Here is a 72089-nt window from a genome sequence, read left to right as displayed (position 1 = left end):
CATAAACCAACATCTAAAGAAGAATTCCTTTTAGAGTTACAGTCTATAGTTGAACATTTCATCATGGAAGATACCACATCTGTGATGAAATCCAATTTTGAATGATCCAACAGAACGACAAAATAAAGGAGGTAAATTGAAAACCATAAATGGTGGTCTATCCCAGGGGTGAATTGAAAACCAGAAATGGCGCTTCATACCTTAGGAAAAGTTGAAAACCAAAAATGGCGGCTTTTCCAGATCAACTACAATTCGCTCTTGACGACTCTTGACGACTCCTAATGGCTCTCAATTATCCATAAATAAGTCTTTTGCCAAATCAATGTTCCTGTTCCACCTGATTGTTCCTAATACAAAAATGTTGAAGCTTGTACATCCTTATTTAATGTTTATTCCATGCAGATAGAGCTATGAGTAACTCCTGATTATCTTATCGTTTCATTACCAATGAGTCGATACTTATGCTCCAAATGGTTCCTGATCAATATGTCGCTTTCTCTTTTTGGGCAAAATGATTAGTTGTGCATGCTAGCTCTTGATTGATAAGCATTAAACCAGTTCTTCGTGGAAGCTCCAAACAAATACACATTGATTAAGTAAAAGGTATACATTTGTCACAAGTATTATTTTCTAATTTTGTGGATGTAAAGTAGAAATTATAAATTTTGTTTGCATAAAGTTTCCGCTAGCTTATTAATAGCATTATTGTTATAAGTTAACAAGTATTAAATGGAGAGATAAGGGATGAATTGGATTGACATCATTTGTCATTTCAAATTCAAAAAGTAATGATTACGATGATCAACACACATGCTAAAGCCACCATAAACTTAACAAATCCTAAAGCAAAGTACAACATAATGGCGGGTGGATCATGCAGATTTAGTATGAAGTTAATGAAAAATGTGTGTGCAATTAATGGTCACCCTAGATATATCTTTTATATTGAATGAAAGTTATTTCATTCCCTATTTTGTTAATGGAGCTTAAAGTTGCAGAGTAAAAATATAATTTTATGAGTAAGAAGAAAATGGGAAACAAGAGAATAGTTGAATCGGAGAATTTCAGCTTAGACCTAGAAACAAAGAGATTGCTAAAACAAGTGGGTTGGCTAAGTTTCATTAAAATGTATAAAAAATTTGAGCGAAGACTTGTAGAAGAATTCGTGGAAAATTTCCATGTTAATGTCACTTGAGTAGGAGGAGAAATAATTGAAGTAACACCCCAGGTCATAAGTGAAATCTCAAGCATTTTTGTTGAAGGGGAATTGATAAACAAAGGCCACATCAATTTTGATGAGGTAATTCAATCGTTTCAAGAAGGAAATGAGAGGCGGTCCGATTTGCAGATACATAAAAGTAGTACAAAAGGTGTAAACATAAGCAATTTAGACAAGCCATGAAAAATGACAGTACTCTGGCTCATGAAATTCTTCACTTGTGAAGGATAGTACGACACTATGTTGGGCCCGAGCATGCAACTTCTGATTCACTTAAGGTATGCAAACACAAGGATAGATGTTGGAATTAATCTTCTTTCTTTCTTGTTTTCGCAGATTTCCTCTATGATAGCTAGGGTAAATGCAAAAGATAGTCACATAAAGTATCCTAGTTTGATTCACCTTATTGTTAAGCATCGTTTCTTGAAAAAGGAATCTAGGAAAGAAAAATGGTTACAATTCTTGTCCTTACCTACCAAAAAGATGAAGAAGGGACCCATATCAAAAATTTTGAAAATAGAAAAAGGGAAACTCTCAAAAAAGAAATAAAAAGGGCAGATAAGGGACCCAAACTCACAAAAGGGGATAAATCAATGAAAAAGAGGAAAATAGAAATTAATGAGCCCGAAACCTCTAGAGTTACTCGTAGCTCTACCAAAAAGGTTAGTGAGGAGGAGACAAGAGAAGAACCTAGCTCTCCTGCTAACACTTATAGGGCTCCTGACGACCCCCTTGTTGCAAACCCCAGTGATCTTGACTAGTAGATTCTGATACAAAACCCTCCTGTCGCACATTCTCTTGAAATTTTGTCACTTGTACCAAATCAACCCACCCAGCTAGACACTAGTAATGTGCCACAAGATGAACCAAGTGTTGAGAAGTCCCCTAAACAAATTCTACCTAATATTATCACCATTGATGATAATTCATCAAATGATTTTGATATGCCACGATCTCCTCATTATTCTACCCCTTCAGGGGCTGATACCGAAATATTGGAAGCTTTTGAAGAATTTGAAGTTACTCAAAGATAATTGTCTCCTCCCCATAACTTTGAAAATTGCCTTCATCCCCTCCATAGTTTACCAGAAGAGAAGGTAAGGAAATATTGATTGAGGAAGAAATCCCCCATAGAGCAGACAAGGGAAGAGAAGAGGAAGATGCATAATTGTTGAACTAGGCAATGATGTTGCCCCGAATTGAGACAAATCTTTCTGAAGCTAACCGGAAAATAAAGTTTTTAGAAGAAAGTCTAAGGCAAAAGAATGAAGAAATAAAGAAAGCCACTTTTCAAACTAAACAAACACAAACAAATGTTGATGAAAAAGAAGAAAATTAGAGAAAACAGATGGAGGAAACAAAAGAAGCATTATGCCAGGTCACTGCTCAGTCATTGCAGAATGATAAGGAAATCATAAAGTTGAAAGAAGAGTTGGCAAGAAAAGAACAACAAATTAGAAGTCAAAAGTCGTCAGCTCCTACTCAAGGAAATTCAACTTCATTTGCTATTCCCTGGGAACTTTCTTTGATTGTAGAGAAATATAAACAAGAAAATTTAAGTTATCAAAACAACTTAAAGAAGTGAAGGATCAGAGGGATAAAGCAACCTAGCGAGTAGAGCAAGTGGTAGAACTCTCGTAAGCTATGCTAGCAATGAGGAAACCCTCTGGTGTGTATCCTTTATTTCTTCATGAAAGATCTCTTCAGTGGAAAAATTAATTGGTGTTAAGTAGAAAGACTGAGTATGAGGATGATTTTGATTTTCTTGAGGACTTTTATAGAAGTCATCCTCTGTATCAGAACCAGATGTGGAAATTTTATTTACACGGTTTTCTACTAGGTCACTACTAGTAGTCTTGTTTGAACATTTATGTTGGTGAAATTCAAGTCAAAGCATTTGTGTCCTTGTTACATAATCAAGTAGAGTGGGAAGATATGTTAAACCAATACAGGGAGCAACAAAACAAGATGGGACTTCCAATTAGAGATGCAACGATAGCATCCTCCGCATTCAGATCAAAATTCATTTTCATTGCCCAATTGAAGCAAGTACAACCGACTTACAAAAGAAACTGTAAATGTTATTGCAATTTCCAATTTAATGGACAAGTTATATGGTAGATAGTGTATTTGCGTTTTGGTATTATTTCTATGACAATAGTATTATCTTATTTCTTTTCTACAAGTCTGAGGAATGAACATGTATCGATTTCAATGTCATTCCTTTTCTTTTGAATGATGTATATATATCAAGGCAGCCATGATCAAGTGGCACCTTGATCGGACATGTCCGACCAAGATGTCACTTGATCGTGACTGTCCACCGATTCACTTTGGTGTTTATGATAACAGTTCGGTATCATTTGCATATGTTAATAGTTCGATATAAACACACCCAATGATGAATCGGTGTCAAGGCATATTATGATATAAGCACACCCGATAATGAATTGGTGTCAAAGCAGATTATGTTATAATCACACCCGATAATGAATCGGTGTTAAATTAAACAATAACAATAACTAATAACATTAAATGCTATCGGGTTATCATCCCGATAGCATTTAGATCGGCGCTTAACATAGTTAAGCAGGTCGTTGATCTAATCCATATCCATTATCAATATCATAATCAAAATCAAGGTTACAGTCTGATAAACATATTCAGTTTAGATAATCTAATAGCATAGACGAATAAATCAAAACAGAGGAGATTAATGAGATAGGAAAATCTTATCTTGCAGAAGCTACTAATGCATTAACACTCCCTCTTAGCTTTGGAAGATAGTAACCTGCATCACATTTCTTTTCCATAATGTCAGTCTCCAAGAATATATATCATCTATACATATGATATGAAGTACCATTAGGACATAAGATACAAATGTAAAACATCACTCTAAGCATAGAGTATCACCTAACCATGTGATATAAAAGATTCATCATTTTATTATGACAATATATCACTTGTACACGTGATATCAGTATTGCCTAAACACACAATACTAAGGATAAACATATGAGGATGGTTAAATTCTCATCTTATCCAGGTTGTGATATGTGCACAAGCATTTTATACAAATGTTTTATCACAACACCATCATGGCACATCCATGACATACTAGAGATCCAACATGATAACTGGTTTGAGAATCATAAGATCGTCACCTTATGATGTTTGCATACAAGTGTTCATAATCTGAGAGATCGTCACCTCTTAGATATGAACACAGGGGGTTAAACCCAGAATGTCTCAACATGACAAAAGAAGTTTACATTTTCAACATCTTATTTACAAAGCAGATTACCTTTCTATCATACCTAAACCCTTTCTGAAGTGATCAACCTTCACTCTGGAAAGTGGTTTGGTCAGAATATCTGCAGTCTGATCTCCCGTACTAACATATACTATTTTGATCACATTTTTGTCTACCATGTCTCATATATAATGGTATGGGATCTCAATATGTTTGGATCTATCATGGAACACTGGATTCACTGAAAGTTTTATGCAGCTTTGATTGTCGCAATGGATGATAGTAGGTTTCATCGGATTACCAAACAATCCCATGAGTAACTTTCTAAGCCACACCGCTTCTCCGGCAGCCATGGAGGCTACAATGTATTTGGCCTCGGTGGAACTTTGCGCTACAGAAGACTACTTTTTGCTGATCCAGGATATCATGGCTGATCCCAAACTGAAGTAGCACCCAGAGGTGCTTTTCCGGTCAGTCACACTTCCAGCCCAATCTAAATCTGTGAATCCGTGTAGATTAAGATCAACTTTCTCATACTTGAGACCAAGATTTAAGGTGCCTTGTAAATATCTCATAATGTGTTTTACTGTGACTAGGTGTATCTCCTTTGGCTCACACATAAACTTACTCAAAGCATTTATTGCATAGCAGATATCTGGTCTTGTATTTACTAGATACATAAGAGACCCAATCATTTGCCTGTATAGAGTGGGGTCAGTAGAAGGTGATTCTACTGATGCTTCTTTAAGTTTATGAAGATTGGTTTCCATTGGAGCGGTCATGGGTCTGCAGTTTAGCATTCCAAATCTCTTTAGGATGTCCTATGTATACTTGCCTTGGTTTAGAACAATGTTATCAGAATTTTTCCATAATTCCAACCCTAGGAAATAATGAAGGAATCCCAAGTCCTTCATATCAAATTCTTTGGATAGCTCTTTCTTGCATTGATCTATGAGGTGATCTTCTCCTGTGATTAATAAGTCATCAACATATAAAATCATTATTAGCATATCACCTTTATTCTGTTTGTATTAGAGATTAGGATCTGCATCATTTTTAGAGAAGCCTAGTTTTGATAGATATGTGTCAATTCTTTCATACCAGGCCCTGGGAGCCTGTTTGAGCCCATATAGAGCTTTCTTGAGTCTACACACATGAGACTCTGTATGATGGATCTCAAACCCTTCAGGTTGCTCTAGGTATAATTCTTCAGATATCTCTCCATTAAGAAAAGTTGTCTTTACATCCATTTGATGTACCTTCCATCCCTTTGCTGCTGCAATGGCTACTACAGTCCTTACTGAGGTATATCTGGCTACAGGAGCAAATGTTTCTTCATAGTCTATTCCTTTCTTTTGAGAAAATCCTCTGGCTACAAATCTTACCTTATATTTTTCAATGCTGCCATTTGCTGCATGTTTGATCTTAAAAAGCAATTTAGAAGAAACAACAGATTTCTTAGTTGGCCTAGGAACAATTTCCCATACATCATTTTTCATTATGGATTGATACTCTTCAAACATAGCATCCTTCCATACTTGATGTTTAAGGGCATCTGTTACATTGTCAGGTTCGTTTTTAGATAGATCATTCATAAGAGCAGCATAGCTAGTAAATTTATTAGGTCTTTTGCTTTCTCTAAAGGTTCCAGAAGGAGCAACAAACCTCCGAGCTTCTTCTACTATTTTGGTGGCCCATAGTGGTCTTTTATTGAGATTTCTAGGTGAGTGTTCATTTTCATTTTCAGTTTCATCTAGATTCTCCCTCTGAAACTCAGGGGTAGGATTTTCATCTAGGTTAGAGGTAGGGACATAGATTTCGGGTTCTATGAAGTTCTGAGCTCTTTTGAAAGCTAGGTCCTCCTCAAAGATTACATCCCTACTTAGTTCAATATTTCTTTGACCAGGTACATAGATTTTGTAGGCTTTGGAGGTTTCACTATATCCTACAAGCAATCCTCTTTTTCCAGAAGGCTCTAGTTTTAGTCTCTTTTCTTTAGGTATATGGATATAGACAGGACATCCAAATATCCCAAGGTGGCTAATATCTGGCTTAATTTTAGTGAATACTTCCTTAGGAGTTTTGTCCTCAAGATGGGAGTGAGGGCATCTGTTCTGTATATATACAGCGGTGCTGGATGCTTCTGCCCAGAGATTTGTGTTAAGGTTTTGATCGAGGATCATGGCCTTGGTAGCTTCAACTATAGTCCTATTTTTCCTTTCCGATACCCCATTTTGTTGGGGGTTATAAGGTATAGTGAGCTCCCTCTTAATCCCATTATCTCTACAAAATTCTTTAAACGAATCTGATGTGTATTCTTCCCCATTGTCGGTTCTTAGGGTTTTAACTTTGTTTCCTGAGTGGTTTTCAGTTAGTGATTTAAATTCTTTAAACCCAGAGAGGATCTCTTCTGATTATTTACTTTTCAGAAAGTAGATCCAAGTCTTCCTAGAGTAGTCATCAACAAATATTACATAATACAAGAATCCCCCTAGAGAGGATACAGACATAGGTCCGCATACATCATAATGAACTAATACTAGAATTTTACTAGTTTTCCTAGTACTATTTTGGAATGCACCTTTGGTATTTTTACCTAGGGCACATCCTTTGCATGCCCCTGAATGATTTTTCTTTAACTTGGGTAGACCTATGACAAGGTTTCCCATTGAAGATAAAGCCCTAAAATTCAGATGGCCTAATCTTCTATGCCAAACTTCATTTGCATTAGTGGCTTCATGGATTAGGGCTACGTTGGGTTCTATGCACAGCTCATACAAATAGCCCCGTCTTTGTCCAATGGTCTTTGCCTTCTTGATGGAGGAGTTCCTTGGCCAAGCCAATACTCTGTTGTCCATGAATGTCACTCTGTATCTATTATCTTCCAGTACCGATATGGAGACTAGATTTCTTTTGATGTCGGGGACATATAGTACTCCTTCGAGCCGCAAGGATATGCTTGTCTTCAATTTGATGGTGCAGGTTCCTATTCCTTTGACTAGATGTGTGGAGTCATATCCGATGGTTACGTCCTCATCACTCTCCTCTGTCATGGAATCAAGTACTTCTCTAAACCCAGTGATGTGCTTAGATGAACCACTGTCAATCACCCATGAGTTGATTTTGTTAGAAGCTTGGCTTGTGAGTTTTGAGTAGAATACGTATTTCCTAGAGTCATCTTCCCCTTTAGTCTTTCCTGCTTTGGCAAATGTAGCATGTTTCTCAGTTCTTTCCGGGCACTTTGCAACATAGTGTCCGAACTGATCACATCTGTAACATTGAATGTGAGATAAGTCCTTCTTTGAAGTATTCTTGCCTTGATGACCTTTTCTCTTTCTAAACTGCCTTTTCTTGTTTTGCTTGGTGGAGTTCGTGTTTAGGACTTGTAGGTCTTCATCTATATTCTTATGTTTCATTCCCATCTTGTTCAATCTTGATTATTATTGGAGACAATCATCCCTTAATCTTTCAAACTTAGGATATTTGGACCTTGCACTGATGCCTTGGACGAATGTGCTCCATCCACTAGGCAACCCATCTAGAGCAATGAGTGTTAACTCTTTGCTTTGGATCTCGTAGTCCAGAGTTGCTAGTTCATCTTTTAGAACTGATATCCACATAAAGTAGGCGTTGATTGTCTCCCCCTTGTTCATGGTGATATGATTTATTTATCATTTTAATGCTAGAGTTCGACTTGCATTTGATATCTCAAATGTGTTTTCAAGTGCTTGGAACATTTTATAGGTTGTCTGATGTTTTCTTATGATGGGCATTATGTTGTTTCTCACCCCACCAACTATTATTTTTATTGCCTTTTCATTTCCCTCAATCCATGTTGTTTTGTCAGGTTCATTTTCAGGTTGATCATTTTTAGTTTGAACAAACGAATCCACTTCGTTCTCCTTTAAGATCATTTGAATTCTGAATTTCCAGGCTGAAAAATCATCGCCACCTCCGAGTCTGTCTTCGAATCTGATAGCGCTGGCCATTGGAGAAATGTGATGTAGTATATAAACTTGTTCTTAAGTTTGTTTCATGAAATTGAATAGCCTCAAGTTCGATCAACTTGGCTCTGATACCATGTAAATGTTATTGCAATTTCCAATTTAATGGACAAGTTATATGGTAGATAGTGTATTTGCATTTTGGTATTATTTCTACGACAATAGTATTATCTTATTTCTTTTCTGTAGGTCTGAGGAATGAACATGTATCGATTTCAATGTCATTCCTTTTCTTTTGAATGATGTGTATATATCAAGGCAGCCACGATCAAGTGGCACCTTGATCGGACATGTCCGACCAAGATGTCACTTGGTCGTGACTATCCACCGATTCACTTCGATGTTTATGATAACAGTTCGGTATCATTTGCATATGTTAATAGTTCGATATAAACACACCCGATGATGAATCGGTGTCAAGGCATATTATGATATAAGCACACCCGATAATGAATCGGTGTCAAAGCAGATTATGTTATAATCACACCCGATAATGAATCGGTGTTAAATTAAACAATAACAATAACTAATAGCATTATATGCTATCGGGTTAATACCCCAATAGTATATTAATGCCGATTCATAAATGAATTGACATTAATATGCTACCGGGTTATCAACCCGATAACATTTAGATTGACGCTTAACATAGTTAAGCAGGTCATCGATCTAATCCATATCCATTATCAATATCATAATCAAAATCAAGGTTACAGTCTGATAAACATATTCAGTTTAGATAATCTAATAGCATAGACGAATAAATCAAAACAGAGGAGATTAATGAGATAGGAAAATCTTATCTTGCAGAAGCTACTAATGCATTAACAGAAACTTCACTACCAGCATAAGAAGATTCGGGGATGTGTAGAATGAGCTACCTTACCGAGCTCTTCACACATATAGAAGCAGATATAATACTATTCCTGTGCCATTAAGAATGAGGGAGCCTATTTCTCCTACCAATATCATTTGGAGCTTAAACAGAGTAAGGTCAATCATCAAGATAATTGAGGAACAAGATATACATTGGGTTGGAATGAAGTTTAGACCCCCATTGATCATCATTCCTGCACCACAATTGAATGCACCCAGTAACTTTGTAGGGGTAGATTTGAGAGAATGGACAAATGTTGTTGAACAATGGAATGTATATGTACCCCCTAGGAGATGTCATCGATATAACTTCAATAAATTGGACCTGGTATTGTGGATCAAGAGACAAAACAGAGATATACAAGATCAACCATAAGGATGTGGTTCAGAATAGGAAGGGGAGGAATGATGAGCATCTAATTAAGCTATTTTTAATCATACTTTCTACTTAGAAATTTTAATATTTTGTGAAATAATATGCTTGGCGACATAATTAATGCATGCATATTTACTCTTTTCTGCTATTATATTCTACTGATTAGGAAGTATATTAGAAGTAATGTTTTATGACTAAATGTTTCACTTTTTGCTTATTAATGCGAATGAATGTTCAGATATTCAGAATAATTTTCATTGTGTTTTGTTTTATTTTCTTGAATGCATTTTCGAATGTGTTTGAAGTTAACAGACAAACAAACAGTTGTGAAGTTCAGTTCAACCAACACACAAATAATGATCACTCCTGATCGCTCCAGCTGGAGATATGCCTTCGATCTCCCCTGAGTCCGATTTATCAGATGTTTCTATGATCTTCAATTCCTAACATGAGTTATTAATGTAATGATAAATCTTCTTTAGTTCAGTTCATAGTTGTTACTCCATTTTAAGTGGGTAACCTTGTTTTTGAATTTGAATAAAGGATATGTATAAATATCCCCTTGCTTTCTTCGGAAAGCTAGTTAGTTAAGCAGTCAGTAAGCTAGCCAACAGTAGAGTCTCGTACTTTGTAACTTGTTTTACTTCCTTTTGGAAGTACATTTCAATGAAAATTCAAAGTTGATCTAAGGATAATTGTATTTCGGATCCCACCAGAGGAAGAGCAGGTCCCGCTCGACCAAAGAGAGGTGATTCTTGTGTGATTTCACTTTTATTTCAGTTCTGTGTGTTGATTTTATTACATTGTATCCAGTTAAGTTGTGATGAGTTCTTAAGTAGATGAAAATCTATTGCAGAAGCTACATCTTTTCATTTTCATGCAAAAGTACCTTAATGTATGAGTGGATATTTAGGAATCCTAGTTTCATAATTTTGTTTGATTTCATTCAGCAATGCATTTCATTTTTACCATAGTTGTTAAGATGGTAAACTTGAAATCAAGGCAAGAATAAAGATGCTATTAAGCTGACCCATGGAGTTTAGTTGTTTTAATGTTTGTTAGAATAGATTTCATTTTCTGCAAACATAAGATAGATTCTATTTCTCGCAAGAGTAAAATAGATTTACCTTTCAACATATAATTTAGAATTCAAATTCATAGGAAATTAAAGGTTGTTTTAGTTTTGATAAATAGTTCCATGGATAAGTCTTGACTGCGTCCTATTTGAACCTCTGGAATCAGATCTACAATCTTCTCAAGAGTAATTTAGGTTCTTTAATTTAGACTTAGAGTATCTTTAGTCTCAAAACTCAACCATAAAAAAAGATCATGACAGCTCCTGATGGAGCATGACCTAACCTAAGTCACTATTTCATGGTGCAAAAATCCCCAACCTTAACCAATCCTTAGCATAGAAATCTTTCAGACACACCCGGTTCGATATTAAGAAAAAAATAAATGGTGCAAGTTGTGACATCAATGACCTTGCCCACCAAGATTACCTTTAGTTGAAATTTTGATACAGGACAAATATTGATATAATCTCCATGGTGGTTGCTTGGGGCTTGACGTTTGGGACAAATGAGGAAGTGATTTGGGTTGCAAAAGTCTGCATCCCAAACCATTCTCTCTGCAATCTTACTTCTCACGTGGCGCGAGCAGTTGTAGGTAGGGGTTTGAGATGCCCCTTTGGTGAAGGTATCATGCTAGAGGGGAGCGACATGGACATCAAGTCATTTGTGTTGTGGAATGACAGAGTGGATCATGAAGCCAAGACAAAGGAGGCAAGGGTCAGATGGTAGTCTTTAAAATACTACATTCAGAAAAATGAAGTGGCAATGTGGATGACACAAGCAAAGAAGCAGAAGGACATGTCAAAGAAAGCCGATTTTTCTCAAGAGGATTACTGGGTAAATGGCTCGGGTAGAAAGAAAATGAAATTGTGAAATGTTTGCAGTTTTTGTTGAAAATTTTTGATAGTATTGAATGTTTAAGTTTGTAATATGTTAAAATGGCTGGATACTAATTTTTGGGGTGGTGGGGTAGTAATTTTTAACAGTAGTTTCTCTATTGTTGGATAGGTGTGGGGTACCGGTTAGCTTACATGGCTGAGACTACTTTAGGGGTTTATCCCTATTTTTGCTAAACTGGATGAGATAATGTATAAAATTTTATAATATTAATATAAAATTACTATTTACCGATAAAAAATATAATAAAACATACGAATCCATTAATATATTAGTTTATTTTATTTTTTATCAATAAGAGGTTTGTTCTATTAATTAATTTTTTTTTGTAAGCCTTGTCCAAACTAGGTGTGGCTCTAAACAAGGAACCACCTCCCCCCCCAAAAAAATGCATCAAAATGCAAGTACCCATTAACAAGTCACAAGAATACAACTTCATTTTTTATTTATCTTGGTGTGTGATTGAAACAACATATTGCAGGGTTCCTCTTGTTTTGGATTTTTATTTAGCTTCCCCTTCACCACTTTCCAACCATCCTCCATCCTTGCTACACCCTGCATTGTTTGATCACAAAGATGTTTAATTAGCGTTCCTTCCTTCATTTTTCTCTCCTCCCTCTTCCTCTCCATCACTACCCAAATACTCTCCTACTTTGTTTCATCCTACACCTCCTCAAAAGATTTGTAACACCTTTCTTTGTCTGCTGCCTTTTGCACATTAACGTGACCAATATCATTAACCACAACAAAAGAACAACCAACACTAGCATTGACATTGTTTTTTTTCATAGTCTCCCCCGTGGCCTTTGAGGAAACCACTCTCTTTTTATCCTCTTCAGTTTTAGCAACATCCTTTTTAGTACCAACCTTTTGCATATTATCCTCACCTTTCTCCATTGAATAATGATTGGGGGACACTTCCTTCCACAAAACTGCCTACACTATATGTTTCTGTTTGCTACAATTAGATGCCAAATGCCACGCTTGATAGCATATTATACATCTAAATGATATTCCTTCATAATCCACTAGCTGCACCCAAATTCCCCTTACTGATTTCAATGTTGCATCCACTAGAAGGGGATTCATCAAGTCCATCTCAATTAGGATGCAAGCGTAGGTAGTATGCAAAAAATCTAAGGAACCTTCGTCTACCCCCAAAAAGCTACCCAAAGTGTTTCCAACAACTTTAAAGCAAGATTTAAACCAATACTATAGAGAGAGGTTAAGAAGCCTCACCCAGATTGGAATATTGTCAAATGATTTAGTGACAAGATTGAAGGTCGGCTAGCATGGTTCTTGTCAAATGATTTAGTGGCGAGGTTGAAGGTCGGCTAGCATGGTTTTAGTAAAAGTGTGTGCTTTTCCTCCTTACTCCACAAATATTTACATAGGATCCTCTTCCTATCTTGCATATTATCAAACACCACTACACAAAAGCCATGAGCTCCAAGGTATATCTACACCCCCCCCTCCAAAACAGGGCTTCGACACTCAATATATCCATTTGTGTAGATGTCCAAGACTTGGGCAAAAGCCTTGGAAACACTCAATCAAACCCATATCTGCAAAGTATTTCTCATTTTTAGTAACTTCACTATCTATTTCAACTCCCAAACTCATTGTAGGTCTTTATGGAGCTTGCTCAAACTGAGAAAAGCCCTAAGCCATCTTACTAGATTCCCCATTCCATCCACCTCCAGCAACATGCTCCCCCTTTTGAACATCAAACTCCTGCTTCTTATGCGTAGTATTTCAAACCCTTCTCCACGAAATCGATTATGCCCTTAGTCCATCATTGAGTGGGGGAGGGTTACCACTATCCGCACCTCTCAACATTTCTTTCTTGCCATCATATGGCTTGACCACCGAAGAGTATGAAAAATGACCATTAGTTTACAAGATCGCTTAAACCCTAGGTTTTGAAGTATTTCAAAGTGGCGACATTTCTCTCTTAAAGATTAATAATTTTACTATTGTAATATTATAATTTCATTTTTTAACCTCCTTTTCTATCAAATGCAATTCTTTGAGAATTTGTTGTTTGTCAATAGGTCCTTGGTGTGTTGGTGAAGTTGAGAGGTTTTTAATAAGCCCACCAAGACTCCAATATTGTAAGAAACCAGACTTGGATTGTGCTTGTCAGTCTTATTATGAGAGCATTGCATTGTTTCAAACCAACGAAGACAACAAGCTTTATAAATCTGTTTTTCCCACAGAGTTCTGTCCGTAGTTCAAAATATATTGTCTTTTAGACTGGTATTGCTTCATATTATGTTATGGTTACATTATGTGTTGCTACTTTGGCTGCTTCTTTAAAGGGACCACCGCCCAATACCAATCCTTTTGCAAATGCCAAACACCATATGAATGAAGGCTAACATCTGCAAGAATAAAATACAACGGAAAGACTTTTTTAATTCACGAGGGGGAAAATAGCTTATGACAATCTGGGAAAGTGGCTCCCCGATGGGAAAAATTAGTTTATGAGACTGACAGATTTTTTTTCTTGTTATATGGCAGTGGAAGTGATTAGGGGAAGAGCACTAGTAGTTGAGCACCCTAACTTCACACTTCTCAAAATCCTACGTAGAAATTTCAAATCACTCCCAATATTTTATAGTAGCTTATGTGGCAAGTCCCCTGCTTATAACTAAGCTTTCAACACCACATCATCAAGTATGGTGCCACATCAACATGCTTTTTGCCAAGGTGTCCAAAACAGCCCCCCAAAAAGTGAGACCAATAGACATGCAAAAGAGGCCCCAATAGTTGTGCCGCTGATATGGGATCATCTGATTGGTTACTTTTTACAATATTAGTACATTTCCTAACAACTATTGGTACATTTCGTAACAGCTATTGGTACATTTCCTAACAACAATTGATATTTTATGTTTCAAACAATAGGTTTTATTTGTTCATTTCTTGAAAAAAAAAAGTATCAACAACCCTCACAACAATTGGTACATGCTCGAGTACCTGTTCAAGCTACATCTTTATTAACCATGAAATTTGAAGTATTTAATATTTATCCATTAAAACTCAGCAAGCAAGCAACTATGAGTGCTTCCATCTTCTCTTTGATCAGTATGATTACAGTCATTCTAGTATTGCTGCCGGTTTTTGCACTGGGATTGCAAGATGATAGTCTTAAAACAGTGGAAATTTATGCTCAGGAGCTCATGGACAGTGCCAAGAGTGATATCGAATGGTTAAAATCCATAAGGAGAAGCATTCATGAGTACCCAGAACTCCTCTATGAGGAATACAACACGAGTGCTCTTATCAGAAGAGAGCTCGATAAGATTGGGGTATCGTATGAATGGCCTTATGTAAAGACTGGTGTAGTGGCCCAGATAGGCTCTGGATTGCCTCCTGTTGTTGCTCTCAGGGCTGATATGGATGCCCTGCCTTTGCAGGTATACATAGAGACCCATGCCTGCATATTTTGGAAACAGGACCAATTAAGATTGTCTCTTGTGAGGTCTAGATCATTTCTAATTTCTTCTTCTTGATGTTAAATTAAGGAGCTAGTGGAGTGGGAGCACAAGAGCAAAATTTCAGGAAGAATGCATGCATGTGGGCATGATGCACATGTCACTATGCTTCTTGGGGCTGCCAAATTGCTTCACCAGCGCAAAGACAAGCTTAAGGTTAGTACCATTCTTTGTGTATAATTTTGTGCTAGGCTATGCTACTTAAGAGTGTTTAGATACATTTTTGCCAGAGCCATATAGTTAATGAAGCTATCTATAATTTCATTTGGAGCTTGCCTCTGATAAATCCGTATGAATTAAAATACATGGGGACGCATCCCCTTGGTAGAAGTAGAAAATTCCAAGGGCGATCCCCTACCAAACTAAAAAGAGGAAATGTTTCTTTTACATCTCAGAAATGACAAGGGATGGTTAGATGTCTTCTAAGTTCAACCTGCAACAAGTGCAAGTTAAAAGATAAACCACAAAAATGAGACGAAAAAAGACGAGTTTAGGGGCCCCACGAGGATCTTCACGTCCCTTTACAACAACCTTATACCTAAAGCAAAGACATAAGCACCCAAAAACAAAAAAATTCCTGAGAAAAGAACACCAACGAGAGGAAGGCAACAGATCATCAAAACTACATCGTTTGAAAAATGTTTACTATCCATTGTTCATTTACATAAATCATTTTGAATTTATTTATCTTTCAGAATGTTTTCAAAAGAAAAAACTATATGAGTAGTAGTGAAGGTGAAAAGCTTGAAATTCAACAAAGAAGCCACAGAGGTACCGAGAGTTCTTCTAGTTGTGGGATTTTTCCAGGTACTATGTGTTCAATAATCATTTGAATGCCCTAGAAATGCTTTTCTAAAAACTTGTGCAGAGGGCCCATTCAATTCTTAAAAACTTCTTTCTGCAATTCGCAACAGCCATAGACAATGGCACAAAAAAAGTTCAAGGGGCGTTTGAATTTGGTTATGTCATTTGTGTAACAAAACTATAGGGGCAGCAATACAAGGGTTTACAATCATCTTTTATGCATAGGTGGATCGAGAGTTTAAAAAAAAAAGGTAGCCAAGAAGGCCGATATGTCTAGGTTGTCATGGAGGGTGAGACAAAACAATAAGGGAATGTTAGTAGAGACTATGAAATCTAGTATGCCATTGCTTACTTTAACCATGGATGTTGAGACTCAGAAGGCAGAACAGACCAAGGAAAAGAGAAGGCTAGCTACACGAGGGACAGGAGTGGGGCCTCAGTCAGGTGATCAATGCGACCCACCATATCTACCTGCGCGCACTCGGGCAGGGTCAGCAGCCTATCCCTCTCATGTGCCGCATCATGATAGCAACATTGGCACTGAGAGTGATCACAGACTGACACGGCTCGGAGCTAACAGCAGGGTTTGTCCCACTAGTCCGAGAGATGGAGCAGTGAGGGATAGTGTATGCGTGGGGGTAGAGTATGCTCACTCATTTATACCATGACCTGAGCAGATACATACACCATGAGTTTTAGAGCCTTACCACATGCAGACTGCTCCAGGTCTGGGAATTCAAGCATATCACTTGCACCAGGCTAGTCGGATTTCCCTGTCTGATGCCCCTAGACATGTTGCAGGCCCATGTGTATCCACTGCGATGAGGCAAGTGGAGGACAGGTGACCTAAGATATTGGAGGGTCGTCATAGACCTTCTCGGCATCGGTGACGTCGTCTGGCAGCCATACCCAGACATGGTGGTGTGAACCACGGATCGCACCAGCACCTGCGGTTTGGTCTAAGTCTTAGATTCTTTAGTCTTAGTTTTGACCTTGGCCTTTGCTTCAAACTTGCAAGCAAATTTGTAGGCTTCTCTAGTTGAAGAGATCTACAGGAAAGACATATATGATTGGATATGCAGTCTCAACCCTAACCCATACCCTTTTGAATCCTGAGCACCTAGTTTGGACACCGAAGTATGAAAGATAATTCTATATTCCTACACAAATTGATCTTGGCCTCAACATAATTGAGAGAGCTTGATGTACTGGTCATCATAGTTTCCAACAAGATAATAGGTTTTGAGTGTTGCTACAAAACCATTCCATGTTTCTACAAATGTGTTTAAATCATTTCATGTGTCATGGAGTAGTCACTCCATCATTTCTTTACCAATTTAAAACTATTAGAAGAATGAATGAAATCTTTTTTTTGACAAAGAAATCATTAACTGCATAGTATGAACAGTTCAAGTCAAACTAATTATCTAGGGCATCTACATTTATTTTGCCTTCATAGGGATATCTATATTGACTTGTACTTTGTATGGTGTTTGACCACTAAACGGTTGATATGAATTTGAAGGGGTCTAAACTTGTTGGAAAAGTAGCAAGAATTGATCAACAGTATCCACTTGTTCACGTGCATGGCATTCTTCCAATTCTTCTTGTTGTCTTTCTGATGTATCCTTGATCATTTTCTGAAACATTTTTTTAGTTGGTTTTGCTGACAATTTGTATCTCATCAGAGGACTTGAGGATAGTATGATGAAGTATCACGAGTCTTGTGCCCAAAATCCCTGTATCCAGACCTCATATGATTGGATGTACAAACAAAGGCAAAGTTTAAATGCACTACGATACCACTCAAAAGTGATATGAAGTGTGTATGCTCTGATATCGTTAACCAAAGGCCCAGGAGAAAACCTGATGGACAACCTCACTAGATAAAACGGTTTTAATTTAGAAAAGCGAGTTATGAATGATAGAGGTTCATGATATCCAAAGTGCAAATGTAAAAGGAAATCAGAGAAGACAATCGATAACATGTGTATAACTGTAATAACAAAGCTGTATTATTTATACAATATTTATGAGAACAGATGTGTGATATGTGTCTTGCATGTCTAGCTTGTCTATAGTTAACTACAAAGAATAGCAATGTACATAAATGTACAAAGAAGGGAGATAATCATCAAACGAGCAAATTATTTCATTTCCACTTCTCAACTATTCATAACCACTGAAGTCAAGTTAGCTCTCATGGTTTGGCATGTGGGGGTTGAACATGATGAACCTGTTGATATAACCACAAGAGTTGATGAGCAATGCCTAATTATCCTAGCATTATTTAGTGACCTAAAACCTCCCGGATTAGATACAAAAGGATGCATTCTTTTAGATTTTGAAGGATGCCATAGAAAGGTTAGGGCCTCAAGTATTCTACAAGTAGTCACCGATTCAAGACATGTGTAATTTAGTTGGCATGATGGTGGAGAGTGCTTGCAAGCACATTTCTTTGAGCCTCATGTTGTGTTCATTCAATGAACAGCGTATTAAAAAACATAGGGAAGATAGATCTGGTGAAGAGAGTGGTGGCAAAAGAAAAAGATATACAAATGTTCATTTGCAACTACCACATCACTTGCTTTCTTTAGGACTTTTTCAAGGAAATAAATTCTCAAACTTGTTGAAATGAGATATTGTTAGCTACTTTATTTTGTTAGGAAGGATGCTTAAGGTGAAAGAGCCTCTACTGCCAATTATGGTTACTGTAAAGTAGGTTAGATGGCTAAAGGCAAGCACAACTAAAGGAAAAAGTGTGAAGCAAAAGATCTTTGATGATGATTGATGGTCTACATTGAGATAAGAATTTTTTGATTTTATTATTAAATTATTAATGTTAAGTTGTAGATTATTTTCTTTTTTCTAATAGCATTCACTCTATTATTTAAGTCTATTTTTTAAAATAATTTTGTTTGCAAATATGTTTGCTTCTTCATCTCACCTATTATGTGTGGCATTAGATATGTTGATACAAACTCTCCTAATTTTGGAGAGATTTACAAGATATTTAACAACATGCTTGGGCAAATGAAGCAAGCAATTCATAGCAGGGATACTAATTTGAGATTATATGAGGAGCCTATCAAGCCTATTGTGATGCAGAAGTGGAGCACTCTGAACACCTCATTTCATATGGCAACCTATGGTCTAAATCTCATCCTTGGAAGAGTGCCTCTTGATGATGATGAAGAGGTGAATTAAGGGCCCATGAAGGCCCTTCAAAAGATGTATAGCAATAAGGAGGCAACTTTACTTTGAATGCAATGGGCAGGCTTCATCAATCTTTGGGGTCTAAAATTTAGCAGACCAAAGGCGAGGACAAACAAGACTACATTAGCTCAAATAGATCTGATTGGATGGTGGAGATGGTATGGAAAGGTTGCAACACAATTGAGAATGCCTGCCATTTGCTTCCTTCCACAAGTTGTAAGTTACTCTATTGCAGAGATAAATTAGTTCATATACAACTTCATTCATTAAGTTGAGGAATAGACTTATTTCTTGATAAGTAAAGAAGTTGGTGGTCGTGCATAGTGCCTTGCAACTCCAAGATCAATAGACTAGTTATATGATGGGATGTTGATCCCAAAGATTCAACACAGATTGATGGTATTGATTGGGGTTCCATTGGAAGAGGTAGTCCTTCATATTGGCGATACTCTGATTCAAACTCTAATTTTGATTTGGGCAAAAATGAGGCAAACACAATGCAGCAATAGATATAGTTATCTATATTTTTTCATTTTGTTATTGTAACTTTTTGGCCTTTCCATTTTGTATGTGCATTGATAATAAAAACTCAAATGATTAGACATTGAAATGTTGTGAACTCTTTGTTGACTCGTAAATTGTTAATTCAGCTCAAAAGTTTCATAATATGGTATGTAATAAATATGGTGAATGCCTTATCATACAAATATTTGAAATTTTCTATACTGTAATATTTTCCCTATTTTTGTAATTGCCATTCCTTATCATCCCCTAAAAAGAATCCCGTCCCTTGTTGTCTCTATCCCAGAAACATGGTGGAACATAGTTACAAAACCATCTTTTGACTTCCCGATGCAAGTGGTGCTATCTAATTGTTCTATCAAAAGGAATCTAGAATATAATGATCTAAATTTATTTGATGTCTCAGCTGCTCTTGTATATTTTGAAGCGTGGGCTTCTTCTTAAAAACCCAATGATGGGTTCTAGAGATCAATGAGCTTGAACAATGCTTAGATGAATCCAGAAAACCTATATATAATAGGCTGCAAAAATAACTGTAAAACAAAAAATGAATTACCAATTTTTCACACTCACAAAGATGGAAATGTATAGAAGTTCTGCAATAGTGTTCTGCAATGCATGTAACTTAACATCAGCACAGCTAGTTCTTGTTAAAAAGTAATATATGCTTGTTTCTTGATAAATATGCTTGGTTGGTATAAGTGTCTTTGCACTTTTTTTTTATATAGCTGGTTGATATTGAATATGTAGGAGTCATCTATAAACTAATTTCTTAAGTGCAAGTGCAGTTTAATGTGACACATCAGGCCAAAAGTTAAGGAATTGTATTTTACATTAGGTGTCTTAGGGTTTGGTTTGGCTCTACCTACATGTACAAGCTATCCCAAGTTGGTTGATCTCTTTTGAACCTAGTTAGTTTATACATGGAATGCTTAGAGGAGTTCATAGTGCATTGGCTTTTTCAACAGTGGTTCAGTAGTTGTTCTTCACATCTTGATAATATGTTGGAACTTAATGATATCAGATTTCCACAATCCATGCTATAAATCTTTTGATGCTTTTGGATTTGATTGTGTGCAAATTTTTTTCATCCAGAAGCATCAAAAGATTAATATGTTGGAACGTTTTTTGAGCTTGGGCAAAGCTAGCTATGCTTTGAGGACTATTTTCTGCTTCCATTGATAGAAATGAAGCAAATATTGTATCTGTTGATGTGTTTTTTATGCACATGCGAACATAGAATAAAATACCATAAGTATCTTATCCTCTCTTGAACAAATCTCTTGGATGCTGAATATTATCTTAAGGATCATTCGAGATGACTCCAAGGTTCATGAATGTAGGGTCACTACGTGTGGATAAGCTCTGTTGGTTGATGTGATTATGCTGGAATCACAAGGGGACTTAATTCGAATGCCTGAATGCTTGATTTGTTGGAACTTAGGTCCTATCTACTCAATTGGAAGATAAAAAAAAGAGCAAAAGAGGTAGGTTTATTTAAGAAGATAGATAAATGAATAGGTGGAATCCTACCAAGCTAGGTCTCACCATCAACTTGAACAATTCGACACAAGCTCAGTGCAATCTTCTAAGGACGTTTCAAAGATGTTCGAACCAATATTGTAATGTCCCCTTCTCACTGATGACCTTCCAGTGGTCCATTAGCCTATTCCTGAGACCCGTAGGCTAGGTGGAATGAAGAATGAGGGGTCCAACATTGATGAAACGAGGACTTACTATTTTTAGTAAGTCAGGGAATGGCCATTCTGGTGTTACTGTCCTACTGAGCTCTCCATGTTTTGCCTCTGGACGCGATGATCATGCTTTTTTGAGCATTAGTTCTTGACTTACCATTTTTAGTAAGTGGCAGTGTGGCACAATTCTATTTTTGGCAGTAGACAGGGTTCTGATTCTGCAACAGTTCTGTGGTTGTCCTGGCTCAGTTTCATCCTAGTTGTGTTAATAATCAGTACGGGAGTCATATGCGACATAATTAAATATTATTTCCTTATCCTAAGGTTTAATATTTAATTAATTTGATTATTTGCGACTGATTTATTAAAATTGGGATTAATGCCTATTTTATCCTAATTGTTTGGCGATACTCATGTGTACTATGGGATGGCGAAATATTTTAGAGAAATATTATGTTATATTGCATCTCCATTATTTGCCAAGTATTTAACGTGGGTCCCTTCCCTTTTGGCGTGAGGTTTGACTTATGAAAAGTGGCGCTACACTTGGGTGAAATGAAATGCAAATGAAGGAGTGGCGTTTGGAGGAATTTGCATTTGATTTTGGTTGCTGAAGAGTTATAAATAAGAGCCTTGGGCTCTCTTCTCTTTTGAGACATCTTTGAAAATTGCATCGTTATGTGCCGGTTTGGCTACTGAAAATCTGAGCTTCGAAGTATGGCTTCCTAGCTAAGTCTCAGTTTCGTACTTGCAAGATAGTACCTAGCTGTGTCCTTGTATTCCCATCGCTGTTGTTGAATGAGTTGCAGATTGTGGAGTGTTCTATGTGGGATTTGAGTGTTTTCTGGTTGCTGGTCGCGAGACTGCTGAAACTATATTTTGCTCACACCTCTTTATCAGGCGACTCCATCATTCTGGGTACCGGCTCATCCTTCCTTCCTAGTCATGGCGATACATTGTGTAAGTTTTTAGCAAGTTTAATTAAGAAATGATTTTTCTAGATAAAATCGAACTTCCTAGGTCTAGCGCTGGTTTTTGTACTTGCATTGGGATGCGTGCCAAATGAATATTGGGTTGTTCGGGTTGTGGTTTGGATTGGATGCGGTTGTGAGTGTTATATTGTGGAATTGGGATTGATTTGAGTTGATTCGGGTGAAAAGTGAGGGAGTTATGAGCATTTTGGTGTTTCCATAGGCTGCTGAATTGTACTTTCAGCCTGCAGATTGGTTGTAACAGAAATTTATATTCTTGCTGTAGAAATCTGCAAGTACTCTTCTAATCTCATCTCTATTTTGTAAGGTTGTTTCAGTAGTACTGATCATCCCTTCTTGCTGCTCTTATTTGTAATCCCCACTGCATAAGTGGAAGAGGCTGGCTTGCCGCCTTCTAAGTTTTGTAATTTAGTTTATGTACTCAGTCCTCCCACTGAATAAGTGGTCGAGTGATAAGTTTAATTCAATTGTCCTCCCACTGAAATATGCGGTAGAGTGATAGTTTAATGTAATGTCCTCCCGCTGAAATATGCAGTAGAGTGATTGAATTTCAGTTTCTTATCATTTTCCCTTGGCCGGTTTACCGCCAAGAGTTTGGTTTCTATCCTGCTGGATAAGCAGAAGGGGCTGGCTTGCCGCCCAGGCATTGTAATTTTAGTTTGATTATTGTTGCTAACGATCCCCGGAACACCGTATGCTCTCACCCTCCCAGACTGGGCTCTCGGTGAACAAAAGGTGGAAGGGTTCCCTTTCAGCAGTTTGGTTTATTTCTCTAACCTTAACGGGTTGTGGTGATTGCTTGTATCGCTTATTGTTAAAAAATAAAAATAAAAAATTACTGGGATATTACAAATACCGCCAAACATTGATCACCATTCAAGTTAATGCATAAACAATGTGTAGGACGATTCGAGGTAAAGCTTATGTTATTTCAGTTGACCACACAAGGCACGCTCACAATCAGTAAGAGGCTAGTGGTATGGACTAAGCGAATTCCACATGAATACATTCAACAACTTCTTCCATTCAATCTAATCAACATGAAAATAAATTGAGGAGTAGAACCATGAGGCTTGTTGAAATAACAAATTTCACCTTAACTTCAATGAAAAGAGTATCTCATTTACAAGTCATACCAACAATTCTTCCCTCTCCTAATCCACTTCTATTCTAATTGCTACTAACTATTCTTCAACTATTCACTATTTTCTGACTATTAACCTTTACAAATGAGAGAGCTTGAGTTTTTATAGAGAGCTCATTTACAATGAATGGCCATGATTGATTCTCCATCAATGGCCAAGATTTTACAATGGAAACCCTAATTAGGGTTTGTTACAACAAACTTTTCGTTAGCCAATGAGAAAATTACATTCAATAAATGTGGACCAATAGATGTCAGGGCTAAGTACATCGGAGTTTGTGCCATCACTGGTGGGTCAGGTATGTTGCATCTATACATGCTGATGTGGAACCCCTCTGATTGATGAGTGGTGACTGGGATGCCACCTCAATTCGCTTGTAGATTTGGAAGATTTGATACTCGACTTTACAAACTTGCTCAGAGTAGTGGTGATGGGATATCCTTCACTTGTTCGCCTTGGAGTGATTGTATAACCTTTCCTCAACATTCCTTTGATCTCTTCATGCCTCCAGGGTGTAGAGAGAATCGAGATTCCTCTTAGGTATTTTGTGCTTGTAAATGAAGCCTTCCCTTTGCATGTTGGTGTAGATCTTGCTCTTGTATTAGTAAATGTTTCTTGTGTAGTCATCTACTTGTACTCGTTCATGAAATCTCCTTGAGGATATCTTCCTTGCAACTTGATCTTGATATTGACATTCTTTCCTTGAGGTCTTTTATCCAATCTTCCTCCAACTTGATCCTTTTGATTTCTTTCCTTGTTTCCTACAAAACAAACAAATGGACATCAAATTCTCATCAAAGTACATTCAATTTGATCAAATTGGGAGGTACCATACATATCTTCAAGGAATTTATCTCTAGACCCTCTCTAAGGTACATGCCTCAAGAATTCGCTCAAGAACCCCTCTAAGGTACATAACTCAAAATTTGCTCTCAAACCTTTGGAAGGTACATGCCTTAGAAATTCACTCTAGAAGGCTTGTGAGGTACACATTTTCACCAAATTCACTCCAAGTTATTTGCAAGGTAGTTGTATGATGAAATTCGCTCTAGAGAAGCTGCAAGGTACATGTCTCGGCAAAAAGGTCGTTCTAGGAAGTGAGTAAGGTACATGACTTGATGATGTAATGACTTCGCTCTATTGTCCCCGCTAGGGATAGGACCTATGGTAAAGTTCGCTCACTGTCCTTGGTAAGGACAGGTCCTATCAACACTATTTTTTGCTCCAAAACCTTTGCAAGGTACGCCTCATCACTTCGCCTAATGTCTTTTGGGTGGCCAAGGTTAAAACAAGTACTTCGCTCCATGTCCTTTCTAAGGATAGGCCCTATATGGAATTTTCGCTTTGTGACCAGCCCAAGGACAAGCTTCAAAACAAAATTCGCTCCAAGGCCTAAAGGAGGACAAGCCTTATCAAATCTCGCTCCCTGACCTAGATGAGGATTTTGCTCAATGACCTTCGAGAGGACGGGACTCAAAGACAAAGTTCGCTCTCGACCCTTGGCAAGGTACAACGAAAATGATAAATTCGATCTATGACCAGCCTAAGGACGGGATTCACAAGACAGTTTGCTCTGTGTCCTCCGTCAAGATTCATATATGGAATATAACATTTAAGTATAAGTGGCATTTCCTTATGTCTTTTCTTATACTTTAAGTTATATTCCATATATATAGTCAGGATGTTTGAGAGTGGTTTCGGACCTCCAGGAGTTATAATGCAAAATCTAGTTTTTGGAAGATCCTTCAAATCTCCAGACTTAGTCAAATTTCAGGCCATTTCAGGATCAGGATGACATTCCAGAGTTCTAAGGCGAGTTCGCTCTGACCTTGATGTAAGGGACGGGACCTAGGAGGACACTGTGCATTCAACCAAGGTTTGATTTAGCAACTTGAAGCATGACCGGATAGTACACAAAAACGTTAGGAATGATCTAAATAACCCCTAATCACTCAACTGATCTGACCTCCTTCACTCCATCTTGAGGAGATCCACCTGACTTGATGACCTTGGAGAAACTCAATCCCTTCAATGCAAAGGCTAAGACACTAAAACGACCAACAACAAAACTAAAAGAGCTAACCCTAGAAAGCAAAAAGTGGGGGTCCCCATTTGCAACGGGGCGATGTGTGAATACCTCACAACAGTATCAAGCTAGGGTCTTGCTCTAGATAGGAATGTATAAACATGTATATTGCTAACACATTAGTGTTTCTGCATATAGATTTAGTGTATATGAAAGCCAATGTAATGCCCCAAGATACACACCTAAGACATTATAAGAGCAACACCAACGGACAAGATATGAAACATGTCATAGTGCAAACAAATGTGCACACAAGTGCCATGTCAAACACAACACAAGGACACTAAAAACAAGAACCTCAACATTTCTACAAATAAGGTGGCACTAAATACTTGTCAATTGTGGGATGAAGCCACCACGTTGAATTTATGAGAGGGGGAATCATATCCATGATGATTAGATACTAACCCTTGATCACACTCTCTCATGAACACAACACAAAGGTAGGATGAGGGAACCATCAACCTTGAATCGCCACCAAAACATACTTACGAACTCGTACAACACCCAAGGAAATCCACGTAGATGGTGGAACGACTAGGAGCTATCACACTTCGACTAGATGATTCAACCATCAATTTCTAGAACAAGGAGTAGGATGAGGGTAAAAACCATGTCCAATCCACTCAACCACGACTTACACAACACCTAAACACAAGGACGAACCTTCAGAAGTGGTTGCCTTACTAGGAGGTACAAGCCCTCCATCAATTGAAATGTGTTGTTTTCAAGCAACAACATGCTTCCTGCAAAATTTGCCATAAATCTCCAAGTACAACACTTGCCGACAAAGCAACAACATGGGAAGACTCACCAAGCCAAGGGGAACAACTTTTGTATACAAAGTTTCCCTAAGAAATGATTAGAAGTTGTTGTTTGACGAAATAGGGGATATCGATGTGCCTTAAGGACACTAATGTGGTGCTTTGGCATCCACAAATTGTACAGTTGTCCAAAATTTATGTTATAGGTTTGGTCTTGCATAGTTTTCTTAGCCAAAGACTGGATGGATGACCACTTCTAGGTTTCGTATTTAGGGACAACCCCAGTACTCATAGAAACAAGATCACAACACTAATGGACACCAAAATGAGCGAAAATGATTAAGAGACTAAGAGACACAACCTCGTCCAATCTCCAACGCACTGACCAACAAAGGAGATGCTCCTCCCAAGATGGGATACCTACAAGGGACTCCAAAAGGAGGCTAAGGACATAGGGAATAGAGGGAGACATTTCAAACACACCCTACTGCTCCTTCAACCAAGGGGAGAACCTAAACAACACCACCCAATGGTGGGTTCTCACACACATACGGACCTAAACTTAGGAGACGAACTGCACAAGTCCACACAAGATCCAAGGCCAAAATTGATTGTTTTCTAACACAAAAATCTTATTTTAAGCCAAAACCAAATATTCTCTACGTTCATGTTACCAACATTTTGAGAAAGATAATTACATAACAAATGGCAATAGCATTCGGCACTAACGTTGAGAAAACATGCATAAGAAGATAGATCCTTCACCACTTATATAGGAGGTTTACGTTCCATCCAATCAGAGGTTCCATAATTAAATATGGCAATTACAAAAGAGGACTCAAGGTCTTGATTTGTACATTTTTTATCAATTCACAAGAACGAGAAGCTAAAGCAAGGAGAGAAACTCCATTTGCACACTAACCAAATTTCTTCGAAGATGAAGCCTCTAAGAACTTTGATCTCCAATAGTGATTTCTAAGCCACCCAACCACATGGTACCTATTGTCGTGCGGGACCCTCAACCCTTGCCTTCGGGCCCCAACTCCCTAATACCTCTAGTGGTGCTCTCACTAATAGTTTGAGTTTTTGGTGTAGTGGCAGCCAGTCCATGTTAACAAAATTGGTGCTTTTGTTGAGAAGGGTTTGACTCTCACCCTTGACAGCTTGCTTGCCTCATGATCAAATGTGTCCATTATGGACCTCCCGGCTTGAGAGGATAAATTGTTGTTGGGCGGGACCCTCAATCCTTTCCTTTGGGCCCCCAACTCCCTAACCTCTTTGGTGGTGCTCTCACTAATAGTTGGATCTTTTAGTGTAGTGGTAGCTGATCTGTGTTAATAGTACCCTTAGGTTCAACCTACTATGCTAGGAGAGTCACTTGGACACAATCACATCACTCATGCAAAACAATGAGCATGGCTCACAAACATGCCAATCAATATGCAGTCATCTTAAAATCCACATGGCATCAAATGAGATAAAACATGAAGGCATACACACCAACAAGCATGATCAAACATCAAATGCATATATGCCAACAAACATGATTGACATCCAATGTATAATAGGCCAACAAAATGATCATCAAATCAGAAATACACATGCTCAAGGGTATAGCAACACCAACAATAAGCATGAAGAATAATCCACATCATATGGCATAGACATGCCAACAAGGAACCATACAACATGAACATGAACACATGTGATCAAAATTTCTTCTAATCATGACATGGCTAGAGACGGGTCTCTTGTTGGACACCAACTCCATGGGCATCAAGGTCGAGGAACCTAGGGTCTAGGGAAGGATTGTCATTGAAATAGCTCAAAGGGATGGTTAAGTGAAATCAGGTATGCATCAACTTGCCCCGTGAGGGTACCCAATCAACAAAGACTAGCGCTCCTTGAGAGGCATGTCTTCTATGCTCATACAAAGCCTATATGAGCGCTCTAGCTATGTTGTAAGAATTAACATATTGGTTATTTTTAATTACCCTATGTCTTTAGTCATCGCTTAATTGACAAACTCTTCACTTGTCATTTCCTCAGACACCTTTGCGTCTTGGCTTATATCAAGAGCCACTCATTTCCTACACAGTAACCTCAAATCCTAGGTTCATCATGCCAAAACACTATTTGAGCATGGCATGGATTTCAATGCACGATTTTGGGGTATAAAAACATAGTCTCAGAAGATTCTAAATTGAAAAATATTAAGGAGACTTATTTTCTTTCATTCAAGTTCACCATAAATCATTCCCATTGAAATTTATTTTTTAACATAGAAGTCATATTTCATGATTTTTGAATTTTTTTTCCAAAATGAGAGCACAATTTGGACAAACAAACAAATTTAAAACATAAATTAAATCCATTAATTTTGCATCTTCTCTTAAATGGAAGCCATATACTAACTTAAGGGTAAGCATGGCTTTCATACAACAAAGAGGCACTAAAATAGAGGAAAATGGAGGAGATTGCCTCATGTTTGAAGCTCATAAAAACAACAAATTTCAACTTTTATTATGGCCTCCAATGTATAATAGGCCAACAAACATGATTGACATCCAATGTATAATAGGCCATTCACAAATTTCAACTTTTCCTTAAGTCCGCCATGAAAGCTTTAGGTGTTTCGCTTTCTTTGAAGAGGTATAAAGGTAGGGTTGTTAATGCATGACAGCCTCGGTAAGATAAATGATTGAATGAGAGATAAATGAAGTCTCTCATTCAAACATTTATTATCGTGAGGGGGCACGATCAAGTGATGTCTTGATCGGCCATGTCCAAAAGACATGGCCGGTCAAGGCATCACTTGACCGTACCCAGCCCACTACATATACCAAATGAAATGTGTGAGAATGGACATTGAAATAAAAATGCTCCTCCTCTCCTACAACATAAAAGAAGACAATTAGATTTATACAACAATTCAGTGATAGATAATACATAGAACAAGATAAATTTTAATTCTGATCCACAAAATTAACATGGTATCAGAGCCAGGTTTCCTTCTATAAAGCCTAACCGCCTGAAGGAAGATCCGATTAAGATCAGATTGGTATCTCCTTGAAAGTCTCGAATATGGCCACATTGCAAGAACTTGTCCTCACAAACTTAAACTACAAGCGTCCCTTGCTGAAGTTAGAAATTCAGACGTATGTTCAGAAAAATATGTTCTCTAGAAGAAACTCAAGATACCTTGTGATTGAGAGGGAGCTTACTAATCAAGATTGAGCACTTCTGATGTAAAAATTGTAAATATTGATTATTATTATTAATACTAATAATTATTTTATGGGCCCTGTGTAAATCATAAGGAAGTGATGACTTCCAAATGATTTCCACTTGTATTTTTGAGGTTATTGGAAGGTGACGATCTTACAATAACTTAAGAGCTTGTGGATAGAATCGCCGACTGAGGCAATCCACGTAAGAGCTTGTGGATAGAATCACCGACTGAGGCAATCCACACAAGAGCTCATGGATAGAATCGCCGATTGAGGCAATCCATGTAAGAGCTCATGGATAGAATCGCCGATTGAGGCAATCCACGTGAGAACTCATGGATAGAATCGCTGACTGAGGCAATCCACACAAGAGCTTGTGGATAGAATCGTCGACTGAGGCAATCCACACAAGAGCTTATGGATAGAATCGCCGACAAAGGCAATCCACTCAAGAGTTTGTGAATGGAATCGCCGACAGAGGCAATTCACATCTTGAAACTATGGTCCCAAGATAAGCATCATACGATTTATGAATATTGCTCCCGATACCTTTTACATTTATCTTACCTAGCTAAGAGGGAGTGTTAATGCATGATAGCCTCGGTAAGATAAATGATTGAATGAGAGATAAATGAAGTCTCTCATTCAAACATTTATTATCGTGAGGGGGCACGATCAAGTGATGCCTTGATCGGCCATGTCCAAAAGACATGGCCGGTCAAGGCTTCGCTTGACCGTACCCAGCCCACTACATATACCAAATGAAATGTGTGAGAATGGACATTGAAATAAAAATGCTCCTCCTCTCCTACAACATAAAAGAAGACAATTAGATTTATACAACAATTCAGTGATAGATAATACATAGAACAAGATAAATTTTAATTCTGATCCACAAAATTAACAAATACAACACACCTTCGATCGTCCTCCTTGCAAACCAATTCCCAAGTCCAAGAAATTCAACAAAAAGCAAATCCATCCATTTTCAATTTGAGAAGAGAGGGTTTGAGAAAGAGAGAGAGGAGACGAGATTTTTCCCAAAAAGGAGAGAATGAATTCCAAATACCGAGTCTTTGTTTTCCTTTTCTGAATTTCGACTTTTTGTTTTCATTTTCACTTTTTATTTGTCTTTCCTTTTTCTCTTTTTCCCATATATTTCTATTTCTTTATTTTCATTTCCACAAAATATATTTGGCAATTAAATTAAAATGTCTAATTCATTTTTTTACCAAAGGTAAAATGCACTAACACAAATTCATTCCCTTCTAAGAATTTAAATGTAAATTTAATTTTTCGCACCTAAGGAAATTATTTTCGATCACAATAATCTATAATTGCTATGATTAAATACATTTTTTTTAGACTGCAGGAATCGGGTAGGTCTCCCTATAAACTGCAGTGCACCTAGTAAAATTTTAAACTTGATTGGTGCACAACATGTCCTCTGGTACCACGTGGGCTGGGGGAGACTAGACCTCATGACCTCGTGCTTTAGCATAGGAAGCTCTTGCCAATCGAGCTAGGCTCCCAACCCAATAATTAAATAGCATTCTTAAAGCATATCAAATAGCATTTTTTTCCCTTTTTTTTCTTTCTCAATTTCTTGATTCTCAATGCATCATGCACCATTCACACAAGGTTTCATCTTGAAAGTGAAATTGCATGCAGTGGGAAAATAAACAACAATAAAATTTACACATTTACTGGTTTTCCACAACACAAAGTCTAGAATTACCACTAATTTGGATCTGAAACTATGAGGGGAATCATAAGGCTCATCTCACACTCAAACCAAGTGCAATAGTGGTTACCAAACACATTGGTCCAAGGTGACATCTCTAAATAACCATCATTCAAGAATAACTTAGACCTCCATAATCAGGTGGAGAAATAAATTTATACCTATACCCACTCAACACACATGTCAAGCATATCTGCTCAATACACAATAGCCAAAACACATGAAAATCATCCAACGAGGTTCAACATCATATAAACCATAAATCATGATACATACATTGATATCCATGAGCTATAAAGCATTATGATAAAGCAAGCATATAAAGAAAATCACATGCATCTCAAGGAATGCAACAATAACGAAATACATCAAGTCCTCACAAGGAACTTAGCATATTTGCATACGTGCATTTCAATGCAACCAAAACAACAATCACAACAAGGCCTATCAATGAAACAATAAAGTTGAAACATCAATAAACACTCAAAGCAATAACTACAAACACAACCTATACATCCCTTGATACATAGTCGTAAAACAATGTTAAAACCAAGACATCTCAAGGCAACAAACGGGAATTACAACCAAAATCCCAATTTTCATGAGTAACTAGCCAATAATTGTATTCTACATAGGGTAAAGTTTCAGCAAGCATAAGTAAGGATGTGTTACTAAATGTTTTAAGGAAAAGTTTATTCCATTTGTCTTTTCCTTTGCCTTCTAACTTTAATTGAACCTTCCAGTTCAAAAAACATATACAAAATAAATAACGTGACATTCACATTCATAGAGAACTCTACATAAACAAAAGTGCCTAAATGGCCCAGCATTAGTGATGCAATATGTACTCTAAAGTCAAACACTATGTAAAACCTCTTTCAACCCTCTCAAGTCCAATTGTATATTCTACTCGTACTTTGCTTCAAGCATGTATTCTATTCCTTTGGAGCTTCTTGTACTCTAGCTCTTGAAGCCTTTGACACAATTACCAAGCATTAACTCCTTATTTGCACTGAGTTTTGAGTCAGCAATTTAGATAATATCTTCCTTCATCTATATATTGATTTGGTTAATTTTATATCTTACGTGTACCTCAACTTTTGTAAATTTGCTTTGACGGTTCTAGGTTGCACTAACTTCCTCCCTACTTCACACTTGTTTAAAAAGGTGTCGCTAACTTTTGTCTTCATCAAATCTTTTCTACTCAAATATGGAATTGCATTGTTCCTTTCGTAGACAATGAAGCAGTCATGAATCTGGGAGCATTACTAACTGCCTAATAAAGATACAGTCTATAAATAGCCTAATATGGTAATATGTTAGTTCACAAAGTGGTAGATTGCTAGAAATTGCAAGAACCATTATGTGTGTTGCCTTTGCAACACATCAAAGCTCATGCCTTGGTTGCCTTCAACTTTTGGAATGCCATATGACATTTGTTGTAAGATGGGGGAATTCAACTGAAAAATACATTTGTACCCTAGGATCATAGTTACAAGACTTACCCAGATTTGGTGAGTCCAAAGGCGAGCCGACCTTGTCCAGGCTAGGCGACCTGAGACTCAGCTTTGTCCAAGTCTTGGCCGAGTTTGCAAGACTCACTAGACTCGACCAGGATTGGGGGAAAAAAGCTAAAAAAAGATAATAAAGAAACAAATTTGTAAAGTGTTTATTTGACATTTTAGTTATTTCTTTTAATGAAAACTTACAACCATGCAATGCTTGTTTGGTTTATGACATGCCCATTTAGGATTCTCCCCATATTTGTCTTCAAGTCAGTCTCATTCTCTTCATCATGATATATACATGAAATATAACATTTTAGTATAAGTTGTTTTTCTTTTCTTTTACTTAAGCTATATTTCATGTATATATTGGTAGGATGTTTGAGAGTGGTTTTAGATCTCTAGAAGTTATAATGCAGATTCTAGGTTTTAGAAGATCTTATAAATTTTCAGACATAGTTGAATTTCAGTAATGAACAGGCGCCTATCTATAATGGTGCAAAAATGACCCTGCAAAGGGAAGAACTATGTTCCCTGGAGAGCCAATTTCACAACATACATTCAGATATCTCCAACTAGTGAAACTGGTGAAGATATCTAATTAGAGAAATTGAAAGAGTAGGCACAGAGAGTATTCGGTTTAATTCTGAGCATCTTGGTCAAGGACACTAGCGCGGCGTGTTGTAGTCTCGTACGAACCGCGAACAAAAAAGACTTAGAAACACGAAAACTCGACTCTGTGTTCTTTAGATAACCCGCAAAACCCAAAAGTTAGAAACGTGATAATGAATAGTTCAGATAATAAATATAAATAGAAATGAATATGAATGAAATAAATAAAGCAAAAGCAAACTCTTGTGAAATCGAATGCCTTTAATAAACCTGCACACATGAAGAAGAGGAAAAATGTTGGGGGTTGTGTTTAGAGGCCTGCCTCAGTCAAACCCCTGTTTCGGTGTTTCCACCTCCACGGTCAACCCAAATAGATAGATAGATAAGAAGATAAATAGCTAGAATGATAAAATGATCAAATAGATAGGGGATGTGATAAATCCCAAGATGCTCAAAGACAAGATAGATAGAATGATAAAAAGATATTACCAAAGAGGCTTGAGAAAGCCAAGAGAGTTGCAAAAGATTATTGTGAGAGCTTGAGAGTGCTGTAGCAAACTAGAGACTGCTGTATCAAGTGAGAGAGAACCAAAGAAAGCTCTAAGAGCGCAAAGAACCAGAGAGATTGTATCTAGAATCTAGAGAGATTGAAAGAAGAGAAAAGATGGATTTGAAATGAGAGAATAGGAGGGGAAGAAGAGGTCGACGTGCCGTTTAGAAGATTTTGAGTTGTTCCACGGCCATCGACCAAGGTAGGTGACAAGTGTCAAAACGCACAAAACCGACATTTGAACGTTAAGATGTCGCAGGACTAATGCACGACGCGCTAGTGTCTAGACAAATCACGCTACAAAATGACAAGTGGCAAGAGAAACACGTGGCTAACATGAAACAAAAGTTGAAGGATTGTTGCTGAAAGGTGTCTTGAGCATCCTGAGAGGGAAAAGGCTGATGCAAGGGCTGGAATGAGCCTACTCAAATGCTAGGGGAATGGATACTAAAGTGGCCACAAAAGTGTAGGTGGAATTTGCAAAGGAGTATGCAATTTTCGACTCTACACTATCAGCATTCTCTCTCTCTCTCTCTCTCTCTCTTCCACAAGGAGTGCTACACTCAACCTCATTTTGGTGTTGCTCCCAAACCCCCATCAAACTAGTCTAAGCAAGTAATAGGCCAATTATGAATTATGATCTTAAAACCTACAAATTACATATCCCTTGTTGCAAATCTTTGCATCTTTGTAGTCAAAGACGCAATCAAGGATTATCTTGTCACCGAGCTTCAAACTGAGACACAGGCAGATATCATGGCTGCAACATCATCTAGTACCTATCTTAGATGCACGTAGGTGTACCGGGGTGCCGGGTGATATTGGCTTCTTTGAGGCTTGAGCAATAGACTTCTAGCATTTGTTTTGATATTTGTTTGGAACCTTTGGTGACATGGATTTCATATTCCATGAGTTTTGTAGACATTTGACACTATCTATATATCTAATGTGTTATTTTCTTCAGCTAAAATTTGCTTTTATACTTATGCGATCAATGTGTACTTGTGTATGTGTTCAAAGTAGTTTCTATTTGATGAGATCATTGTGTCTTTAAGGCTCATTTAGTAAAGGGTGCATGAAACAAGTTTTAAATCCTTAAAAATCTCTTAACTTTTGGGTTTTTCAATTTGCCGAGTTTGGATGCCGAGTCCAAATCTGAGTCAAAAATCAGCTTGCCGAGTCCAAATCTTGTAACATTGGTTATGACCTCCTCCTGTGTCATACTTCCCTCTTTCGTTACAGTGCTATGGGCTATTTGTGTTTTCAATGAGCACAATTTCATTCCATTATGGTTGTGTGCGTTATCATTTGTTGCAAATAGATGAATATCATTGTCAAATTCTTGCCTAATAGCTGGATCTAATGCAACACTTGGTCTTTTCATCAATAATCTCAAGCATCAATCGTTAGAGGTGCATCTCTAAGATTAGTGAGAATTTGACAAAACCTTTGTTGTTCCCCACTTTCTCTTTCTTATCAAGATACTTTATCCAAAGTAATAACTATTTTAATTCTTCCCATAATAGTTTTGCATCTATCATCATATGGTGATTTATCTCTCTTACTATTGTTTGTGCTATTGTTTTTTATTTTCCTTTTTGGTTGTTGGGTGCTCTGTATTTTTAAATTTTGGGTAATAATTTTTTTTGTTTGAAAAAGGGTAGTCAATCTTCTATATTTATATGCACATTTTGATTGAAAATGAAAATATGCTACTTTTTGAAAAGCCACCATTCATTAATTAATGATTGTGTTTGTTTAGCTGCCAAAGGCTTTTGTTAATTTTCTGTTTTATCAGCTGTAAGGAGATTTTATGAATATACTTGTACCGTTACATCACACACTTTGCTCCTGCTCTAGGTTATGCGTTTCAGTGTATCTACTATCAGGTCAAGAAAATTTGAACTGGTCTTCAAAAGTTCACAAATGTACATAATTTTGACAAATATGAGATGAATAAGAAATTTTCTGTGGAGATATGTAATGTAGAAAACACCAGATGAGCGTATCTCCAAACAACAGACCTAGAACATAAATATAGGTATTATATTATCCACATCATTATTGACATGAAAACATATCCAACTAAGTGGCCCAGTGAAAAGATTTCAATTCTTCTGTGGCTTTCAGGATGGATCATAATAGCCAGAAGGGGAGGTCTATATGCCTATTCATTTGATATTATACTTTCTTTGTGGTTTCATGCAAACTGAGTCTTCTCACAATTGTTGCATCTTAAATGCTATATTCAATGTTGTCCTTTTCATTCTTCCACAAACATGCAGTGTTGTCCTTTCCATTCTTCCACAAGCATCAAGATCATGTCAAGTGTAGTACTTTTGAGTCTACATGCATTGCTATCAATACTCTAGAAGTTGGTTCCTATTTTTAATAGCTATCAAATTTTCTTTAAGAAAAACATCTGACATAGGATGGGGATGTTTGCTGTAACATTCATACAAAGTAATGATCTAGAGTTGTTTCTACAAGAGGAAATGGTTCCAATTGCCTTAACCTAGTTAGTCTGTTGTCAATTTGTAGTATTTTTATAACCACATAGCTGTAATTCATCATTGTTTACAGTTATGTACTATTTTTCAGTCACCATACTTTTTCAGCTCCAACTGTATACTTTTCTCCATCTGCTTTCAATTAATTATTAAAGTCAATAGCATTTATTCCAACATTTCTAAGTAGTGGATTTTACAAATACTTTTCTCCATCTACTCTCAATTAAAGCCAGTAGAGTTTATATTGACACTTATAAGTAGTAGATTATAACTTTAGGATACCATTGGCTAGTTATAAAAAGTTTGAAAACCCTAATACATATTGTTGTAAATTATGGTTTATAGCTGTTCCTAAAATTCTGGGACATGATTCTCCATTTGAATTTTTGTCACAAGTTAATCATCTAATGCCGATGCTTCTTGTGTTCAATGGTGTACATGGTGATTGTTAAACATTGAAGGGCACAGTAAGACTTATATTCCAACCTGCAGAAGAAGGGGGAGAAGGTGCGAATCTTATGATCAAGGAAGGTGCACTTGCAGATGCTGAGGCTATTTTTGGAATGCATGTTGATTATATATTGCCAACTGGCACCATTTCCTCAAGACCAGGACCGGTATGTGCTGGTGGAGTTACATTTGAAGTAACAATAGATGGCAAAGGTGGCCATGCAGCATTTCCACACATGAGTATAGACCCAATTGTTGCTGCATCATTTATAATTTTGAGTTTGCAGGAGATTATTTCTCGAGAAGCAGATCCCCTTCACAGCCAGGTAATACTAACTCGAGTATAGCTGTGTATAACTGTGCATAACATTGATAAGTACCCCTTACATTTTTATAGTAAGGGAGTAGCTTGTCATGGTAAATTTTGCTTTGGTGGAATTTGTTATTACTGTAAGTTTGTTTTAGTATATGTTGTTGAAGCATAATTGTAGCTTCTCCATTTAGACAGTACTTTTAAACTGTCATAAGGTGGCATTTATCTAATGATCTAAGCAACCTCTAGTTTAAATAACTGTCCAGAACTTAGGGAATACAAATTTATCATTTTTAAGCTAGTTTTTGTTCTTTGGAGTGATATTTTGGTTTTCTGCTTAGATTCTAAACCTGTCTTTATTGCTAATACATTATTAGTTGGTATTAGAGCCATGTTTCCATATTTCATTGTCCACATTTTAGTCTTCAGGATGCTTTGAGCACGAGTCTTCCTCTCGACCACTATAGACTTGTTGTGACCAGAATAACAGTTGTCTTTCACCTTATTTTTCATCGTACCATATGTAATCCTGTTTCAGTGTTCAGCATTTTTTGTTTGTATTTCCAATCAAAAGGATAGCATATTCCTTATTCAACCAAAATATTGACATTTAAATCCTCTAGTACAGTCTTCATAGAATTGCTACCTAAAACAATCTATGTGATTATTAATTTTGCGTAACTTGTTCTTTATACAACAAAATAAACTCATTAACTCCCCAGAACAATTTATATTATTACTATTAGATCGTTCTGTGCATGCCTATGCTACAAAACAGATGCACTTAACTAATATTGATATGCCAGTTTTATCACTGTTGTACAACAAGATTCATTTTCAACTCTTTCAAACATGCTTTCCAATCTAATAATAATAAATATTGTTGTTTATGTATTTTCTGTTTCCCTTTCGTTCCAATTTGTGTGTACAAATACCTTTATATATCCTTTACATATATAAGTGCTATTTTTTTTAGATAAAGTAGTGAAGGGAATAATGGGGCCTTTGGCCATACCAAAATGAAACAAAGATACATGATAGAACATAATCATATAATACCATCTGATCATACAGATACGGAGCACTGAACCATAAGCATGAGTTCACGCACAGAAAACCCTTAAACAAGAGAAACTCCTATCTAAAAGAGCATACAGAAGCTAAAAGACACATAAATGTTCGTAAAATAAGAACAAATAAGGAGAGTCTCAAGCCTGAGGCTCCACAAGCCTCTTACTGCATTGAGTTAGGAGATCCTACATAGTCCATTACGTCTGTTCTTTGATTGTATTTAGTAGTCTTATAGGTATAACAAATATCAAGTTAAACAAGACATCATTTTGTTTGCTACCACAAGGCATGATAAACCTAAAAACATAAAAACGCAATTTTGATGCCTGTGCCAACAGAGTTCGTTATAATATGGAATAATTGAGATTATAAACAACTGAAAAAGAAGGTGACAAAAGTTATACATCGGCAGAGCATAGACTCCATCTAGAAGTTTTAACTAAAAGAAGGCTTGTACATTGTTAGTGGAAGCATTCAATAACATTTTCTTACACAATAAGAGTACGGTTATGTATTTGTAAAGCCACGTCTTTTTCTAAACGTTGTTCTAGTAGGTTTCAATATTTATTGATGTTTGTATGATCAACTATTTAATCCTAAAATAGAATGCGAAATCTGATGTCTTGCAGATGCAAAATTTTCGGGGGGAGTCTAGAACATTGCACATCTTGATAGTCAAGTATGTTGGTAACTTGGTTATAAAGACAGATTTTGTTCACGAGAGGACACCAGAGAAGCCACAAAACATTGAGGCATTAATAGAGATTGAATACTATTGAATATAAATTTTAGTAAATTGAAATTTATTGTATCCTGTAGCTTTTTTGGTTATTTTTGTTAGGAAGTCAATACATGCTAATTCTTGTTTCAGTGCATGCAGTGTGCAAATGTTGCTCTTGTATCTAAATTAGGATTTGATGATATTGTAGTTCCAGAAATATTGTTTTAGTTTTAACAACTAATTTTGCCAGTAATTAATTGTTCTCAAACCTGCAACACAGCCCTTGCTTACAGAACATTTGAAACATTTGCAAGAGATATGAACCCATATATTAACAAGTCAGATGTTAATAAATCCCAAAATGTCAATATAAGTTGTTTGTGAGATGGACTTCATGGGCAATAAGGACATGTTATTAATAGCCTGCTATTGCTAACCAGACGCATTCTTTGTTATTACATCAGTAGCTAATTCTAAGCAAAAGAGAAAACATGTGTTTTGCTACATCTATAAAGATGAGAACTGATGCAAGGTTTTTCAATAAAATAAGGTGCTATCAATTGGATTTATCAATGGTGGAGAAGGGTATAATGTCATTCCAGGAAGAGTTAAATTCGGAGGCACTTTGCGGAGTTTAGTAACAAAAGATCTAATTGATCTTAAGAAAAGAGTGAAGGAGGTTAGTTCCTACTCTGATTATCATGCTTGGATTAAACCATCGAAATTCATTTGCTTTAATGTCTAGTTCAAAGATTAAGTCAATCTTATGACTGGATGAAATGTATTAAGAAATAAATTTTCTTGCAGATAATAGAAAGTCAAGCTGCCGTACACAGATGCATGGCTTATGTAGATTTCTTAGAGAAACAGTACCCGACATGCCCAGCTGTCGAAAATGATGAAAATTTGCACAATCATATAAAGAAGGTTGGTGCAACTTTGCTTAGTTCAAATAATGTGAAAATTACACCGCAAATGATGGTAGGTGAAGATTTTTCATTCTATCAACAGATTATACCAGGTGTAATGTTTACTATTGGAATTAGAAATGAAAATATTGGGTCAATCCATTCTGTACACTCGCCATTTTTCTTTTTGGATGAAGATGTGCTGCCTATAGGAGCAGCCCTGCATGCTGCGTCTGTTGAAATGTATTTTGACAAGTAAATGGACCAGGTAGATGGATACACTCATGAAACAAGGCATACAAAATTGCAAGTATGCTAGGAATACATTGGGTTTCATTATTTTCATGTAACTGACTTATTACCATGACGACTGTTAAAACTTAACAATATTGAAAATGTTGTATTTTCTGGAATTACAGTTATTTTGGATTTGCTGAGTTAACTATGATAATATGTTGGGACAAACATCAAGCACTTGGGCAAAAAAATAAATTATTTCTCTCTTTTTTATCGAGGAAAGTCAGAGAGAAGTTATAAATCCTAAATTTCTGGTTCATAATGACAAACAATGCAAAGGGTTGTTCTTTACTTCATATGCTGAAAAATATTAAAGTCTTCAAATGAGTAGTATGACCTAGGTTCCAATAAATGATTAAGGTCCAAAGAATCTGGAGGCACAAATACAGTTAAATACATCGAGAAAAAAAAATCATTCAAGGATGTGTAATACCCTTTGGTCCTTGGGCCTCAATAAATTTTTAGGACAAATAAAAGAAATCTTATTGCTTGTTTTTATTGAGAGAGAAAAGTTGGTCTAAGTAGTAAATACTAATTTACTTCTCCATATGGCAAAAATCGCAAAGGTTTACAGACTGATTCATGACAAATTTAAAAAATCTGCATTGAGAAAGTCATAATATTTGTGACATCTCAATAAACATTTGCATAAACTGAAAATAAGCAAAACACACGTGTATGCTAATTCTCATGTCCTATAACAATTGCATATCGTCCCTTAGACATCACTCTGAGGGCCTAGCAAGTAGCATATCTAATTTCTGTATTGTGTAACAAGAGGTTGGTGTGTGATCGCAATGTCAACATGTCAATCCTTATAATCAGAACATAATCATATCATAGAAAGATCTGGTCCAAACATGCCAATTCAGAGTATGAAAGTGAAACCAAACATGCCAATTTTGAGAATGAGTCATGGATCCCAAGGGTGGACTACTTTGGTGTGTGATGGCAATGCCAACCTGCCAACCTGTCAATCGTTATAATCAGACATAATGTAGCATGCAAGGTAAGATGGTCTTTAAGGCAACAACCCAACCTGCACATCAATTTAGAGCATGGAAGTGAAGCCAAACATGCCGATTTTGAGTATGAGTCACTGAGTCCCAAGGTTGGGACTACTTTGGTGTGTGATGGCAATGCTAAATGTCAATCTTTATAATCAGAACATAACTGCATCATGCGAGATAAGATGGTGTTCTAGGCAACAGCCTAACCAGCACACCGACTTAGACCATGAAAGTGAAGCCAAACATGCCAATTTTCAGTACCACTCAAGGGTCCCAAGGATGAGACTACTACAGTTATTTTATTTTTGAAGATGGTTCCATGTAATTCTGGGAAAATCAAAGTTGCAAAAGATGGATGTCTTCCATAATGCTGAATTTTTTTAGTCAGGGTAGTGATGGATGAAGGTAGGGAAGGGGTAGCAATATCCCCTGCTACTGTAGATGTTTCAAAATAACTATACAATGTACTGAACTACAGCTATAAGAAACCACTTTGAAGGAACAAACGGATTGCAAGAAACACAATTTGAAGGGTCAATTTCATTTGTATGAGATCAAAATCTATTTACAATGAGAATTAGTCATTGCAAAGTGATTTACTTCTTTGCTGCATCACAAACTCCCTCACAATCACAACCACATCTTGGTGCATGAAATACAATTTGTTCAATATTTCCTCAAGCCTCAGAAAAAGATTTCTGTACTGAAACAAGTGTTCATTTGTGCAAAAATTGCTCTTCTTCTCTCCACTTCCACCAATACTATCATCCATTACACTCTATAGCTTGTGCTACAGAGTGAAGCCTGGAAGCAAGAGTTAAATTTGTTGGTCAATGAAGCCAGTATGATAAAGAAATTATGGCACTTATCTATTCAAATACAACCTTACCCTAAGGATGCTAGGATCATTCATGTTCAAAGAAGGAAAAATCAAAGAATAAATATATATGTAGTCTTAACATTTGTTTAACAGCACACCCAACCCCTCTCCATTCATGTTCAAAGAAGGAAAAATCAAAGAATAAATATATATATATATAGTCTCAACATTTGTTTAACGGTACACCCAACCCCTCTCCATGCATCGAAAATGGTCTTCAAAAACTCTTAGCCACGTGATAGGAAAGGAAAGTGAAAAACTCAAGAAATTTAGAGATTTTTAAAGATTTAAAACTTGTTTCATGCACCCTTTATTGAATACACCTTAAAGACACAATAATAGCATCAAACTCGACTCATTTGATTACATACACAAGTATACATCAATCACATAAGCATAAACACAAATTGTAGCTGAAGCAAATAATAAACATAGATATATAAATATTGTCAAATGTATACAATATTGCAAAACTCATGGAATAAAAATCCATGTTATCATATAATCATCATCAAATGTTCCATACAAATACCAAAGGTAAATACAACTACAAGCCTATGGCTCAGAGGAGCGTGCACCCTTTGGCCTCGACCCCCTGCGAAGGCGTCTAAGGTAGGTCCTGGATGATTCGACAACCATAGCCGCTCCCCGTGACACCATGCCATGCTCACCAACATCAGAAACATCTATGTCACCCTCTGAATCTCTTGTCTCTACTCGTGCTCTCCGCTCCTCTGCCATGGCTACAACCTCGACCTTTATATCTACCTGGTCGATCCAATCAGTGTCATCATCACTAAAGACAGCCGCATGATTTGTCTTAGTGGTCCACTCTGCATCAGGATCAACCTCATCTAGAATGATAGGAGAGATGTCAGCGAATGCATTCTTAGGCGGAGGTTGTAGTGAACAAAGATGAGATCATTCATCTTCTCCACGGATAATCTATTGCGCTTCTTGGAGTGTATGTGCTCAAAAATACTCCAAATGCACTCACAATCAGATGCGTTGCATGGTTGGCTCAAGATGTGAATGGCCAACTTCTGAAGATTTGGTGTCATTGGGCCAAAAAAGCTCCACCAAATATCTGAGTTTGAAATGAGAAAAATAAATGAAATTAGTCTCACTCATAAACTCATTTAACAATATACAATAAAACTAAATTAAGCCTTACAAGTTATTTTTACCTGGCATCATAGTTGTCCTACTTTCTTTGGTGATAGGACGAGAGAAGGTCTCCCCTTGTGCATTTGAGAACAACTGTAGCTCTCAAATAAGCTCTGTCTGAGTATAACCAACATGTGCCATCTTCTCCATGATTGAGTATAACCAACAGGTGCCATCTTCTCCATGATTGAGTATAGCTCATCTTCTCGTCGAGTTTAGGCGAGTCATGACGATTTTCGTTTCTCTGCCTTAACTAATACATTGTTAAAACTCAGTGTTCCACGGAAATGCGTTTCCCCCCTCTAGGCCTGATGGGATAGGGTTAGGGATAGACTAGCCTAGTCTATGCTCTTGGATCCTTTCCTTGGATCACTTGGTGTTCTCTACACACCCTAGGGTCTCTAGGACTTCCTTTGCTTGTGGAATCCCCTGACCTTGCCCAATCCACCCACCAATGAGTTGAAATGCTACTCCTAAGGTCTCACCTACTCATGAGACTCAAAACCCCTTACTATGGCTAATAAGGGCTAAGCTTGTTCCACACCTTCCAAGGTCTTAGCAAGGTTGTTTCAGGTCAACTTCATAGTTTTTCCACCCATTCATGTGTCCTCAAGAGGTTTCAAGACTCCAACCCCTTACCGATTTCACTATTTTGTGTTTTTGCCTTCAAATAGGGCTACAAGGATTAGGACCAATTAGGCCTCCTACCTGGTCCTTTAGGGCTCCCTCTCACAAACAATGCACAAACAACCCAAACTCCCAAAATGGACTGCCATTCATTTGGCAAGGACTCAAGGATTTTCTAGGTTTTAAGCCTCCAAGAGTCCGTACACTGTCCTAGGTGGATTTTAAGGTTTTCAAGGGTTTTTGTGAGGGTTTTTAGGGTCTGCCTGGGTCACAGTGAGTGTTTTGAGTTTTAGCCACCTTGTTTGGATTGGTGGAGGGTCCTCCTTCACACCAATGCTGCTTCACTCACTCCTCTGCACCTCCTTCAAAGGATGCACTCTCCTCTGACCAACCTTGTGTTGACATTTTTGATGTTTATGTTGTGATTGTCATTGATGGATAGACACTTGTATTGAGATCCCCTTTATATGTATGAGTTAGAGCTCAACCGGTATTTGTTTCAACCGGTATGTTGTATTCTAGTCTTTAGACTATTGGTGATTTTGTAGAATGTGTTTCTCGGTTTGAAGCGGCATGTCGACCCCAAGCGGTTCGTAGATCTCAAGCGGTACGAGGGAGCAAAGTGGCATAACACATTCTTACTAGTCTTCATTATTGTCAAACCGGCAACCGGTATTTTGTATGAACCGGTAATACTTTGTGATGAGTTACCAACCAGCATTTTGTGATGAGTTACCAATCCACCGATTGATTGACGGTGCCGACACACTGACGGTGCTTTTTGTGTCGTGTTACTGAGTATGTCTAGATTCATTGAACCTAGGAAATTGTAATGTAATCCTATTGGACCGACATGAAATCAGATTCCTTTAAAAGGACATCATGTCTGAGGTTTTAGGTGGTTGTTGTTGCTGAAAGGGTTTATGTTGTGACTAGAGTTTACGGTGGTTGTTGAATTGTTGTAAGAGCTATCTTATCTGAGAAGATCAAGTTGTAACTGAGAGAGAGAGAGAGAGAGAGAGAGAGAGAGAGAGAGAGAGAGAGAGAGAAGACTGAAGTAATGCTGGAATGCATTAGCAGCGAGTTATACTGGATCTAACCAAGCAGTTTATGCTATTAGATAGATCAAACACTTGTTGATTACTCACATCTTTGACAAGTCTGTAGCCCTTAACCGGGTAGGCTCAAAAGCCTATTGTAAAATCCTCTAACAAGGTGGTTCACTTCTGTGAATCTAAAATCCTCTAACAAGGTAGTCTTTAATCAGACTTATCTCCTAATAGAGATTGAGATTCCTAACAGGATCTGTTCTGGTGAAGAACATTGTAAGATCTTAACCGGTCTGACCTTAACCGGTCTGGTTTCTATTCTGCAGATAGTGACTTGTGAGTTCCATCTCACCATGGTTTTTCCCATTTGGGTTTCCACGTCAAATATCTTGTGTTATGATTGTATTGCTTTTGTGGGTGAATGCTTTATTTGCATTTTGGTTTGCATGTGTGATAACCGGTTTGTCTGTTAGACTGTTTTACCGATTTATCTTCAGACTGTTTAAGTGTTTAAGTACATAGATTTTTTGCATACTAATTCACCCCCCCTTCTTAGTATTCATCAATTGGTATCAGAGCCTACCTTTCTATAAGTTTAACCACTTAGAAAGAGATATGGGGGAATACACCTTGAGGGAACTTACTCAACGACTCACTCAGTCTGAGCAAGCCTATGATGATCTTATGGTCAAATACAAGGCATATCAAGCAAAAAGGAGAGAACATGCAGAGAAGCTGATGGAGTTATCTGAAAGTAGTTTTGAAGATGAAGCAAATATGGAAGCCATGATTGCAGAAGTAAATAAGCTGAATGATTCAACCTCCAATATGAGAAAGGAGTTGGAAGGACTGACTATCCGGTTTAGTCAAGAGCTTGAGAACCAGAGGAAAGCTGAAGATCTAGTAAAGGGCAGAGATCATGAGATCTCCAAGTTGAAACAAGAGATTAGTGCACTGACTGCTCGCCTTCATGAGAGTAGAATGGAAAAAGAAGGAGTACAAGATGAACTAAACATAGCCATCTCTGAAAATGCAAGCCTAATGGAGTCAAATACTGCTATTTCCAAAGAACTCTTTGAGTCAAAGGAAATACTTGCTAAGTTCAGCAAAAGTACTGTCAAGCTAGAGCAAAAGCTTGAGTCATCTAGACCGGTAAAGAATACTAATGGACTTGGTTTCTCTGGACATGAGGAAGGAGAATCCTCAGGAACAAATGTTGAAGCATCAAAGAAGCAACCGACACTCAAAGGAAAAGGTAAGCAAAAATTCAAACCTGTTTGCTTTAACTGTCTTAAAGAAGGACACACTGCCAATGTATGTAGGAGCAAAACCTACAGTAATTTTCCATATTTTATCAACAATGTACCTAGATCCAATAAGTTCAATGGTCATTGTTATGCATGCAACAAGTTTGGGCATAGAGCATCTAAATGCATGTCTGTCATGAACAATATCGGAAGATATCCTCAGAGGACCCAAGGAGTTGGTCCGAAATCTTGTGTGAACCGGAACCCTAACCGGTTTAATGCTTACAATTATCAATCAGGCAACAATGGTTATCAACCGGCAATCGGATGGAGAGCAAACTGTTGGATTTGTCATGGACATGGACACATTGCTGCTACATGCAGAAGGAAGAATGGAATCATGAACAATGGACCTTGGAGAGCCCCTGGATTGGTTTGCTATCACCACAACAAACCGGGTCACATTGCAAGATTCTGCAGAAGCAGAAAGAGTATATTTGATGATATACCGGTCACTCAGAAAGGAGAAATTGATGTTGAAACAGTTCAAGCGGACATGAACAAAATCTTGAGGAAGAAACCAACAATGTTGGAAGAGGAACCAGTTTCTGCACCTAGTGTGGAAATATTGGAACTGACAAACTAAGCTCCAAAGAGGCTTAGGGGGAGCAAACGGCGAAATGATTATGAACCTCCGGTTACATCGGTAAAAGACCTTAGCCGGTATATAATACCTGTCGCTTGGCAGAAGACCGAAAACGGTAAAAGAGGCAAATTAGGGTTTACGCCCTAATAGAGGAGCATTAATGGCGGTAGGTGAGAGACATGTATAAAAGCATATTTCAAATCATTTCTCACTATCTGTTTTCGAGCGAAGAAAAGTTTTCAAAGTGCAGAGCGAAGAAAAGGCGATTTGAGCTAAGATTTCAAGAAATTGACAAATCTTGAAGGAAATTCAAATCCAATTTGCAAGCAGTCGTGGAGAACACAAAGCAGTGATTTGGCAACCGACGAAGAGTGGAGTGAAGCAGAATCAGGAAGCCCTAAATTCGCATTGTAAAGGTATTTTTTTGTGTTCTTGAAATACTCAACAATGGCTTCCGCATCTCATACCAGTTCTAGTACATCCATTGAGTCGGAAAGTTTTATCCAAAGGAAGTCCAAATATAATGCCTTATCACAAGTTCCAGCTGGAGTCATAGTTGAAGAGGGAATTTCAGATTATATTGATTGCAAAATAGAAGACCTAGGGTCTTTAGCTATTCACACCCAGTTAGGTTTATTTTGCGGCAAGGACAAGAAAATCAAACCGGAGTTTAGTATCCTAGAGAAGAAGAAACTCCATAATGCAGTATACTTTCTGGAAGATTTTACGGAGGATCATATCAGGATCATTTTAAGCAGAGTCCATGGTGACAAGATGTACCTGGAGAGGACTCATGATATCACGCCTCAGGCAATTCATGCAGTCACCGGTTTCTGTAACACAGGGAAAGTGCCAGCCCTAAGAATGGTAAGCAAAACCGAAATGGCCAAGCTCACCGGTTCAACAAGTGACTCACGAGGTATGACAGTTAATCCTATCAAGGATGATTTGGTGAAATATGCCTGCATGGTGATAGACTACAGAACATTCTCAGCCAACATGATTAATTATGTATCTGTTGCAGCGGTAAATGCCGCTTACCGGATGATTAAAGAGGACGCTTCATTTGACCTATGCATCGGTATGCAAAGGCAACTCCTGTCTAATCTGAAGTCGATTAAACAGGATAATGCACTGAGATTCAAATTTGGACAACTATTGGTTGGGTTGTTTTTCTATTTCCAAGGCTACTTTCCTGGAGTAGGAGATGTCCAGTGGTCTCCTGACCAACCGGTGACCAAGCAGATCAAGGAAAGCATACAAGCCATTGGAACTGGTTACCCTGAAGTGCTGAACAAATATTTTGATGAGTTCAGAAGGAAGATGAGTCAAAGGGTAAGGATCTCAGGTGATATTGTTAAGAAATATGAAGATGACATCTATTTCACCATCCAGGTGGACAAATGCTTAATGGAGGCTATTGAGCCTAGAATGGAAGAAGTGGAACCAATGGGCTATGAGGTGATGTATGACATGCTGGAAGGGTATGCCTCAACCCTTATTGCCTTGCCTCTTGATCCTAAGGCTAAGAGGACCGGAACATATTTGGAGAGGATTGCACCGGCCGAGGAACCCTCTGTCAAGAAAGGAAAAGAACCGGCTGCAAAGAAAGCAAAGGCAGTGCCTGCAGCATCGGCACCGGCTACTACTGCAACTCCAAGAGTGACCAAGCGGTCACCTGCAAAGAAGAAACCGGAAGTGACATCGACAAAAGTCTTTGAAAGAAAAAGGAAGACTAAGACAAATGAACCGGACTCTGAAGAGACCGAGTCTGATGAAAAGCCAAAGAAGGCCAGACAGACAAAGAAAATGAAGAAGAATGAATCGACAGCATCCGCACGGGTAAATATTGATATCTCCTCATACAAACCTTTGACACATTTTCAAAGGACAGTTAAGAATATTAGGAGAAAATTACTTCATGATTTAGTAGATTATTATGATGATTTTAGTGATGAGGAGAAGGAAGAAATATTATAGGAAATCATTATTTATTTGTGTAAAAATGACTAGTCGCCATCAGAGATTAAATCTTAGACACCAGATTCTTTATTTAAAGCATTAGATAATAAATGGCGCATCGCCATTGAAAAAGAATAGGAGATTAGGGAGAAAGTCTTTGCACAGTACCTTCCCGACCTCTCAAATTCAGAATTATTTGATGTTTTGGATCAAAATAAAGGACTCTTCTTCGCAAGGAGAAGAAGACTCTTGTTGTTGGAGGGAAGAGTTGATGATGTTGAAAAAGACACTCATCAGTATATGAATCATGCTATTCAAGCTCACAAAGCACGAATGGTCAACCGACAAGCAGAAAAAGAACTAGTCATATCAAAACCGGATGAAGTTTTTGATGAAGAAGGAAACCCGGTTGAAGAACCAATCGACACTATTGATGTCGATGCCCTGGACGTAGAAGATGTTGCTCAGGACATACCTTCTGAGGGAATAGAACAGGGGCAACAAGCCGAACAAGGCAGTAAGCAAGTCAAGGACACATAGGAAGCGGCTACGGAACAGGAAGAGAAGAAGAAGAGGGATGAAGATGTGAAAAAGAGAAAAGAGGAAGAGAAGAGAAAAGAGAAAGAAGAGGAGAAACGAAAAGATGAAGAGAAGAAGAAGCAAGAAGATGATAGGAAGAAGAAAGAAGAAGAGGATAAGGAGGAAAAGAAGCAAAAGGAAGAGGAAGAAAAGAAGAAGAAGGAAGAGGAAGAAAAAGAAGAGGAGAAGAGGAAGGAAGCAGAGAGGAAAAAGAAAGAAGAGGAAGACAAGGAACAAGAACAGAAGAAGGAAACAGAGAAAAAGAAGAAGGGAGAAGCAGACAAGACAACAGAAGCAATGAAGAGCACACAGATGGAGACTCCGAAGGCAACCGAGAGTCAAGCTAAACCGGCTGATATCTCCAATCCTATCGATCTCCAGTCTGCAAGTGAGTCGGAGCTTATGCAGAGCATCAAGGTTGCTCAAGAGTGCCTTGAGATCATTCGCAAGAAAAAGGAGCAGGACATAATTCAGGCGGCTGTAGACACCCTTACCGGTTTGATCCCCGATACTAATCTTCCTAACACTGAATCATCACTAGCACAACTCAAACTACTATGTACTGTAGTGGATGATCAGGTGCATAGCCTGGAAGAAGCAGCTGAGGCAAATGTCAAGAAAGAGCATCAAAAGGCTCTTAACATTGCTCTAGTTGAATGAGCTTCGGTCTGAACTTCTGAAAGACCAAAAGGATATAAGGGACACTTTGGATGAGGGAAACTTGCTACTAAGCAAAATCTGTCAACCCCATCTATTTTGCGATGATGTGCTAAATTAGAAGCAAAAGCTTCAAACGGACTTACAGTCCTACTTGAGCACATTTAAGCCACCCTATGATTCCTTTGCAACTTATGGGCAAACCGTTCACCGGTTCCAGATCCAGTTAGCCAAAATGGAGCAAGAGATCAGTACACGATCTAGAGATTTGCAGGAGCTACAACTGGTTTTACTTCCACGTCTGCAAATTCTTCAGAAGTGTTATCTGAACCTAGATGCCTTGACAGTTACGTAGGAGCTGAGCACAGTTGATGCCATGGAGGAACAGGTATACCAGATGCAAACAGAAAAAGAAGTGGCCACCTCCCTACTTGAGTCTTGGTCTCTATCCATGAAACAATTTTTGCAGGACTATAAATCAGTTTTTGACAAGTATTATTCATTGTTGTCATAAAATTTTATTATTTCAATATCAAATGGAAACAGGGTTGTTCAGTGGTACTTTGTCATTGTTGGTAAAGGGGGAAAAGTACTCTATCTATTTTGGAGACAAATAGGGAGAAGTATCTGTTTTAAAATTTTGATATATGTTTTGATATATGCTATGTGCTCTGATATCTCAATGTTTATGCTCTGTATGCAAAATTGCTATACATTGTGTTGATTAAGGGATAGTGTATATGCTTAGGGGGAGCAATTTTGTTAATGGCATGTTTTGGTTGTAAAACACTTAGATGTCAAAATTTTATTTTCCTAAGTGTTGCCATCAATGCCAAAGGGGGAGATTGTTGGCATTTTTGATGTTTATGTTGTGATTGTCATTGATGGACACACACTTGTATTGAGATCCCCTTTATATGTATGAGCTAGAGCTCAACCGGTATTTGTTTCAATCGGTATGTTGTATTCTAGTGTTTAGACTATTGGTGATTTTGCAGAATGTGTTTCCCGGTCTGAAGCGGCATGTCGACCCCAAGTGGTTCGTAGATCTCAAGCGGTACGAGGGAGCAAAGCGGCATAACACATTCTTACTAGTCTTCATTATTGTCAAACAAGCAACCGGTATTTTGTATGAACCGGTAATACTCTGTGATGAGTTACCAACCGGCATTTTGTGATGAGTTACCAATCCACCGATTGATTGACGGTGCCGACACACTGATAGTGCTTTTTGTGTCGTGTTACTGAGTATGTCTAGATTCATTGAACCTAGGAAATTGTAATGTAATCCTATTGGACTGACATGAAATTAGATTCCTTTAAAAGGACATCATGTCTGGGGTTTTAGGTTGTTGTTGTTGCTGAAAGGGTTTATGTTGTGACTAGGGTTTACGGTGGTTGTTGAATTGTTGTAAGAGCTATCTTATCTAAGAAGATCAAGTTGTAACTGAGAGAGAGAGAGAGAAGACTGAAGTAATGCTGGAATGCATTAGCAGTGAGCTATACTGTATCTAACCAAGCAATTTGTGCTATTAGATAGATCAAACACTTGTTGATTACTCACATCTTTGACAAGTTTGTAGCCCTTAACCGGGTAGGCTCAAAAGCCTATTGTAAAATCCTCTAACAAGGTCGTTCACTTCTATGAATCTAAAATCTTCTAACAAGGTAGTCTTTAATCGGACTTATCTCTTAACAGAGATTGAGATTCCTAACAGGATCTGTTCTGGTGAAGAACATTGTAAGACCTTAACCGGTCTGACCTTAACCAGTCTGGTTTCTATTTTGCAGATAGGGACTTGTGAGTTCCATCTCACCGTGGTTTTTCCCATTTGGGTTTCCATGTCAAATATCTTGTGTTATGATTGTATTGCTTTTGTGGGTGAATGCTTTATTTGCATTTTGGTTTGCATGTGTGATAACCGGTCTGTCTATTAGACTGTTTTACCGGTTTATCTTCAGACTGTTTAAGTGTTTAAGTACAGAGATTTTTGGCATACTAATTCACCCGCCCCTCTTAGTATTCATCACCTTGCTCTTCAAGACCTCTGCAATTTGACCTCTCCTAGCCGGCCACTGTCCAGTCTCTCCTAGGAGTGGGTCTTTGTTTGGCCTCCCTACATTTTCAAGGGCCCTGCTTGCATGGGACTATAGTACAGGGTCTTCACTCTCATTCCCCATGGTTTCATGGTGATTCCACAACGGGGAATGGAGTTAAGACTTCATTTGCACAAACCAGTCCAAAACTGGACAGTGAGACTGCAATTCACAAACTATTTACAAACACATTCAACCAGCAAATAAAAAGCTAATCTAATCACTCACAATGGAAGTATTTACACCATAGAAGACATTTCACACAGTTTTGCATGCCAATCAATCCATTAACTTGCTTGGTAGCCTCATTCAAACTGATTGGTAACCACAAACAGTCACAGTCAATTCAGTTTGCTTGAGCCGTACAATCTCTGACATCCAACCCATTAACTTAGGGCAAATACTTATACCACCTTTGCCTTGGTCTATGTGCCCATATTAGGGTTGTCCACGCCAAACTAAGGATTTGGACCCCCTAGTGGAAAAGTTGTTTGACAACTTTTAAAAGTTGTCATGCAACTTTTGCAACTTTTGAGCAACTTTCTCAATGTTGCTTTTCATGACTCCTAAACCCACATTGAGCCAACTTAAGGACACCACCATGTTATGAAGGACCCCTAAACACCACAAAGACACACATACCCCCCATTTTCAAGAAAATCACAATCTTGACTAATGACCCCTAAGATCTCCTCTAGGACCCTAACTAGGACCTATGAGCACATGGCTCATTATTTTATGTACAATGGCTTCCTAAGAAGCATAACACCAACAAACAAAGAAGGAGGGAGAGCTTGGAAGGGTGCTCCTGCACCATACTCCCCCTCTGCACACAACTAAGAAATAGGAGAAGAGATGAGAGCCAGGTCTATGCCAAGCTTCTTGAACTTGCTCTTCTCCACCCATATAGCTTCAGATACTGGTTGACCTGCCCATTTCACTAAGTGCTCCATGTAGACCTGGTGTCTGGTAGACTTCTTCACTCTTGACTCCAAGATCTCCTCTGCCATAGGCTTCTTCACTTGAGGTAAGGTATTCACATCCAAGTCCTGTAGTACCTTGGCTTGGTTCTCAATCTGCCCTGCTACCTCACCCTTGTACATGACCAGATCAGCAACATTGAAGACTGGTGAGATGGCTAAGTTTGAAGGAAGATCAACCTTATAGGCGTTCTCACCATATTTTGCCAGAATTTCACAAGGTCCCACCCTCTTCATTTGTAGTTTGGTAGGCTTACCACTTTGCATCCTAGCTTTGCTCAAATGGACCATCACATAGTCACCCACCTTGAACTGAACTTCTCTCCTTTTCTCATCCACTTTGGCTTTCAGTTTTTGAGTGGATTCAAGGATGGCCTTCTTAACCTGCTCTTGGACTTCCTTGATGGTTTGAGTGAAGTCCTCTGCTTGCCCACTCTTCATCTCCAAGGTACTAAGGTTCCTCAACTCACATACCCCCCTTGGATGTCTGCCATATACAACCTTAAAGGGACTTCTACCAGTGGTCCTATTCACACTGTCATTATATGCATACTCTACTTGAGGAATGATTAGGTCCCATGTCTGACCATACTCCTTAGTTAAACACCTCAATAAATTGCCTAACACCCTATTGATGACTTCAGTTTGACCATCTGTTTATGGATGGTAAGCTGAGCTAAATGACAAGTTAGCTCCCAGTCTCCTCCATAATGTTTGCCAAAAATGACCCATGAACTTGTTGTCCCTGTCTGAAACAATGCTTAAAGGGAGTCCATGAATCCTAGCAATCTCTTTGAAGAAGAGGTGGGCAACATAGCTAGCATCATGTGTAGTTTTACATGGAATAAAATGGCTCATCTTGGAAAATCTATCCACTACCACATAGATGCTGTCCATACCTGTCTTTGTCTTGGGAAGTCCTACTACAAAGTCCATGCTTATGCATTCCCAAGGTCTATTAGGGACCGACAATGGTTGATAGAGACCGGCATTGCTTGATCCTCCTTTTGCTCTATGGCATACACCACATTGTTCTACATATATTTTCACATCCCTTGGCAACTTTGGCCAATAGTAGTACCTCTGTACTAAATCCAAGGTTTTGTTGACTCCAAAGTGTCCACTTAAACTGCCATTATGTTTCTCTTGGATGAGGTTCTCCCTCATGGACCCCCTTGGTACACACAACTGATTACCCTTGAACAAGAGACCATTTTGGAGAGTGTAATCTGCATACTCACCATGGAAATGGTTCTCAAACTCTTTGCAAACCTTGTAAGCTGATGAGAAGTCTTCATCTCCTTCATAGAGGTCTTTGAAACCTTCTATTCCTATGCTCTACAACCGTAGTTCTTGAACTATCAACAACTTCCCGCTCAATGCATCTGCCACCTTGTTAAGTTGCCCCTTCTTATGCTTGATGGTGAAGGTGAAGGATTGGAGGTATTCCATCCATTTCAGATGTCTATTGCTAAGCTTCTCTTGAGTGTTAATGTAACTCAATGCTTGGTTGTCTGTGAACACCACAAATTCTTTTGGGAGTAGGTAATGCCTCCATTTCTTTAGAGACTGCACTAATGCATACAACTCTAGGTCATAGGCTGAGTACTTCTTCTTTGCTTCATTAAGCTTCTCATTGAAAAATGCCACAGGTCTTCCCTCTTGACTCAATACACCACCTACTGCAATTCCACTTGCATCACACTCCAAAGTGAATAGCTTATCAAACGTAGGTAGGAGAAGGATAGGTTTTGTGGCTACTTCTTGCTTCAACAATTGAAATGCTTTGTCAGTCTGCTCAGTCCATTTAAACTTAGTTTTAAGGCCTCCTTTTATGGTGTCAAGGACTGGTGCACATATGCCATTGAAATTCCTCACAAACTTCCTATAGAATTGAGCTAATCCATAGAAACTTCTAACTTATGTCCCTGTTTTAGGTGCAGGCCAATTCAAGATTGCCTCCACTTTGCTTGGATCCATCTTCAAGGTTCCCTTAGACACCATAAATCCTAAGTAAACCAACTCTTGCTTCAAGAAGTCACACTTCTCTAGGTTGATGGATAACTTCTCCTCATGCAACCTCTCTAAGACTAACCTCAAATGCTCAAGGTGCTCCTCTTTGGTTCTGCTATAGATGAGAATGTCATCTAGGTACACCACCACAAATCTGCCTGTGAAATCCTTCAACACCTCATTCATCAACCTCATGAAGGTGCTTGGAGCATTGGTGAGTCCAAATGGCATCACAAGCCATTCATACAATCCTTCTGTGGTCTTGAAAGCAGTCTTCCACTCATCACCCTCCTTAATTCTTATCTGGTGATAACCACTTTTAAGGTCTAGCTTGGTAAAATACATAGCCCCTCCTAAACAGTCCATTAGATCCTCTATTCTAGGAATAGGAAACCTATACCTTATGGTGATCCTATTGATTGCTCTTGAGTCCGTGCAAAGTCTCCACTTACCTCCCTTCTTTGATGCTAGCACTACCGGGACTGCACATGGGTTGATGCTCTTCTTAATCAATCCTTGTTCCAATAACTCCTGCACTTGCCTTGCTACCTCCTTGTTCTGATCAGGTGTGAGCTTATATGCAGCCATGTTAGGTAAGGATGCACCGGGCACAAAGTCTATTTGATGGCTTATAGACCTTCTTGGTGGGAGTGTTGCAGGTGCTCCATCACTCATTATGTCCTTATATTCTTGCAACATTTGCTTCACCTCCTTGGGTACTTCTGCCTGCAACTTGTCTTCTTCCTCCTTTGGCTTCACAAAGATGGCACACTTCACTATCTCTTCCTCATGTAGCAAGTTTAAAAACTCTTTACCAGTAGCCATTAAGACACTAGGTGTCTTTGAAGTTCCTTCTTCATTCTCTGTCAAGGACTGAATTTTGAAGGTCTTGCTGTCCTTCTTAAATGATATGGAGTTCTCTTCTCCATCATAGATCACCTTCCTATCAAATTGCTAGGGTCTTCCTAGCAGCAGATGACAAGCATCCATAGGCAACACATCACAAAGGATCTTGTCCTTAGAACCTCCAATAGAAAACTCTACCCAAGTTTGTTCATTGACTAGCACACTCTGTCCTTTGTTCAACCAAGTCACCTTGTAAGGGTTAGTGTGGGGTATTCTTGTAAGTTTCAACTTCCTTACTGCCTCTTCTGAGATGATGTTGTCAGTTGAGCCTGTATCAACTATCACCTTGCACATCTTACCAAGAATTTTGCATGTCACCCTAAACAGTGCTCTCCTATGTTTGGGTTCCTCCTTAACCAGTTGTCTGATCAAAATCCTATTACACATCAGATTCTCACCAATTTCTGATTCAATCTAGTCCACATCCGGTGTCTTGCTGCTTGAAGAGTCTTCATGAGCATAGGCAACCCTCTTTCCATTGTTTGATGAGGTAGGCTTGTCAAGGCATCTATATGCCGGGTGTCCCAATTGTCCACAATTGTAACACTTCATAGTTGCAAAGTAGGAGTTACCTCTGCCGGTACCTCTACCCCTACTTGGACCACCTTGTGCACCTCTTCCTCTAGAATGGCCTCCTCTAAGATTGGTTTCACTGCCATGTTCAGTCAACTTGGCTTCTCCTTGATTCCTCTGCTCATTTGCCTTGCTTTGGTAACCACCTCGACGATTCACTTGATCTCTACCTCTGCCTCTACCCCTGTTATTGGAGTCTCCTTTCCTTTTGTTCCTCTCTTCTACCTTGGTAGCAAGCTGATGACACTTTTGGACAGTAGTAGGAGTCCATAGGCTTATCTCCTCTTAAATGTTCCACTTTAGGCCACTTAGATACCTAGCCACCTTAATAGATTCATCTTCTTGGACTTTGGATCTAAGACATAGCTTTTGAAATTCTTCGGTGTAGGAGGTCACATCAAGGTCTTTTTTGCTTCAAACCCTGTCTCTTCTTATGAAGTTGGACTTCATAATCCTCTGGTAAGTAGTTCTCCTTGATCTTGCTCACCATGGCCTTCCAATTGGCAATAGGTAGCTTCCCCATACTAACCCTTTCTTCTTGCAGGTATTTCCACCATGTTAAAGCTGCTCCCCTTAATCTTGATTTGGCAACTTTAACTTTTTGAGCCTTTGTCACTCCTTCACACTCAAAGTGGTTTTCCATGTCCTCAATCCATTCCATAACAGTGTCTATGTCCATTCTTCCACTGAAATGTGGCAATCCTTCAAAAGCTTTGGTGTTCAAAGCCTTAATAGCTTTTACAAATGGTTCTTCATTGAACAAGGGACCTGGTTCAGGTATAATATCATCTATGTCTACAATTCTCTTGGCTTTACCCTTGGTGTCTTCATCCCAAGGTCCTTGTGTCCTCTGATCCACCACTTCCTGCAGTTTATCCCTTATCTCACTCATAGCTTCTTCAAGGAGTCTATTTTTCTCCTTCTGCTTTTCCACCTCTCTAGCCATCTCTGCATTGGTAACCATTCTTCTCTCCCCTACTGATTCACCAGTATATAGAGACATACACAGTCCTCCAAGTCTTTTACTAAGCTCTGATACCAATCTGATGGGATAGGGTTAGGGATAGACTAGCCTAGTCTATGCTCTTGGATCCTTTCCTTGGATCACCTGGTGTTCTCTACACACCCTAGGGTCTCTAGGACTTCCTTTTCTTGTGGAATCCCCCAACCTTGCCCAATCCACCCACCAATGAGTTGAAATGCTACTCCTAAGGTCTCACCTACTCATGAGACTCAAAACCCCTTACTATGGCTAATAAGGGCTAAGCTTGTTCCACACCTTCCAAGGTCTTAGCAAGGTTGTTTCAGGTCAACTTCATAGTTTTTCCACCCATTCATGTGCCCCCAAGAGGTTTTAAGACTCCAACCCCTTACCGATTTCACTATTTTGTGTTTTTGCCTTCAAATAGGGCTACAAGGATTAGGACCAATTAGGCCTCCTACCCAGTCCTTTAGGGCTCCCTCTCACAAACAATGCACAAACAACCCAAACTCCCAAAATGGTTTGCCATTCATTTGGCAAGGACTCAAGGATTTTCTAGGTTTTAGGCCTCCAAGAATCCGTACACTGTCCTAGGTGGATTTTAAGGTTTTCAAGGGTTTTTGTGAGGGTTTTTAGGGTCTGCTTGGGTCACAGTGAGTTTTTTGAGTTTTAGCCACCTTGTTTGGATTGGTGGAGGCTCCTCCTTCACACCAATGTTGCTTCACTCACTCCTCTACACCTCCTCCAAAGGATGCACTCTCCTCTGACCAACCTTGCTCTTCAAGACCTCTGCAATTTGACCTCTCCTAGCCGGCCACTGTCCAGTCTCGCCTAGGAGTGGGTCTTTGTTTGGCCTCCCTGCATTTTCAAGGGCTCTGCTTGCATGGGACTATAGTACATGATCTTCACCCTCATTCCCCATGGTTTCATTGTGATTCCACAATGGGGAATGGAGTTAAGACTTCATTTGCACAAACCAGTCCAAAATTGGACAGTGAGACTGCAATTCACAAACTATTTACAAACACACTCAACCGACAAATAAAAAGCTAATCTAATCACTCACAATGGAAGTATTTACACCATAGAAGACATTTCACACAGTTTTGCATGCCAATCAATCCATTAACTTGCTCGGTAGCCTCATTCAAACTGACTGGTAACCACAAACAGTCACAGTCAATTCAGTTTGCTTGAGCCGTACAATCTCTGACATCCAACCCATTAACTTAGGGTTTGCAAATACTTATACCACCTTTGCCTCGGTCTGTGTGCCCATATTAGGGTTGTCCATGCCAAACTAAGGATTTAGACCCCATGGTGGAAAAGTTGCTTGACAACTTTTAAAAGTTGTCATGCAACTTTTGCAACTTTTGAGCAACTTTCTCAATGTTGCTTTTCATGACTCCTAAACCCACGTTGAGCCAACTTACAGACACCACCATGTTATGAAGGACCCCTAAACACCACAAAGACACACATACCCCCAATTTTCAAGAAAATCACAATCTTGACTAATGACCCCTAAGATCTCCTCTAGGACCCTAACTAGGACCTATGAGCACATGGTTCATTATTTTATGTACAATGGCTTCCTAAGAAGCATAACACCAACAAACAAAGAAGGAGAGAGAGCTTGGAAGGGTGCTCCTGCACCAAGGCCCAAGTCCCCCCGTCCTGGAAACTTTTTCCCTTTGTCCCCCCATCCCCGAAGCCCCCCGTCTCCCCATCCCCAACGGCCTAACCATTCGTATCAGATCTATGGGAAACCCAATTTTCAAACCACCTGAATGCCATACTTAACATATATTATGTACTTCTGTGGCTAAAAAACTAGAATCCATTCGTATCAGATCTATGGGAAACCCAATTTTCAAACCACTCGAATGCCATACTTAACATATATTATGTACTTCTGTGGCTAAAAAAGTTCTGGTCCACAAACATACGAAGAAATAGATTGGTAAACTGGTGATTTTCAAAACCCGCCTCACTAAAACTCCCATAAATGATTACGGGTCAAATAGAAAAATCATAAGCAAATCACAACCAAATTGGACTTAAAGCCCATCAATTTTTCTCATAAGAAAAAAAATCCAAGCTCAATCAAGAAGTTCATTCTAAAAGGATTGGACCTAATTAGGCCTTCTACTTAGATAAAACTAATATTCAGAAAAGGTGTGCATTATGCTTTCTCCAATGTGCTTTATTTGAAGGATTCCTTCTTTCATTCATATTGTTTCTTTTCTAAGATCAAGTGGGAAGCAACCTCATGACAAGCTTTTAGATACGAGGAGAGTTACAAGGTATGGAAGAATATGTTTTATTTTTATTTATTATATCTTAATGTTTATTTTTATTCTCTTTTATATTTATACGACTTTGCTTAAATAAGTACGTAGTCATTTTCATTATATGTTGAGGTTTCAAGTCTCATTGAAGGCTGATTGCAATGATGAAAGGACTTCTTCTAAATTACTTTGTAAGACATAACAAAGTCTATAACAATGTAATCACTTTTGAATTTATATTATAAACTAGTATTGAAAAGAAAAGAAATGCTACTATCTTCTAATTTCATATTAATCTAAAGAAATAAAGACTGAATATGGGAAAGGATCTATTAATAGAACATTTTGATATTATTTTTTAAATATAAAAAATATAAATGAATATAATAAGTTATCACTCACTACCATCAAGTTTAATTCTTTTAGTGTAAGTTAATACATCTCATTAATACACAAAAATATATACAATTATTCATCATATCTTATACTAAAAGTACAAGTAATGGTGGTCAAAATGAAGACATAGTCAATAATTCATTGCACATAAAGCTTACACATTAAAATATTATGTCTTTGTCCTCACAATTCGTACATTTTGTGCATCTCGTCTGTCTAAACACAAAACATGGTTATCAACATCATATATAAAAAGAACATTTATGTACAATTTTTGATCCTAATCAAGATGCAATTTTTTTTTTAATAAACAATATATTTTTTCCAACATATTTAAAATCCTAATTTGTTATAAATGATTCCTTCTATTCCAAACTATGTGCAATTAATGTATTTTTTATATGCTCCCTCGACTTTATATTAAGGGCAACCTTTCTTCCGTAGAGCATTAGGTTTTTAATTTCCTACACATCATTGCTTAAGATCACAAATATTCATTAAGATGTTTATGAAAGAAAAAACAAGTTTAAACTAAATAATGGAAAGCAACACTTGTTTTTAGAAAAGACAAAAGTTAACTACAATTAATTTGTTGCTAAAAGAGAAAGGAAGGGTGGTGTCTTTTGGAAGAGAGGTATAAAAGAAGTCAGTCAAGGAGGATGGAGGACATCATTGAAGACATTTTTATATATTTGGTTTTATCTCTTGTGAAGAAGAGACCGTGTTCTAATAGTATTGAGGAAAAACACCTATTTAGGTCTAAAAATTGAAGAACAAAAACCCTTTTATTTTCCTTACAAAATTGGTGAACGAAATCCCTAATTCAAGCAACTTGAAAGTTATTTTCTGAAGGAATTTTAGTGTGTTAAACAAAAGTAAGCTTCAAGTAATTCAATAATTTTATAAGAGAAAATCTTAACATAAATCTAAGCTGATTCTTGAGTGTTCAAAATGATAAAAATCAAATTTAACAACCAAAAAATTCTTATTGATAATTGATTGTGCAAGTTTTGGTATGAGTTGGATATCATTATATTTAAAAAAAAAGTCAATTGTGAATAAAATTGAGTAATTAAATGTTGAACACAAATACCACTGAGAGGGGGGTGAATCAATGGTTTCTAAGCTTTTTTCTTTTTCTGATCTAACTTTAGAATATCATTATTCACTTAACCAATATACAGTCATATCGGTAATACAAGAAAGAAAGCCAAAGAGATCATTCACACACAAGTAACTCACAACACCATATTTACGAGGAAAACCCAATATGGGAAAAACCTCGGTGACAAAAGCTGCTGGAGACTACTGCTCCAATCTAGCCTCATAGGTAAAACACTGACTTACAAAGATTCTAGGAACCAACTTTTAGGCCACCAACCCCTACACTTTTAGGGCACCAACCCAAGGAGCACCAACCCCTGCACCAAGCTTTAACTTGGCGATGTATATTGAAATACTATTTGAATACAATTAAGGCTTCTTGTTGCAAATGAATTCTGTAACTCTTTGATCAAATAACTCTCTACCGGTTGATAGTCTTTTCTCCTCCGCTGAAACTCACACTATCGGTTGTGAGATTGCTGTCTATGTTTCTCGACCTTTGTTATCTTTCTCTCCCTCTCACACACAGTCTCTCAACACACTGTGTCACAAAAGGATGTTGCTTGCTCTGCCACACCTTACCGACAGGCTCAACTGTAAGACTATAGTACTACCGATAGAATCCTCTCACCGATATGCTTGCTCACTCACACTGCAACTTTCTTAGAACTCCTTCTTAAGTTCACTCCTTGCTCACTCTCACTTCTCTTCTCTACTCCCCCTTCACAACATCAATTTCCTCTGTCTTGAGCTCTCTTTTGTTATATCATGATTTCCTGCCAGAATGCAATTCAAAAACCCGAGGGGTTAGGGTTTCCTCTTTCCAACACAATCTTCATGAGATCCAATCCCACATATCTTGGATCGATCACATGTCCTTGAAGGATGCACCTGCACACGGTTTCCATTATCTAATGCACGTTTTCTAAAAAAAGGCAATCTCGAATCAGATCTTCTGTCATGAAGTCAGTCGACACGTAAAGTGCTTCAGAAGTTTCCTTTTTGAGAACATCCTAAATCGGATTTCCTATGCATTGATTCAGGCACCAACTGCTCCATGATCTTCCTCTGTCATTCCTTCTTCCTCGAGCCGCAGTCGATTAGATACAATCCTGTGATTTGTAGCTCCTTCATTAATGGCGATTATCTGTTCCATTGACCCTATCGATGAGGCTTCACCAACCACAAAACTCTTGCCACATTTGCTCCACATGGCATCACAATGATCAAGACATGGCCCACCAATACACAATCGGTCCGGCACAACACATACCGGTGTGACTATTTTGCTGGTAGAGATTTCTTCTTCTGTTAACAGGTAGAGCACCCTATACCAGTAGTACATCTTCACCTCCGGTGGTGTGAGATAACTTTAATATTATGCCTCTTCATCATAAACAAGCAACCATCCTTCAGACCAGTTTGTACTTTACCGGTAGACCTTCATTCTTTATGCTCACCCTTATGTGAGTCTCCATCATGCCGATTGACATCAATGACAACTTAGTGCCAAAATGCCAACAATCTCCCCCTTTGACATTGATGTCAACTTCTCATGATTCACTTCATATCGGCACATTTCTCCCCCTTTGACACAATGACAAAGGGTACTATACACGCCCGCTTTGATTCATCCCAGGCTCCCCCTTTGACCACTATCAGCTCCCCCTGAGCTACATAAAACCTGTCTAGGCAGATGACACAACTCCTAACTTGTGTCGGAGGTACTCAAAAGTGCTTACCGGTAATGGTTTGGTGAAAATATCGGCTACTTATTCACCAGTAGGAACATAATCCATCCTTACCTCCTGTCCTTCAACCTTCTCTCTAATAAAGTGATACTTGATAGCAATGTGCTTTGTTCTCGACTGCATGACTGGATTCTTTGCTATGTTGATTGCACTTGAATTATCACACCAGATGAGAATAGGATCAGTGATGTCCACCTGTATATCTTTGAGAGTTTGCTTCATCCAGAGCACCCAAGAGCAACATGTAGTAGCAACAATGTACTTAGCTTCAGCAGTAGATAGAGAGACATAGTCCTTCTTCTTGCTATGCCAAGAGACCAACCAGTCACCAAGAAAGAATGCACCACCACTTGTGCTCTTTCTATCATCAATGCATCCTGCCCAATCAACATCAGTGTATGCTTCCAAGATAAAATCTCCTTGTTTAGGATACCACAAACCATAGCTGAGCGTTCCTTGTAGATACCTAAAAATTCTGCTAACAACATTCATGTGTGATTGCTTTGGTGCAACTTGGAATCTGACCACCATGCATACTGCCTGAACTATATTCGTTCTTGAAGCAGATAGATACAGTAGATTGCCTATCATGGATCTGTACAGAGTCTGATCCACCACCGGTGATTCATCATTCTTGCTTAATTTGCTGCCGGTCACCATGGGGGTACTTACCGGTTTACAATCTTCCAGTTGGAATTTCTTCAACATCTCCTTTGCATACTTGATTTGAGAGATAAAGATTCCTTTATCTTGCTGTAATATCTACAAACCAAGGAAGTAAGTCAATTCACCAAGCATTGACATGTCAAATTCTGACTGCATCTGATCAGCAAACTCTTTGCAGAGGGTATCCTTTTTTCCTCCAAATATTATGTCATCTACATACATAACCACAATAATCATGTGATTCCCATCTTTCTTTATGTACAAATTGTTGTCAGCACTTCCCTTTTTAAATCCCCGCTCCTTCAGATACTGATCTAATCTTGAGTACCATGCTCTAGGAACTTGCTTTAGACCATACAGAGCCTTCTTTAACCGACACACAAATGTCTCATCATCATGTAGCAGAAACCCTTCCGGTTGCTCCATGTATACTTCTTCCAAATTTCCATTTAGAAAAGCAGATTTTACATCCATTTGATATACTTTATAACCCTTGTAGGTAGAGTAAGCTAGAAACATTCTAATTGCTTCTAGTCTAGCCACCGGTGCAAATGTTTCTTCAAAGTCAATCCCCTCTACTTGAGAGTATCCTTTGCACACTAGTCTAGCTTTATGCCTTACAATCTTACCTTCTTCATTCATCTTGTTCTGATAGACCCATTTTGTGCCAATGATATTCTTGTCTTCCGGTCTAGGGACTAATTAACAAGTCTTGTTCTTCTCAATCCGGTACAGTTCTTCTTCCATGGCATCCATCCATTCTTGCCTCTTGCTAGCCTCATTGAAAGTTTTGGGTTCAACTTCAGTCATAAGGCATAGGTTGACTTGTTCATCATTCTGGGCAAGTCTTCTTCTAGTCTGCACACCATCACTCTTATTTCCCAAAATTTTCTCTTCCGGGTGATTCAGTTGTACATACTGGTTGGGAGCCTTCTTGGATGCTACCTCTTGTTTTGTATCAGACTGAACTTCATCATGTTCATCATCGGAGTCATCATACCGGTTAGTGTGTGGTTGACATCCTTTGTGCATATCCTCATCAACTCTTACATGCACACTTTCAATGACTCTTCTTAGTCTTTTATTGTAGCATTTGTAGGCTTTGTTGTTAGATGAGTAACCAAGGAAGATTCCTTCATCACTCCTGGAGTCAAAGCTTCCTAGACCATCCATATCTTTCTTGATAAAGAACTTGCTTCCAAATACTTTGAAGTATTTGACTGATGGCTTCTGGTCATACCATAACTCATAAGGTGTCATTTTGTTGTTTGTTCTTAATTGAACCCGGTTCAAAGTGTATGCAGTAGTATGAACAACTTCTTTCCAATAAGTGTCTGATAGACTGGCCTCATTTAACATGGTTCTGGTCATCTCCTTGATTGTAATGTTCTTCCTTTCTACCACACCATTTTGCTGTGGTGTTCTAGGAGCAGAGTATTGCCTTCTAATTCCATGTTTTTCACAATAATCTTCAAATTCATTTGATGTGAACTCTCCACCCTTGTCTGATCTTAGGCATTTTAATTTGTACCCACTTTCCTTTTCCACCATCTTCCGAAAGATCTTGAATATTTCAAATGCTTGTGATTTATCTTGCAGAAAGGTGACCCATGACATCCTTGAGTAGTCATCAATAAAGAGCATAAAGTATCTTTCACCGGCAAGTGCTCTTGTTTGAGTTGGACCACACAGATCTGTATGCACAATTTCAAGTGGTCTTGAGGTGTTGTGCTCCTTTGTCCTGAAACTCACTTTTGTTTGCTTACCTTTTACACATTCATCACAAAATGTGTTTACCGGTTTGATGATTGGTGGAATATTCCTCACACATCCCCTTTTTCTTACTGCAACTAAGTTATCAAAATTTATGTGGCCTAATCTTCTGTGCCACAACCAACTTTCATCTACTTGTCCTAACATACATTGGGACTCATAGCATTCCTTCAGATTATAAACATTTCCATCAATTCTCTTTCCTTCTGCCACAACTTTACTGGTACTATCTTTCTTTATCTGGCAATCGGTTGAGTTAAAGGTGAATTTGTAACCTTTGTCACACATTTGACTCACACTCAACAAATTATGCTTGAGGCCTTCCACATAATAAACATCATGTGCCTTCAGTTTTCCATCAATGCTTAGAGTTCCTTTTCCCTTTATTTTGATGGAGGAATTGTCTCCAAATCTTACTGATCCACCATTCCAATCTTCAAGTTTAATGAATTTCTTTTTGTCACCAGTCATATGGTTTGAACAACCACTATCTACCACCCATAGATTTTTCCTTTCAACATGCAAGGCAATCTATACTATGAGACTCGATTCTGCCTTTTCCTTTTATTTCTCAACCCAAACTGGTTTGATTTCCTTCTTCTTGTCGGCTGCTATATTTAGCTCAGGTTCAGTTACCAGCTCTTGATCTGGATTTGCCTTCATCTGCTTGATCTTCCTGTTTTTGCATAACTTTGCTATGCGTCCAAATTCTTGACAGTTATAGCATTTTACATTTTCATTTAAGGGGACTTCCTTAAAATTATTGAAGGATACCGGTTTATTCTTCCTACAATCAAAACTCTTATGACCATATCCATTGCACTGATAGCAGACAACATTCATATCCCGAAGTGCATTGAATGGATTTCTACTTTCATAATTCATAGAAGGCTTATTGTTTAACCTATAGTCAGCTATTTTGTGCCCAAATTTATTACACCGGTAACAGTAACCATGAAAATTTGAAACATACCGGTCAGGCTGTCTTGGTCCTGAATGGAACTACCTCATTGGGGGGTCTTCCTTTCATGTTGTTAAATCTGGTGAATCCTTCACGGTCAATTCTACCATTCCTCCTTGGGTCTGCATATTGGTGCAAGAAATGTGGCCTTCGGTTCATTTCTGCATACCGGTTTGAGTGACGATTTCCAACAACATTTGCATATGTCTTTTTGTCGGTATCTTTGCCTACAATGAATGTCTTCTTTCCTTCACCTTTAATTGAGGAGGTGAACATTATTTCTTTGTTGGATTTAACTTTGTGGGTTGAACTTTTACCTTCTTCAAAGCCTAAGCCACCGGTGTCTTTGGATTGCTTTTGTTTGCTCAACATCTTATCTAAGGTCTCAGTGTTGCCTTCATACTTGCTCCTTATTTTTATTTCTTCCTTGCTTTCTTCAAGCTCCTTTCTGAGCTTTATTATTTCTACTTCCATCTCTTGATGCTTCTTTTCTTTCTTTGTCAAATCAAAGGTTGTAGCTTCGCAAATCCTCTTAGTTTCTTCCAGCTGTAGCTTCAAGTTAGATATGACTTGACTGGACTCTTCTAGAGACTGCTTCAAAAGATCTTGTTCATCTACTGCGACAAGATTAACCCTCTTGAGTTCTCTTCTTGTTTTACTCAATTCTTCAAGAGCACTGATAAGTTCGCTCTCCAAATCCACTTCAGCCTCAATATCCTCTTCTTCCTCATCTTCATCAGCTGGTCTATCAAGTGCCATGAAGAGATTGACTTTTTTGTCGTTCTCATGGTCCACATCTTCTGATGCATTTTCATCATCTGTTGTGTCATCCTCAATGGTATATAGGTTGTTCTGGTTCTGGTTGCCTCTCCTTCCCTACCGGTAGTCATTCCTTTTTCTGTCTTTGCCGACAAATCTTCTGAACTCTCTTGACTCATCTCCACCGGTTTCTTTGTGAGGACAATTTGCAGGGAAGTGTCCTACCTTCCCACAGTTGAAGCATTTAAGTGGTATCTTTCCTTTGTACCACCCGAATCCTCTTTTGAGCTTCCTGACTAAGTTTGCTACTTCTGCATCAAAGTCTTCACTAGATTCTTTATGAGTAACAACTTCTTTGCCCTTTTTAGTGATGTTGAATGATGCTTCTTTCCTTGAGGAAGTATCACCGGTTGTTCTCATCTCATAGGATGTCAAAGAGCCAAATAGCTCATCCATTGTAAAAGTCTTTAGATCCTTAGCTTCTTCTATGGCTGACACCTTAGTATCATATTTGGGAGTGAGAGATCTAAGTATCTTCTCAAGAATCTCATCTGCAATCTCTTCTCCAAGTCCTCTAATGGTATTCACAGTTTCATCAAATCTGTGAAGATAGTCTACAATTTTTTCATCATCTTTCATTTTGATGCTTTCAAGTTGGCCCCTTAGTGTTTGCAGCTTGGCTTCTTTGACTTTTGCATCTCCGTCAAAGAACCTCTGCAATTTGTCCCAAGTCTCCTTTGTTGAAACACAGTGCATGACTTTGACAAATTCATTATCAGACAATCCACTCAAGATAGCATGTTTTGCCTTTGCATTATTCTCATACTCGTTTTTTGCATCCGGATCAGAGGGAGGAGTATTAGGAATGACATACCCATTCTTAACTGACATCCACACATCAAAACCAAGAGATGAAATATAGGTCTCCATTCTTCTACTCCAGAAGGCATAGTTGGATCCATCAAACATGGGGGATTTTGAGGAAGCAGACTCACTTCTTGCCATTGTGTTCAAAGTCCAGAATCTACCCAAGGTTTTAAAGATAACCGGGAACCTAGGCTCTAATACCAATTGTTGAACACAGAATACCACTGAGAGGGGGGTGAATCAGTGGTTTCTAAGATTTTTTCTTTTTTCTGATCTAACTTCAGAATATCAGTTATTCACTTAACCACTATACAGTCATACCGGTAATACAAGAAAGAAAGTCAAAGAGGTCATTCATACACAAGTAACTCACAACACCAGATTTACGAGGAAAACCCAATATGGGAAAAACCTCGGTGAGAAAAGCTGTTGGAGACTACTGCTCCAATCTGGCCTCACAGGTAAAACATTGACTTACAAAGATTCTGGGCACAAACCCAAGGAGCACCAACCCCTGCACCAAGCTTTAACTTGGCGATGTATGTTGAAATACTATTTGAATACAATTAAGGCTTCTTGTTGCAAATGAATTTTGCAACTCTTTGATCAAATGACTCTCTACCGGTTGACAGTCTTTTCTCCTCCGTTGAAACTCACACTGCTGGTTGTGAGATTGTTGTCTATGTTTCTCGACCTTTGTTATCTTTCTCTCCCTCTCACACACAGTCTCTCAACACAATATGTCACACAAGGATGCTACCTGCTCTACCACACCTTACCGACAGGCTCAACCGTAAGACTATAGTACTGCCAGTAGAATGCTCTCATTGGTATGCTTGCTCACTCACACTGCAACTTTCTTAGAACTCCTTCTTAAGTTCACTCCTTACTCACTCTCACTTCTCTTCTCTACTCCCCCTTCACAACATCACTTTCCTCTATCTTGAGCTCTCTTTTGTTATATAATGATTTCCCACCAGAACACAATTCAAAAACTTGAGCGGTTAGGGTTTCCTCTTTCCAACACAATCTTCATGAGATCCAATCCCACCTACCTTGGATCAATCACCTATCCTTGAAGGATGCACTTGCACATGGTTTCCATTATCCAATGCACATTTTCTGAAAAAAGGCAATCTCGAATCAGATCTTTTGTCATGAAGTTAGTCAACACGTAAAGTGCTTCAGAAGTTTCCTTTTTGAGAACATCCTGAATTGGATTTCCTATGCATTGATTTAGGCGCCAACTGCTCCCTGATCTTCCTCTGTCATTCCTTCTTCCTCAAGCCGCAATCAATTAGATACAATCCTGTGATTTGTGGCTCCTTCATTAATGGTGATTATCTGTTCCATCGACCCTATCAATGAGGCTTCACCAACCACAACATGCTTGCCACCTTTGCTCCACATGGCATCACAACGATCAAGACATGGCCCACCAACACACAATCGGTCTAACAAAACACATACTGGTGCAACTCTTTTGCTGGTAGAGATTTCTTCTTCTGTTAACGGGTAGAACACCCTATACCAGTAGTACATCTTCACCTCCAGTGGTGTGAGACAACTTTAATATTCTGCCTCTTCATCATAAACAAGCAACCATCCTTCAAACCAGTTTGTACTTTATCGGTAGACCTTCATTCTTTATGCTCACCCTTATGTGAGTCTCCATCATGCCGGTTGACATCAATGACAACTTAGTGCCAAAATGCCAACATTAAAGTACCTACAAGACAACAAAAAGATTTAAGACTCATCAAATGGTGCATAAATCACATGCAATATAAATTTCAAATATGAAATCTGTATACTTAACACCCAAATTTTAAAATCGAAGCTTCTTTAGCGTCTGCTCCACATGGCATCACAACGATCAAGACATGGCCCACGAACACACAATTGGTCCGACAAAACACATACCAGTGCAACTCTTTTGCCGGTAGAGCTTTCTTCTTCTGTTAACGGGTAGAACACCCTATACCAGTAGTACATCTTCACGTCCGGTGGTGTGAGACAACTTTAATATTCTGCCTCTTCATCATAAACAAGCAACCATCCTTCAGACCGGTTTGTACTTTATCGGTAGACCTTCATTCTTTATGCTCACCCTTATGTGAGTCTCCATCATGCCAATTGACATCAATGACAACTTAGTGCCAAAATGCCAACATTAAAGTACCTACAAGACAACAAAAAAGATTTAAGACTCATCAAATGGTGCATAAATCACATGTAATATAAATTTTAAATATGAAATCTGTATACTTAACACCCAAATTTTAAAACCGAAGCTTCTTTAGCCCAACAATTGATGCTAGAGCTAGAGTTGCTGCGACGGATCCTCATGGCGCCTTAGAACAAACGCCCTTGCAAATTTGTTCTGAAAGTGTTTCACGAGGTATGTCCTCGCCTGATGTTGTGCTTCCTATTCAAGATTTTGATAATACCCATGAGTGGCTTGAAAAATGCACTTTGATAGGTTATTTTGTGGGTAGGATCCCTCCTGAAAGCATGCTTTGTGATTGGATCGCCAAAGCCTGGTCTCCTCATGGAGTCTGGCTTGATAGCGTCCAAAGCCTCACCAAGGGTTTCTTTTTGTTTCGCTTCTCGAACCTTTCCCATGTTGAGGCTATCCTCTCTCATGGGCCATGGACCGTTCGGTCTTCCCTTTTGGTTTTCCAATGTTGGTCTCGAGACTTTTCTGTCTCAGATGATAAAAAGTTGAGAGTCATGGTTTGGGTTGAGTTCCCTGGTCTTCCTTTGCCTTGTTGGCCTTTCACGCAAACTATTGCTCAGTCTGTTGGCAAAGTTATTTGTCTTAAACCAGACCGGTTTTTTAATGCTCGCCCTCAAAAGAGGGTTTGCGTTGAGGTCGACCTTTCCCATGACCTGAAAGAAACTATTGATATTCAAGTGGGTGTCAATACCTTCACCCAGAAGGTGCTTTTTTTGAACCTTCCCAACACTTGCTATTAGTGCCAGTCGGCGGAGCACAAAATCAAGGATTGTCCTTTGGCTGTATTGAATGAAACCCCCTATTAAGGAGACCGACTCTTGACCTGTGGAGGGAGCTAAGAAGGATGAATGGACCACTATTGTTTGCAAAGGCAAGAACTCTGTGGCTTCTACCCAAAAGCCACTTGTCGGATCAAGTTCTCAGCTGACGGTGAAGTCTCCTACGCAGGCACCGTCTGCTGAGGTGGTCTCTACGTCGTCCGCTTCGATTTCAAACTTTGGCCAGTAGGGGAAGGATCCTTCTAAGGGTGCCGCTCGACCCCCTTGGGTTCGCAATCCTCAGGCCGCGTCTGTGATTTTTGCTCCACACTCTCTGCGCCACTTTCGTAACCCTTCTGGGCATGCTGAGATAACAGATGGTGGTTCAGAGAAAAGAAGAGTTATTTCTGGTGGGGACTCTCTTCCCGGTCTCAATTCAGATTTTTTGCGCAATAGCTTCTCCTCTCTTGGGGACGAGGATGACATGCAATATTTTTCATGAATTACATCTCATGGAATGTTCGAGGTCTGACAGACCTCACCAGAAAGTATTCTGTTAGAGATGTTCGTCAACGTGTTTTAGGCCTGGATGTTCTCTACCTCCATGAAGTTAAAATTGCTAGTTTCATGCTTACTGTTGCATGTCGTGTTATTTGGTCGGATAGCCTAGATTTTGCTTCCCAGCATGAGGCTGGTCGAGGTGGAGTTGCCACTCTCCTTTCACCTCGTTGGCTTTCTGCAGTTATTTCTCACGGTTCTAATCCCATGCAACGCACTGTATGGGTTTTGCTGTCAATCGATAATCATTCCATTG

At 38.4% G+C, this 72089-nt stretch overlaps 1 protein-coding gene across 2 annotated transcripts; it reads left to right on the top strand.

Annotated features, from left to right (window-relative positions):
• Positions 1 to 14625: 14625 nt before the first annotated feature.
• Positions 14626 to 40451, top strand: LOC131077330 (IAA-amino acid hydrolase ILR1-like 5). 2 transcript variants are annotated; one of them, XM_058014809.1, is made up of 5 exons: positions 14626 to 15123; positions 15235 to 15357; positions 37037 to 37351; positions 39681 to 39809; positions 39938 to 40451. In XM_058014809.1, exons 1-5 carry the CDS (start codon positions 14710 to 14712, stop codon positions 40295 to 40297), a joined length of 1341 nt encoding a protein of 446 aa, XP_057870792.1. In that variant the 5' UTR covers positions 14626 to 14709; the 3' UTR covers positions 40298 to 40451. The 2 variants fall into 2 exon arrangements, with proteins under 2 accessions (XP_057870792.1, XP_057870791.1); XM_058014808.1 differs by having other exon boundaries at positions 15232 to 15357.
• The last annotated feature ends 31638 nt before the right edge of the window (positions 40452 to 72089 follow it).

The sequence above is a fragment of the Cryptomeria japonica genome, chromosome 11 (genome assembly GCF_030272615.1).
Source record: "Cryptomeria japonica chromosome 11, Sugi_1.0, whole genome shotgun sequence".
In the NCBI taxonomy this organism is placed as follows: Eukaryota; Viridiplantae; Streptophyta; class Pinopsida; order Cupressales; family Cupressaceae; genus Cryptomeria; species Cryptomeria japonica.
The sequence above is the reverse complement of the archived record's forward strand: the minus strand, read 5'-3'. Positions and strand labels throughout refer to the sequence as shown.

What these genes read in the sequence shown, in the direction of transcription:
- LOC131077330 (XM_058014808.1), top strand. Translation starts at nt 14,710, where the DNA reads ATGAAATTTGAAGTATTTAATATTTATCCATTAAAACTCAGCAAGCAA. An exon ending in AGCGCAAAGACAAGCTTAAG is followed by an intron (nt 15,358 to 37,036) that starts GTTAGTACCATT and finishes TAAACATTGAAG; the next exon opens with GGCACAGTAAGACTTATATT. An exon ending in CAGATCCCCTTCACAGCCAG is followed by an intron (nt 37,352 to 39,680) that starts GTAATACTAACT and finishes CAATAAAATAAG; the next exon opens with GTGCTATCAATTGGATTTAT.